This window comes from Bos mutus, chromosome 10, assembly GCF_027580195.1.
Source record: "Bos mutus isolate GX-2022 chromosome 10, NWIPB_WYAK_1.1, whole genome shotgun sequence".
Taxonomy (NCBI): domain Eukaryota; kingdom Metazoa; phylum Chordata; class Mammalia; order Artiodactyla; family Bovidae; genus Bos; species Bos mutus.
The window spans coordinates 5,387,571-5,459,659 of record NC_091626.1 but is presented as its reverse complement, the minus strand read 5'-3'; the positions used below and the strand labels follow the sequence as shown (position 1 = coordinate 5,459,659).

The following is a 72,089-nucleotide window of genomic DNA, read 5'->3' as shown; positions in this document are numbered from 1 at the left end:
TGATTCTTTACCAACTGAACTATGAGGGAAGCCCAAATTGAGAAGCAGTTTCTTATTGCAGTATCCTAACCCATCCTGACTCTGCACTCCTGGATTCCCATTCTGTCTCCACGTGATGTGATTTCTGTACCCACAATGTTACCATTCAGCTCCAGGCTTTTGCTCATGATGATCACTCTTGATCTTTATTCACATACCCTCCAACATCCAGCCAACCTCCAATATCTCCTCCAAAGCAAGATCAAATATCACCTCCTCTATGAAGGCTTCTATGTCTCCTGGAGGCAGAAGTTAATGCACTTTCTTTTGAACTCAACTCAGAAGACATTTCATGATGACTGAGTTGGGGAGGAGATGAGGGGAGGTTCTATGGCCAGCTGTGACTTATCTGCCATCTTTCTCTATGTTAAGGATTCTCAAACCTATAGCCCTTTCTTTTTCATTATAAATTACGCCATTTCTCCTTGCAGAGTAAGCAGAGGCATGTTAAAAATGCTATGCACTGCACAATGCCAGATTTAGCTTTAACCTGAAGAATGCACTTAGCATTTTCCTCTAGACAATCAATAAGCATGCCAAGCATCTTGCTTCAGGATCTCCTGGAGGAGCTGGAGAGGCACAACAGAGCAGAGAAGAAGAGCCACATGGTGTGGCATATGGTGGCAGTGGCACCTTGCCAGAGATGGCAGAACTTACACTGGCCATGGGAATAGCTTGGAGAAGAAATTACACTTGTGCAGGGGATACTGCAGGAGACAAAATGGGACTCAAGCGTTGTGCCAAGACTGTGGTAGAATTGTGCAGATGGATGGCCCGTCTGTCTAGAGCAGTGCTTCTCAACCCTGACTACACATCAAAATTTCCTGGAGAGTTTTTTTAAAATGCAAATGCCTCGGCAGCATCCCAGACAAGGTAGGTCAGAATCTCTGGGGTTGGGGCCCAGGTATCAGCATTTTTCAAAACTCTCTATGTAGTCATGTGCCACCAGGGCTGACAGCCACCACCCCTGAGCACAGCCTTTTCATGGTCTTCCCAGCAGATGCCAGAGGCTGATAGTACATGTGGCATGAGTTTATCCTGCTTCAGTTCTCACATCGTTAGCAACACTGATATTCTCTGAAATTTCAAGAGATGGGTTAGTATTTGCCAGGTGCCCGCTATTTTCAAGACCTTGGTGGTACACACCTTACATAGTTTTTTTTAGTCTTCACATCAACCCCATGGAATGGTCACCTCCTGTGAGAAATGAGAAAACGGAGGTTTCAAGAAGGGAAAGCTTGCTCATATAGCTAACCAGCAGCAGTCAGGATTCAGTTCAAGAGAGCCTGTTGCTCTGTGCCAGTGGTTTTCAGCCTACAGTGGTGTCTGATGTGCTGAAGAAGTCTGTACAAATATCATTTTAAAATGTACGCTTACAATGTTCAAAGCTGTAACACAGAACACAGTGAAAGTGTTAGTCGTTCAGTCGTGTCTGACTCTTTACAAAGCCTGCCAGGCTCCTCTGTCCATGGAACTCTCCAGGCAAGAATATTGGAGTGGGTATCCATTCCTTTCTCCAGGGGATCTTCCCGACCCAGAGACTGAACCCAGGTCTCCCGCATTGCAGGTGGACTCTTTACCATCTGAGCCACCAGGGAGCCCACACAAAGGAGCGCACATCCAGTTGCCCCATGCACCACCCAGCAGCTCCCTGCAGCCTTAAGTGCTTTGCTGTGCATGTCTCTGTTAACTCAGTGATGCAGACCGCCAACAAAGGATTCTCCTGCACTTCAGTGTTCATCATTGAACATCTGGAAAACGGGTTCACTGATTATAATTATAATGATTAGAAGTGCTCTTTTTAAAAAAATCAGATTGACCATGTTTTTGTTGCTTATTGCTTAGTTACTAAGATATGTCCGACTCTTTTACAACCCCATGGACTGTAGCCCGCCAGGTTCCTCTGTCCATGGGATTTCCCAGGCAAAGATACTGAAATGGGTTGCCATTTCTTCTGCAGGGGATCTTCACATTTACACTTATGAAAAATTGTTCAAATGAGTATATTATGGAAAAATATGTGTGCAGCATCCTTGTATACATGCTGAATATACCTGCTGAGTGCAAACACTCATTAAGGTGTCAAACCAGGTGTGTGACACCAGGCAAAGACTTACATGGCACAACACATCCATGTACTTCTGGGACAACTGTAGGGTTTGCAGCAAGTTTGGGGACTATCCTCCAAATGTGATTAAGTTCTGTTGGACAGGTTGCCACTGCATGTAAAGGGCCCACAATGAAGCTGAACTGTAAAGCTGCAGTCCAATATGCAAAACACGAGAAGTTGGCAGCACAAGGATGACTGTTATGCTACAATTAAATCATGTCATAAAATACTAGATAATGGGGATTCTATTAATACATTGACCCAAGAATCTATGCACTAACTTTCTTCAAGTTGTGCAATTGCAATTCAGAAATGGTTGAGCCTCCCAGGTGGCGCTAGTGGTAAAGAACCCGCCTGCCAATGCAGGAGACATAAGAGACACAGGTTCAATCCCTGGGTCAGAAAGATCCCCTGAAAGAGGAAATGGCAACCCACTCCAGTATCTGCCTAGAGAATCCTATGAACAGTGGAGCCTGGAGAGCTACAGTCCATGGGGTCACAGAGTCGGACACGACTGAAGATACTTAGCACAATATGTAGTCAATGATTCCGTGTCATGTTTTAAAGCGGCTTGATTGGTTAAATTTGACAAGTATCCTGAGATTACTTGCTGAGCTATTGAAAACAAACATCTGCAGGTAGCAGTAACAGTCGTAGAATCAGCCGGGTCTCAGTTGGAGGCAGCAGCCCCAGTAGCCTGAGGTAGAGCTCAGAGCCAGTGGAGCCATAGGTAGGCCCTGGTCCAGGCTATGCGGCTTCCTCCAGGCCCACTGATGCACCCTCAAGGCTGGCTGGGGCTCAACAGGGTACAGTGGGGGCTGGATCCAGACTTTGAGGATAGTAGGAGGTTTATGCTGTACATCTCTTTCACCTCTGAAGCAGAATTTGAAGCTGTGGTTAGATATTCAGAGGACATTATCATGAATTATGAGTTCTAGTTATTGCAGAGAAATACCATGGACAATTAATACCAGGAGCTTGAGAACAGGAGGAGAATCAGCTCACATATATATCTACTTTAATGACTATAATTCTTTGCTAGAAAAGTATACTGAAGAGAGGCTGCTGGAACAGATCCCCATATTCAACACAGCAGCCTTCACAGCAGCATAGAGTCCCACAGAGATGAAGGAGCTGAGGACATACTCAACATGCTGCTCCCATTGACAGCTGATCCTTGAACAGCATGGGTTTGAACTGCCATCTCCACTTGTACAGGGATTTCCTTCTATAAATACATACTACAGGACTATAGGATCGGCAGTTGGTTGGTTCCTAAGATGCAGAATGGAGGATACAAAAAGTCAACTATAAAATTATAGGTGGGTTTTCAACCCCTAACATCCATATTGTTCAAGAGTCAACTGTACAGATTTTAAAGATTTTATAGACCTGTTTCTGGACTACAGAGCAGCAGGAGAAGGCCAAGGATTAGGCTTCAGCAGCAGTTCAGTGGAGAGTTCCTTGTGCAAATCATCTTTATGCCAGCTTCCTAGAAAAATCTGTGGCACCAACTCCCACTTCCAGGCAATGGGATCATTCCAGACATCATTGGCCCAATAGGCTGGGAGAGGATTTGGCTGATGGTGGCAGGAGAATACATCTTGGAGAGACAGACTCCGTGCTGCAGCTCTTCTTGAATATTAGTTATTGATGAGTCAAAAAGAAAATTACCTGACCCTGAAACACCTTGTATTCAGTGTTCCTTCCAGAGCAGACATCTCTCTCAGCTGCTTCTGAGTCAGATTTCTGGGACAAGCTGAGCATCCTTGGACAAGGATATTGAGCGCCCTTCACCCAGCACACATGTTGGTGTGCTAAAAATATGGGCTAACCCACCATCATTGACGCCCCCTTCTTCCCAAATAACACAGCAGACTTGGCACAAATTTTCTATGTATTCTCAGCTCTTTACTTGGGTCAGAGGCTCAGCCCTTCAGTTCCAAGGGCCCAGCTATTTGAGAACAGTTTGGGAGTGTTTATATAGGATGTTACTCCAACAAGCTGTCCCTGTCTTGAGAGTTTTGAAGCTCCTATTATCACAGCTAGCCTTGGGTATGGGAATAAACTGGATGAGACGTCCTTTACTGAAAAGCGCCCTGTGACCATCACTTCATGTTACATTTTCAGGCCTCTTATCACTTTGTCTTCTGCTAGTCCTGATGGAGTCTGTTTCTGGAAGCCTCTTTTAAGCTTTATTTTTGAAAAAAATATTTTATAGATGAACATTCAGGTTAATCTAATAGATCTATTCTTGGAATTACCTTTATTATTCCTTTAAAGATCAATGTATTATATACCGTGTGCTTTTTAGTTGTTAGTGCTGTGAAGGCAAAAATGCTTTCTACATTGGCTTTCTTATTCTACTGGGTGCCAACGAATGTGCTATGCACTGCGACTGGACTAAAAAATATCCTTTCCTTATCCCACGTTAGGTGTGTTCAGGTTCGTTTAACATCCTCTTCATATAATTCAGTTTGTTAGATTTTCTGTTGGGTTGGTGGGTGTGGGTTTGGTTTTAAAAAAGGATGACTGCAATTTCTTAGTCATTTCAAAATCTCTCTTACCAATTCAGTGTTCCAGTGGCCCAGCTCAGCATAACTAGGGGTTAGGGCAGCTTTACCAGTCAACTGCCTTGATTTGGTTCAAGACAAATTTGGTAGAAACAGAAAACATGTCTGTATTTCTAGAAAGAAGAAAAATATTTTTAAAGTCTGCCCTTTGTATTTCTATACATGGATAAAAACTTTCTCAGCACTGATTGTTCAGTGTGAAGATTGACTAAACAATAAAACAAAATACAGGTCTACACAGAATGTTGAGGTTAATATGTAGTAACCACTCACGAGCCTGGTTCACATTGTGAACTCACTGAAACTACCTTGCTGTCTTCACTGACTAACTTTAACACAGGAATTGTTATCACTGAAACTGGAAAATAAATATGAACTAACAAAGTACTAGTTGTGTGTTTTCTACATGACCGTTTTTTCCTTATAAACTTCCATTTTCTTGAGAGTGCTGAAAATTTTTAAATCCCTATCCTGTGTTAGGTTACTTTCCTAAATTTAATTAATGAGAATTGAAATCACCCTGTGGAAAGAAAAATAAATAGTTTATTAATTAATTTATGAATTTGTGTGTGCTTAGACTCACATATATTCATTCACATGCACACATGTATGGCGCACACTCATCAAAGTACAAATGCTGCTTTGATATTACCACGCCCTCCACATGGGGTGTTGGTTAAATGAAGAATATGATACAAAGCAAAATAAAGTCATGCTCAAAACTCTCCAAGACAAGCTTCAACAGTACATGAACCGTAAACTTCCAGATGTTCAAGCTGGGTTTAGAAAAGGCAGAGGAACCAGAGGTCAAATTGCCAACATCCACTGGATCATCGAAAAAGCAAGAGAGTTCCAGAAAAACATCTATTTCTGCTTTATTGACTATGCCAAAGCCTCTGACTGTGTGGATCAGAACAAACTGGAAAATTTTTAAAGAGGTGGGAGTACCAGACCACCTGACCTGTGGTCTTCAGAAACCTGTATGCAGGTCAGGAAGCACCAGTTAAAACTGGACATGGAGCAACAGACTGGTTCCAAATCAGGAAGGGATTACATCAAGGCTGTATATTGTCACCCCGCTTATTTAACTTATATGCAGAGTACATCATGAGAAATGCTGGGCTGGATGAAGCACAAGTGGGAATCAAGGTTTCTGGGAGAAATATCAATAACCTCAGATATACAGATGACATCACTCTTATGGCAGAAAGAGAAGAACTAAAGAGCCTCTTGATGAAAGTGAAAGAGGAGAGTGAAAAAGTTGGCTTAAAACTCAACATTCAGAAAACTAAGATCACGACATCTGGTCCCATCACTTCATGGCAAATAGATGGGGAAACAGTGCAAACAGTGACAGACTTTATTTTTTGGGGCTCCAAAATCACTGCAGATGGTGACTGCAGCCATGAAATTAGAAGATGCTTGCTCTTTGGAAGAAAAGTTATGACCAAATTAGACAGTATATTAAAAAGCAGAGACATTACTTTGCCAACAAAGGTCTGTCTGGTCAAAGCTATGGTTTTTCCAGTAGTCATGTATGGATGAGAGAGTTGGACTATAAAGAAAGCTGAGCACTGAAGAATTGATGCTTTTGAACTGTGGTGTTGGAGAAGATTCTTGAGAGTCCCTTGGACTGAAAGGAGATCCATCCAGTCCATCCTAAAGGAAATCTGTCCTGAATATTCATTGAAAGAACTGATGCTGAAGCTGAAACCCCAATACTTTGGCCACCTGATATGAAGAACTGACTCATCTGAAAATACCCTGATGCTGGGAAAGAATGAGGCAGGAGGATAAGGGGTGGCAGAGGATGAGATGGCTGGATGGCATCACCAACTCAATGGACATGAGTTTGAGTAAACTCTGGGAGTTGGTGATGGACAGGGAAGCCTGCAGTGCTGCAGTCCATGGGGTCACAAAGAGTCAAACACGACTAAGCGACTGAACTGAACTGAACTGATGATACAGAAGAACTCATGGTACTGCCAAAGCTTGAGTTCTGACCTCTTTCCTTTGCCTGATTCTGACATCCTCTGAGCCACTTCAGCATCCCACTCTGACCCTCATCCCACTCTTATCCACCCAACCAATTATTTTCTTGTATGGAGCTAATATATTAATTGTATAAGAATGTCAGTGTCAGTAAGATTTTTGATTCCTTAGAGTTCTTCATAGATTCCACCTGCTTTGAAACAGTGTATTTCTTGCATGCTGTTTGTACTGTTCTACCCATGTCTGTTCCTGCATGGACTTGTACAGCTCCCTGGGTGCAATGCTCTTTCACACCATCTCATCCTGCAAATGCAATTGCCAAAGCCATGCTGAGAATAAGGTTTATCCTATGCGGCCAAGCCACTTTTGACCCAAACTAATAGCTTAGTGACGGGGCATTTTAAACTCTGGTCCTGCCACTTACTAACTGTGTGTCCTTAGGCAAATCATTTCACATATCTAAGCTCAACCCTAAAATGGAGAGAATTCCTGCTTTGTAGGGTTGTTGTGAATACTGAATGGATTATGGAGGCAATGTGCTAGACTATAGAAATGCTTGATAAATGTGTTGTATTCATAATGTGTTCAATTTTCAGAGAAAAATAAAGCTCAGCTCTTTTTCTCTCAAACATTATCAAATCGGTTGGGATATTTTGCGTCCTCTTTAAAGTTTTTACTTTCTATCTTAAGAGACAAGTAAAAACACGCCATGATTACTTACTTACTAAAACTTTTCTAATTTCTTTCTTGACAGGTAACATTATCTAAAGTCTACCATTCTGGATGCAATGTTTAGAGTACCTGGAACTTTTTTCTAGCTAACAGAGTAAATTTGAGGTTGTTTCAAGCCTTTTATCATCCATTCTCCCCTCTACACTTTTTAATAATGCCTTTAAAATAAAATTTTGTTCTTCCTTTCTTTTTTATGTTCTTACCTTTCAGCTTGAACACATCCTTCAGCAAGCTTCTAGTCCCATCTCAGGCCCAGAGATGGAAATTAAAGTGGAAAAATATGGGATTTAGAGTCAAGAGATAGGCTTTCTCATGTGATACATTTGCTGTATCACATGAGTAAACAAGCAGCTAACTCTCTGCTGTACAAAATGAGTCAACGCACCTGCTGCCCCCAGGGCGGCTGTGAGGAGATGATGACAGTCTGGGTAAGAAATGGAGTCTGGAAACTGTGATGCTCTGCACATGTATTCTTCTGTACTTTCCTGGGAGGCCAGAGTAGTAGGCAGAGAAAAATAAGGGTTTGCTCAAAAGCATAAAGCCAGAAATGCAGGGCCTGCCTGCCTGTGGTGTTTATGGGAGGACATTTAAGGATGGAGCTTTAGCTTTGCTCCAGAGGCAGAGCCCATGCTCAGGTCACACTCCAACAATCTCCATGCCACAGATAGGGAAGCAGTTTACACCGAAACAAGTTAGGATGGTGACCGAGCGGCTGCCACAAGACAAGATTTTTATTCACACGTTTTCTGAGCCTCTGCTTTGGGCCAAGCCCTTAGGCTGGCATGGAGCTACCAAGAGGAAAGACCCAGGCACTCAGTAACCTCCTCCTCCACATATTTGCAGACCACTTCCACGTGTCAGGGGCCCTTCCAGGTGCCAAGGACGCAACAGAAAATCAGGAAAGGGGTCCCTGCTCTCATGAAACTTACATTTTCAGAGAGGAGAAATACACAGAGAAAGGGAGAAATATTTTAAAGGTAACTTTAGAAAGTGAAAAGGGCTATGAAGAAAATCAAATGGGGTAATAAGACATAAAGGGACGGGGAATGATTTAGATGGGATGGTTGGGGATGGGCTCCTTCAGGAGGTGACATTTGAGAGATGAGGACGAGTATGAACATGAGTTAGTGATACTCTCAAGAGTTTGGCTAGAGGATTGGATATGGGGAAGTAATCCACCCTTTAAAATCACATACTGTGTGCCAGGGACTGTGCTGTGCTAGCAAATTTCCACTAATCTTTATGAGCTACCAGGGCGGCCACCAAGCAGACTTTGGTCACCAGCACTAAAGGCAATATAGACATCATAGATGAGGGTTCGACCCCTGGGTCAGGAAGATCCCTTCAAGGGGGGACATGGCAACCCACTCCAGTATTCTTGCCTGGAGAATCCCACGGACAGAGAAGCCTGGTGGGCTACACTCCACAGGGTTACAAAGAGTCAGACACGACTGAAGTGACTTAGCACATGCACACACTGAGGGTAATATATGGCAGGAGTCCTCTAATTAGAATGAATGCAAACACGGATGAATGCATTAGAACTTATTGATTTTGTTTTTTAAATAAGGAAATGGAGGCTCTGAGAATTTAAGTTTCCCAAGGCCACATAGCCACAAGCAGTAGAACTAGAATAGGTAATCACGGCTTTCTCCATAAAATGTTGTCTGATTTTAAAAATTTTATTTTATAAAATGAGAATTAAATTACAAATACTTTGTTTCAGATTATTTATAAAAAAAAAAAAAGTAAGCCCAGCAAGACTATAATTTTTTTGTACCGAACTACTCTTTTTAGTTTGACATCAAAGTCATTTCAGGCTTACTAAATATACTGATTTGCTTTTCCCATACTGCTACACTCTAGAAGTTATTGTACCAAATAGGAATTACCTTTTAGTTGAATATCTGGTCTGTCTTACCTTCCAGACAGTTGCTTATTAAGGAGCAAGGGTAATTTTAACTATTACTAATGTTAGTGTATGAGCATGTGGCCCCTCTGGGTCAATACTGTGCTTTTAGTCAAGTACACACAAGTGAAAAATCAAGTTCCTTCTTTCTGAATCCATTTTAAAACAGTACCCATTTAATCAACTAATACTTAACCAACCATCTATTACAAGTTAGGCTCTCTTCTAGGCACCATGGGTACAGCAATAAACACACAGAGAAAAAAAGAATCCTTGTCCTCATAGAACTTATATTCTAATGAAGAGAGAACAGAAAAGAAAATAATACAAGCTATTACAAGGTGATAATACTCCACTGAAACAAGGCAGAGAAGGGAGATAAGAAATGTGGGGCAGGGAGGAGAGATGCACTTTTATATAGGTAAGTCAGAAAGGGCCTCTCCAAAAAGTTGACATGTAGGTAAAGATTTGAAAGAAGGAAGTACTGCAGAGAGGGAGGAAAGGCATATGAAAAGCTTGGAAGTGGGAAAGGGACATGAAAAGCCTAGAGGTGTGTCACATGGGAGGAAGAACAAGGAAGTCATCATAGCTGGGAAAGCTCAACAACAGAATAAGAGAATCAGATGGGGTCAGAGAAGCAATGGAGACCAGATTCAATGGAGACCAGATTTTGTACTTGAAAGAAATTTGACTTTTACTCTGAGCTAGAAAGCAATGGGAGGTTGTTGAGTAGAGGCATGATGATATTTGATATGTTTTAATGGGATTACTCTGGCTTCTGTGTTGAATAGAGAATGAGAATAATCTTCAAGAGATCAGTGAAGAGGCTATTGCTGCTAACCAGGTAATGACAGTTATGGCTTGGACCATGACAACCAAGTGGAAAGGATTGGAACTGGCCAGATTCCAGCCATATTTGAAGATTAAGAAATAGGCTTTGCTGATACATCCAAGGTAGGATACATATTGGAGACAAAAAGACTCCAATATTTTTAGCTCAAGCAATTGAAAATATCAAATTGTCATTAATTTAGATACAAATTCACTTCAATTAATTGACTAAGAATTCCATAAGTTAGCCAGTCAAATGGAGATATCCAGTATGCAAATGGATATTGGAGTTTGGAGCTTAGGAAAGAGGCATAAGCTGCTGCTGCTGCTGCTGCTAAGTCACGTCAGTCATGTCCGACTCTGTGTGACCCCATAGACGGTACCCAACAGGCTACTCTGTCCCTGGGGTTCTCCCGGCAAGAATACTAGAGTGGGTTGCCATTTCCTTCTCCAGTGCATGAAAGTGAAAAATGAAAGTGATGTCGCTCAGTCATGTCCTACTCTTAGCGACCCCATGGACTGCAGCCTACCAGGCTCCTCCATCCATGGGATTTTCCAGGCAAGAGTATTGGAGTGGGGTGCCATTACCTTCTCCAAGGCATAAGCCAGAGATGGAAATTTAAGGTTCATTATCTCCAGATGGTGTATAAAGCCATGACATAAAATAATACAACCAAAAAATGATAAAGAGGATGGGGGTGGGGGTACCCAAAGAGTGAACCCTGGATGACTCCTCATTAAGAAGCAGGACATATGAAGAGTAATAAGCAAAGAAGACTGAGGAAGAGTGGCCAGCAAGAAAGGAGAAAATCAATACACTTTGCTCTATTGGAAGCAAATGAACACAGTGTATCAAAGCAGAGAAAGTGATCAACTGTGTCAAATGCTGCTGGTAGATGAAGAAAATCTATAGATCTTGACCAAGAGACTGGAAGACTGAGAATTAGCCACTGGATTTAGCAATGAAGAGACCATTGGTGACAGAATCAAGAGAAGTTTAATTATAATTATAGTAGCAAAAATCTGATTAAAGTACCTTCAAGATATAATGGGTGTAATTAGCCCTCTATGGCTGCCATAACAAAATAACACATACGGGTGACTTAAACAATAGAAGTTTATTTTCTCACAGTTTTAGAGATTGTAAGTCCAAGATCAAGGTTTCTGAAGGTTTGATTTCTCTAGTGACTGCTCTCTATGACTTTTAGACGGCTACCTTCTTGCTATGTCTTCGCCATTCCTTTGCATGTATATACTACTGGTGTCTCCTCTTCTACTAATAAGGACACCAGTCTTATCAGATTAGAGACCCCCATGGTATAACTTTATTTAACCTTAGTAATCATTTTAGAGGCCCCATCTCCAAATACAGTCACATTGGAAGTTAGGGTCTCAACATATGAATGGGATGGGGAAGGGGAGAAGAGGGAGACAAAATTCAGTCCATTGCAATGGAAGAGAAGCAACCTCCTCTTCGTGGCCAGAAGGGGTGCATGATTCAGACAAGGATGAAGTTGGACAAGATAGTCAAAACAAGCATTTGGGGGCACTGTAAATTGGACAAGGGCAGATAACAAGTTGAAAACTATCTGTTGTTGCAAAACTGCCAAGAGTTTCAGGAAAGAACAACAGGAGTCTATTCTCAACCTTCTTACATGAAATTGTACCTATCCTCCACCTACCAACTAAAAGAGTAAAAGAGTAGTTTTACCAACATGGAGTTGGCCTCGAAACTCAACAGTTCTGCTGCCAAAAGGAAGACTTCATTTAGGGTAGAGTGAATAAAAAGCCCTGTGTTCTTGCCAAGTAAAAAACAGTCAAATTGGCAGGGAATGAAAAGAGAACACCTATAGCTTTGCTAACCCAGAGTTGTGATTTCAGTGGGGAGAGTGCTGGACCAGCCTGAAATTCTGGAATCAAGGAAGTTATAGAAGGGTTAAGATAGGCTTTACACATTACTGGCTGATGGGAATACTACACATATGTTCAAGAGAAACCAAAAGAGCACAGAATAAGGTGGAAAACAAGATGAACTTGAGAATTACCTATAACTTTTGAGTGCATTCCCCAACCCACACACTTATCAGTTAGCATATACGAGGGGCTCTAGGATTTTAGGACATATGAGCACCCAAATCATTGACCACTCATTTATGCAGACACAGAGGTTCCCCTGCAAAGCAAGGCTAATAAACAAAAGTAAGAAGAGAAAATTAAGGAGCGCTATCAGTGGGGGCCCATTGCAGAAGAGATGGATTCCACAGCTTAGGTCCAAGAAAGTTACTTTTAAAAATTAAAAAAAAATCCAGTTATATAGTATTTTATCTAAAATGCTTAGTTTCAACCAAATATTGAGATGTGCAAATAATAGCAAAATATGACCCCTATTCGGGGGAGAAAGTAGTAAGTGGAAACTTACTTTAGATGTATTTACTATATAAAGATATCTTAAAAGCTACTATTAAAATGTTCAAAAATTTGATGAAACTACATACAAAAAACTTAACGGGAAATATGATGACAATGGCTTAACAAATATAGAATTCCAGTAGAGAAACAAAAACTACCAAAAAAAGGTACAATAATAAAGAATTCTTATGTTGGCTCAAAAATTAGATATGAGATGGCAAAAAAAAGAATCTGTAAATGTAAAGAAAGAATACAATCTGAAGAAGGAAAAAAAAAGGTTAAAGAAAAGTGACCATCATCTTAGATGTTTGTGAAAAAAAGAAATGATGTATCAAAATCCCAGAAAAGAAAAATGAGAATGAAACAGAAAAAAATTGAAGAGGTAATTCCCCAAATATCCCAAAGTTGATGAAAAATGTTAATGTGTATACCTAAGAATCTCAATGAGCTTCAGGAAGCATAAATACAAAGAGAGTCACACTGCTGCTACTGCTGCTAAGGTGCTCCAGTCCAACTCTGTGTGACCCCATAGACAGCAGCCCACCAGGCTCTGCCATCCCTGGGGTTCTCCAGGCAAGAACACTGGAGTGGGTTGCCATTTCCTTCTCTAATGCATGAAAGTGAAAAGTGAAAGTGAAGTCGCTCAGTCACGACCGACTCGTAGCGACCCCATGGAATGCAGCCCACCAGGCTCCTCCATCCATGGGATTTTCTAGGCAAGAGTACTGGAGTGGCTTGCCATTGCCTTCTCCGAGAATCACACTGCTGATGGCTAAAGGCAAACAGAAATTCTTGACAGTAGGAAAAAAACTGAATAACAATATAATTAATGGCTGACTTTTTATCAAAACAAAATGAAGAACAAAAGGATCCTTAATACCGTAGAAACAAAATTAAAAACTGAACAGAGGCATTGTGAACTTTCCAAATGAAAGGGAAATAAAGATATTCATTCTCCTCAAAAAAAGTGATTGTTGCTAGGAGACCTATCGGCCGAGGACCAGCCCCGGCTGATCCAGGGAGTTCAAAGCGGGGACAGCATCGGCGAGGATCAGGATACAATAGCTTCAATTAGATATTAATTAGAGATATAAAGAGTAATAGAATGAGGATAGCTCAGTAGGAAAATTCAGCGGAGAAAAGAGGCTGAGTAGCTTGGTTTATGCGGGAGACCAATAAAACTTCAAGACAAGAAGTTTGCACCACTTAAGGAGGTCGCAGGCGTCCTTCAGTTCTCCTGAAGGAGAGGAGACACTGAGGCCTCCCCGGTCGGATCTTAGAAGCCCAGGCAAAATTAGTAAGCTTGGTGGGTTCCACACTCCAGATGGACACTCAGCCAGAGTTTGAGAGAGAGAGAGAAAGAGACATGGGGAGACCAGTCTTTCGAGGAACTGATCCCAATTCTTTATTTTCCATGGTCTACTTTTATACACTGGGATGTTATGCAAAAGTCACGTGGAGTCAGCAGTCCTGACTTTTATCAAAGTCAGGTGCTTCATACAAATGTATACAGAGGTCTTAGGGGTGTTACATCATCTTCTGGCCAGGGGGCCTGCTGACAATTTTTGACCCTCTCCTTGTGACAGTGGTCAGTCAACCAGGACACTTATTTCTCCAGGGGTGCTTATTCTTAAAAAAGACTCCACTTTCCAAAGGTACCAGATAAAGTTACATTCCTATAGGGTGAGGGTGTAGTAGGTTTTAATTAAGGAAAGAATTTACTTAGCCTAAGGTCTAACGTGATTAATATCAAAGGTTAATACTTATTTCTTCTATATATTCATTAATGTGTGTAAGGGCAGGGGATGTGGAGACTTAGCAACAAACATTGGCTTAAAAAATGAAAAACCCTTCACCAATACAATTTCTAATCAGTCCACTATACTTATACTAATGGTTTTCTAACTTTTCTAAGGAACCTGTTTTTAGAAGGTTTAAAGCATCTCGTGCCTCTCATGGTTGGGAGGCTGTGAGCAATCACATGTGGCCGGACAAGCCTGTCAGGCAGGCTAGAGAACCTTCAGAGGAGTTTGTAGGTTAAAACACTCTTGTCACGCCCAGGAGTTTTTATTAACTGGAGCTCTAAGTTAACTCCTTCTCCAAAAGAGGTGGTGAGGGACAGCCCCCGTAAAGTCAGAGGTGTAGGTGAGAGCACAGAGTAGTAAAATAGGCAGGCTCTGGTTATGGGGGTAGATGCTCTAGGATTTCCCGGAGGACTCCTGAGGCTCGATCCAGCCTTTACCTATGTCAAGCCTCCTTCCCCATGACCTTTGCCACGGGCGGAGTGCCTCACGCTGGCTCCCGCACCTATCCTTTAAAAATACTAGATGAAGTTCTACAGGCTGAAAGAAAATAACCTGAGATGATAACTTAGATGCACAGGAAGAAACAAAGAGCACTAGAAATTATAAATATGAGAATAAATATAAAAATACTGTGTATAGACTTTTCTTCTATAATTTCCTTAAAATGTAACCCTGCTTACAGGATTAATTATAGCACTTTATTGTTAAACTTGTAGATCATTTCATTAATAGACATGAAAATAATCATACAAAAAGAGAAGAGAAAATGGAACTCTTTTGGAACAAACTTGCTATTGGATTTGTCAGTATTAGACAGATGTAGATTTCAATAAATTAGAGATGCATATTGTAATCCCTCTGCTGCTGCTGCAGCTAAATTGCTTCAGTTGTGTCCGACTCTGTGCGACCCCATAGACGGCAGCCCACCAGGCTCCCATGTCCCTGGGATTCTCCAGGCAAGAACACTGGAGTGGGTTGCCATTTCCTTCTCCAATGCATGAAAGTGAAAAGTGAAAGTGAAGTCACTCAGTCGTGTCCGACTCCTAGTGACCCCATGGACTTCAGCCCACTGGGCTCCTCCGTCCATGGGATTTTCCAGGCAAGAGTACTGGAGTGGGGTAATCCCTCTAGTAACCCCTAAAAATAACTCCAAAATATAGCTTAAACATCAAGAGAGGAATTAAAATGATATGCACACACAAATTTCTGTTTAGCACAAAGGAAAAGAGTACAGAAGAAACAAGGAACAACAACAAAAAAAAAACAAGCACGAGATAGGAAAAAAAATGCAAAATTACAGATGCAAATACATCAGTCATTATTTTCAATTGACTAAAAATTCCAAACAAGGACAGAGATTGCCACACTAAATAAAATATGAGATCCAACTATATGCTATCTGTATCTATTAGATGCAAAAGTTGAAAGCTTAAGCTGAAAGTAAAACAGTATGAAAATATTTATTATGTAAGAAGTATCCTTAATACGGTAGTGATATCCACCACTTTGCAGGTGGCTCATGGTAAAGAATCTGCCTGCAGTGAGATGCAAGTTGAATCCCCGGATCAGGAAGATCCCTTGGAGAGGGAAATGGAAATCCATTCCAGTATGCTTGCCTGGGAAATTCCATGGACAGAGGAGACTGGCAAGTTACAGTCCATGGGGTCGCAAAGAGTCAGACACAACTCAGCACTAAACAACAACAATAATAATCCTTAATAAAGTGTCAGCAAGATGGCATACTAGGAAGCTTCAGGTTCTTATTCTCCCATGAAGACATAAAATTAGTAATAATGTACAGACCAAAATAATTTTGTGAGAACTCTAGAAACAATTTAAGAATCCGAAGAAATTAAGGGAATCCCTAATCAAGAAAAACAGTAGGAAAAACTTCACTCAAAACAGTAGGAAATTTTATTGCATTTTTCTTTCTCATGCCTCTCCTCGTATCTTGGCACAGGATGCCATTATCAAGGGGAAACCACTCAACTTCTGGATTCTCCCTTAAGCTAGAAAGGAAAGACTAAAACTTAATTGCAATGCTCTGATTTGTCTAAAGACTACCCAGGAGACTCATTTCTGTCTCACCTGATTTGGAGCACTGATAGGAACAGTGCAATAGTTTGGATACCAGACTGGAAAGCAGTGACTGTTACGATAGCTCTCAGGGTCGCAAGTAGTCTACAGCCCAGGAGCAAGAGATTATGGGCAAAGGTATACAATAGAAACTCCAGGCTTCTGAGAAGGAGCCCTGGCAAGACCCAGATAAGGTCATAATTACTAGGAACTGGAATAAACCACCTGCACAAGACACATTCCCTCAAAAGGGTTGAGAGCATCCAGATCCTCTGTGTTAGGCTGATTAGTGAAGGTTTTCCCCTGTCCAAAGCCAATTCACAAAGACTGGGAGAAGTGGCTGTTTTTTCAAACACCCTAAAAATCATAAAAAATCACAAGTGTAACATGGCTGACTCAAACGGACAAAACAAATCTCCAAACCATTGCTAAAGAAATTCAAGCCTCCAAGATAGTGACAAAGAATTTTAAATGTCTATCTTAAGGATGTTCAATAAACTAAAAGATAGACAATTAAACAAAACCAGGGAAACAATGCATGAACAAAATGGGAATATTAGCAGAGATGTAAACTATTAAAAGGAACCAAACAGAAATTCTGGAGCTGAAAAATACAAAAATAAAGTAAATTGGAAAAATATACTAGAAAAAGTTCAACAATAGACTTAATTAGGCAGAATACAGTATCATGAAATTGAAAACAGGCCATTTCAAATTACCAAGCAAAAAGGAAAAAGAATTTTAAAAAATGTGAACAGAGCCTACAGAACTTATGAAACAATAACAAACAGACAAATATATACATTCTGGAAGATTCAGAAAGAGGATATAGAGAGAAAGGGGCAGAGAGCTTTTTTGAAGATGTAACAGCTGAAAACGGCCCAAATTTAAGGGAAAAATGAATGTGAAAATACAAGAAACTCAATAAACTCCAACTAGAAAAACCTGAAGAGACCCACATAAAATATATTATAGTCAAACTGCTGAAAGTCAAAACGCAAAGAAGGAACCTTGAAAGTAACAAGAGAAAAGTGACTCATGACATATAAGGAGGTTTATATTAGAAAGCTATGGTTTTTCCAGTGGTCATGTATGGATGTGAGAGTTGGACCATAAAGAAAGCTGAGCATCGAAGAATTGATGCTTTGGAACTGTGGTGTTGGAGAAGACTCTTGAGAGTCCCTTGGACTGCAAGGAGATCCAACCAGTCCATCCTAAAGGAGATCAGTCCTGGGGGTTCATTGGAAGGACTGATGTTGAAGCTGAAACTCCAGTACTTTGGCCACCTGATGCGAAGAGCTGGCTCATTGGAAAAGACTCTGATGCTGGGAAAGATTGAAGGCAGGAGGAGAAGGGGACAACAGAGGATGAGATGGTTGGATGGCATCACCGACTCAATGAACATGAGTCTGAGTAAACTCTGGGAGTTGGTGATGGACAGGGAGGCCTGTGCTGCAGGCGTGCTGCAGTCTATGGGGTCACAAAGAGTTGGACACAACTGAGCAACTGAACTGAACTGAACTGATATTAGACTATCAGGGTATTTCTCAGCATACCTTACAAGCCAGAAAGCAAGCAGTGGTATAATATATTCAAAAGTGTTTAAAGGAAAAAAAATAAAAGCCAAGAATAATACATTAAGCAAAATTATCCTTCAAAAATAAAAGAGAAATAAAGACTCCCCAGATAATGAAAAGCTGAGTTAATTCAATGTCACTAGACTTATATGTTGTGTTAGTTGCTCAGTCATGTCTGACTCTTTGCCACCCCATTGACTGTAGCCTGCCAGGCTCTTCAGTTCATGTATTCTTGCTTGGAGAATTCCATTCTCCAGGTGATTTTCCTGACCTAGGAATTGAACTCAGGAACTGAACCCAGTCTCCCACATTTCGGGCAGATTCTTAACTATCTGAGCCCCAGGGAAGCCCACCACTAGAACTGCTCTACAATAAATGTTAAAGAGAGTTCTTTGAGCTGAAAGAAAATGATGCTAGAAACGAACTTGAAGTTTTATGAGAGTATAAAGTTCTGTGATAAAGGTTAATAGATGGACAAGTATACAAACCTGTAAAAGACAAAATCATTAAATATCTATCTATGTTACTGAGTGTACAATATACAAATATGTAATTGGATGTCAATAACAAAGTAAGGGGAATGAAGATATAACAGAGTAGATGTTTGTGCATGCAATCTCAATTAGTTTACTATCATTTTAAAATGGGTTGTTATGACTTCAAGATGTTTTATGTAATCCCCATGATAACCACAAGGAAAAAACTATATAATGCCCACAAAAAGAAATGAGAAAGGAATCAAAGCATGCTATTACAAAACATTTAAACACATAGCAGGGCAGCTAAGAGGAAATGAGAGATGAAAAAGCTACAAAATATATGAAAAACAAAATGGCAATGGGTAAATCCCTCCCTAGCAGAAATTACTTTAAATACAAATGGAGTAAATTACTTCATTAGCTGAATGAATTAAAAAAAAAAAGGAATCCAACTATATGCTGTCTACAAGAGACTCAACTTTAGACCAAAGGAAACACATAAATAGGTTGAAAATGAAAGGATGGGAAAAGATATTGCATGCAAATAAGAAGCAAAAGGCAGCAAGGATGGCTATACCAACATCAGACACAATAGACTTTAAGTAAAAAACTGGATCAGAAAAAAGAACATTCTCTTCATGCTTGTTTTACATATTTAGGAGCTCTGATATATTAGTGGATTGATTCTTATCATTATATAATCATTTATATGTAATGGTAAATGATAATATAATAATTCTATATAATAATAAAAAGAATCAATCTTTTCATTCTTTTTATATAAGAGCTCCTAAATATGTAAAACAAACACCACAAGTATTGAAGGGAAAAGTAGGCAAATCTAAAATGATACTGGGAGACTTCAGTACTCACTTTAAAAATGGATAAGGAAACTAACAGAAGAAAAGTAAGAAAATACAGGGCTAATTGCCAACATCCGCTGGATCATCAAAAAAGCAAGAAAGTTCCAGAAAAACATCTATTTCTGCTTTATTGACTATGCCAAAGCCTTTGACTGTGTGGATCACAATAAACTGTGGAAAATTCTGAAAGAGATGGGAATACTAGACCACCTGACCTGCCTCTTGAGAAATTTGTATGCAGGTCAGGAAGCAACAGTTAGAACTGGACATGGAACAACAGACTGGTTCCAAATAGGAAAAGGAGTTCGTCAAGGCTGTATATTGTCTCCCTGCTTATTTAACTTATATGCAGAGTGCATCATGAGAAACGCTGGGCTGGAAGAAGCACAAGCTGGAATCAAGATTGCTGGGAGAAATATCAATAACCTCAGCTATGCAGATGACACCACCCTTATGGCAGAAAGTGAAGAGGAACTAAAAAGCCTCTTGATGAGAGTGAAAGAGGAGAGTGAAACAGTTGGCTTAAAACTCAACATTCAGAAAACGAAGATCATGGCATCTGGTCCCATCACTTCATGGGAAATAGATGGGGAAACAGTGGAAACAGTGTCAGACTTTATTTTGGGGGGCTCCAAAATCAATGAAGATGGTGATTGCAGCCATGAAATTAAAAGACACTTACTCCTTGGAAGGAAAGTTATGACCGACCTAGATAGTCTATTGAAAAGCAGAGACATTGCTCTGCCAACAAAGGTCTATCTAGTCAAGACTATGGTTTTTCCAGTAGTCATGTATGGATGTGAGAGTTGAACTGTGAAGAAGGCTGAGTACTGAAGAATTGATGCTTTTGAACTGTGGTGTTGGAGAATACTCTTGAGAGTCCCTTGGACTGCAAGGAGATCCAACCAGTCCATTCTAAAGGAGATCAGCCCTGGGATTTCTTTGGAAGGAATGATGCTAAAGCTGAAACTCCAGTACTTTGGCCACCTCACATGAAGAGTTGACTCATTGGAAAAGACTCTGATGCTTGGAGGGATTGGGGGCAGGAGGAGAAGGGGATGACAGAGGATGAGATGGCTGGATGGCATCACTGTCTCGATGGACGTGAGTTTGGGTGAACTCCGGGAGTTGGTGATGCACAGGGAGGCCTGGCGTGCTTCAATTCATGGGGTCGCAAAGAGTCGGACACGACTGAGCGACTGAACTGAACTGGACTGAACACAATGCTGTAGACTAACTGAACTTAGCCCGTCACCCAACTACAGCATAACACACATTCTCCTCAAGTGTACATTAAACTGTCTCCAAGATGGGCTATGTTTGGGGTCACAAAACTAGTATTAATAATTCTAATTCAATAAGATTGAAATAATGTAAAATGTCTTGTCCAGTCCCAGTGGAATGAAATTAGACTTCAGTGGAAGGAAAGCTAGAAAAATCACAAATACGTGGACATCACACAACACACAGCAAACAACCAGTGGGTCAAAGAAGAAATCACGAGATAGCAGAGCATATCTTAAGACAAATGAAAACAAAAACAGCGTACCAAAACTTATGAGATGCAGCAAGGAACTGCAAAGAGAGACATTTAAAGCTATAAACAGGGAATTCCCTGGTGGTCCAGTGGCTAAGAGTCTGTGCTCCTGATATAGGGGGGCTGGGTTCGATCCCTGGTCAGGGAACTAGTTCCCACGTGCCACAACTAAGACTCTATGCAGACAAGTAAATAGAAATAAATTTAAAAAATAAAGTTATAAACATATTAAATGAGAAAAAAGATTCCAAGTCTATGGCCTAGCTTTACACCTTAAGAAACCAGAAAACAAACACACTAAATAAAAAACTAGCAGATAGATTATACATAATAAACGTTACAGCAGAAATAAATAAAATAGAGTATAGAAAAACAATAGAGAAAAATAAAAGAAATAAAGAATTCGTTTTTTGAAGGACAACAAAATTGACAAAAGCTTGGCTAGACTGATCAAGAAAAAGAGATGAGACTTGAGTAACTAAGGAAAGAAAGAGGTGACATTATAACAGATTTTACAGAAGTAAAAAGAATTAGAAAAAATATTATGAATAATTGTATGTCAACAAATTTGGCAACTCTGTGAAATGGATAAAATCCTAGAAACATACAAGCTACCAAGATTGAACCAAGAAAAATTCTGAACAGACCTATAATTGGACCACTCTGTAACTAGGAGAATGGGTAATTAAAAATCTCCCAACAAAGAAAAGCCCAGGACCAGGTGCCTTCTGTGGCAAATTCTACCAAACATTTAAAGAATTAACAATCCTCCTCAAACTCTTCCAAATAATTGAAAGGGAGAAGGCACTTCCAAATTCATTCTAGGAGGTCAGCATTACTCTGATCCATAAGCTAGACAAAGGACAGTACAAGAAAAGAAAAGTACAGAGCAATATCACCTGATGAATCTGAAGCAAAAATCAACAAAATACTAGCAAACAGAATTCAACAGCATATTCAAAGCACTGTACAGCACTACCAATTGGGTTTTATTCATAGAATATAAGGATGGGTCAACATATAGGAATTGATCAGTGTATTAATAATACACATAAGAGAATCAAGGAAAAAGGTGCATGATCATTCCAGTTGATGAAGAAACAGCTTTTGACACAACCCAATACTCTTTTATGATAAAAACATTTAACAAAGCAAGGATAGAAGGACATTTCTTTAACATAATAAAAGCTACATATGAATAACCCACAGCTAACATCATACTCGCACAGAGTCAGACACGACTGAAGCGACTTAGCAGCAGCAGCAGCAACATCATACTCGTGGGCTTCCCTGGTGGCTCAGAGGATAAAGCGTCTGCCTGCAATGCAGGAGACCCGGGTTCGATCCCTGGGTTGGGAAGAGCCCTTGGAGAAGGAAATGGCAATCCACTCCAGTATTCTTGACTGGAGAATCCCATGGAGAGAGGAGCCTGGAGTCCACGGGGTCGCAGAGTCAGACACAACTGAGTGACTTCACACACACACACACACACACACACACAACATCATACTCAATGGTGAAAGACTGAAACCTTTTCCTCTAAGACTGGGGACAAGACAAGGAGGCCTACTTTTGCTACTACTCTTTAATGTAGTACTGGAAGTATTAACCAGATTAATTAGGCAAGAGAAATAAATTAAAAGCTTTCACATTGGAAAGGAAGGAATAAAATAATCTTGTTTCATAGATAATATACTCTTACATGCAAAATACTCTAGCCCATACAATATCAATTGGAGCTAAAAATTCAGCAAACTTGCAGGATACAAAATTAACAGCCCCAAATTTGCTACATTTCTATACATTAATAATCAACAATCCAAATAGAAAACTAAATAAATAATTTTACTTGCAATAACACCACAAACAATAAAATACTTAGGAGTAAACTTAGTCAATGAGGCAAAAGATTTACACATTAAAAATTACAGAATCTTGTGGATGGAAATTAAAGAAGACACAAATAAGCAGAAAGACATTCTGTGGTCACGGATTGAAAGATAATGTCAATAAGATGTCAATACTATTCAAAGTAATCTACATTTTTAATACAATCCCAAAAGACCTCAATGGCATTTTTTGAGGAATTAGAGAAATCCACCTTAAAATTCATGCAGTATCAAGAGACTTAGGAAAGTTAAAAACAATCTTGAAAAAAAAAGAATAAGTTGGAGATCTCATATTTCCTAACTTCAAAACTTAATGCAAAGCTACAATAATCGAGACAGTGTGGTACTGACATTTAAAAAAAAAAAAAAAAGACATAGATACCCAATGGAATAGAATACAGAACCAATAAAAGAATTTGTAGATGTGATCAAATGGTTTCTGACATTCAGTGGGTAAAAGACAGTCTCTTCAAAAACATGATGTTGGGAAAACATAGAAGAGTGAAATTAGACCTTTGCTTAACACCATATACAAAAATTAACTCAAAATGGATCAAACACCTAAATCTAACACCTGAAACTATAGAACTTCTAGAAGAAAACATAGAAGGAAACTTTATAATATTGGATTTAGTAAGGGTTTCCTGGATAGGACACCAAAAACACAGGCAACTAAAGTAAAAATGAGACAAATCGGACTACACCAAAATTAAAAACATCTGTGCACCAAAGAATACAATCAATAGAGTGAAATGACAAAGGACAAAATAGGAGTAAAAGTTTGCAAGTCATAAAGCTGATAATAAATTAACATCCAGAATGTATAAATAACTCCTATAGCTCACAAACAAACCAGTCAATCCTAAAGGAAATCAACCCTAAATATTCATTGGAAGGACTGATGCTGAAGCTGAAACTCCAATACTTTGGCCACCCGACGTGAAGAACTGACTCATTAGAAAAGACCCTGATGCTGGGAAAGATTGAGGGTAGGAGGAGAAGGGGATGACAGGATGAGATGGTCAGATGGCATCACGGACTCAATGGACATGAGTTTGAGCAAGCTCCGGGATATGGTGAAGGACAGGGAAGTCTGGCGTGCTGTAGCCCATGGGGTCGCAAAGAGTCGGGCATGACTGAACAACTGAACGACAACAATAAATAACTCGTACAGCTCACCAACAACAAAATTTGATTCAAAAATTGTCAAAGAACTTAAACATTTCTCCAAAGATGATACACAAATGGCCAACATGCATATGGAAAGATGCTCAATATTACTAATTAGGGAAATGCAAATCAAAGTCACAATAAGATTCCACCTCACACTCATTAGGATGGCTACTATGGAAAAAAAAAAAACAATGGAAAATAGCAAGTGTTGATGAGGATGTGGAGAAATTAGAATCCTTGTGCATTATTGGTAGGAATGAAAAATGCAGATGCTATGGGAAATAGCATGTTGGTGTCTCAAAATATTAAAAGTAAAATGACTATGTGAACCAGCAATTCCACTTATTAGCATAGACACAAAAGGACTGAAAAGTAGGATCTTAAAAGATACTTTCTCATTTCTGTTCATAGTAGTACCATTCACAACAGCTGAGAAGTGGAAGCAAACCAGGTGTCCATTAAAGAATGGATGAATAAATAAGATGTTGTGTATACATACACGCTAGTAAAGTAATGCTCAAATTCTCCAAGCCAGGCTTCAACAGTACATGAACCGTGAACTTCCAGACGTTCAAGCTGGATTTACAAAAGGCAGAGGAACCAGAGATCAAATTGACAACATCAGCTGGATCATCAAAAAAGCAAGACATCTATTTCTGCTTTATTAACTATGCCAAAGCCTTTGACTGTGTGGATCACAATAAACTGTGGAAAATTCTGAAAGAGATGGGAATACCAGACCACCTGACCTGCCTCTTGAGAAATCTGTATGCAGGTCAGGAAGCAACAGTTAGAACTGGACATGGAACAACAGACTGGTTCCAAATAGGAAAAGGAGTCTATCAAGGCTGTATATGGTCACCCTGCTTATTTAACTTATATGCAGAGTACATCATGAGAAATGCTGGGCTGGATGAAGCACAAGCTGAAATCAAGATTGCTGGGAGAAATATCGATAATCTCGGATATGCAGATGACACCACCCTTATGGCAGAAAGCAAAGAATTAAATAGCCTCTTGATGAAAGTGAAAGAGGAGAGTGAAGAAGTTGGCTTTAAGCTCAACATTCAGAAAACAAAGATCATGGCATCTGGTCCCATCATTTCATGGCAAATAGATGGGGAAACAGTGGAAAGAGTGGCAGACTTTATTTTCCGGGGCTCCAAAATCACTGCAGATGGTGACTTCAGCCATGAAATTAAAAGATGCTTGCTCCTTGGAAAAAAAGTTATGACCAACCTAGACAGCATATTAAAAAGGAGAGACATTACCAACAAAGGTCTATCTAGTCAAGGCTATGATTTTTCCAGTAGTCATGTATGGATGTGAGAGTTGCACTATAAAGAAAGCTGAGCACCAAAGAATTGATGCATTTGAACTGTGGTGTTAGGAGAAGACTCTTGGAGTCCCTTGGACTACAAGGAGATCCATCCAGTCCATCCTAAAGGGAATCAGTTCTGAATATTCATTGAAAGGACTGATGTTGAAGCTGAAACTCCAATATTTTGGCCTCCTGATGTGAAGAACTGACTCACTGGAAAAGACTCTGATGCTGGGAGGGATTGGGGGCAGGAGGAGAAGGGGACGACAGAGGATGAGATGGTTGGATGGCATCACCAACTCAATGGACATGAGTTTCAGTAAATTCAGGGAGTTGGTGATGGACAGCGAGACCTGGTGTGCTGTGGTTCATAGGGTCGCAGAATCAAACACAACTGAGTGACTAAACTGAACTAAACTGAGTGTATACAGAAGACAACTCTGTTCATGCTACAACAAGGCTTAAGCTTAAGGACATAATATTAAATGAAATAAGAAAGCCACAGAAAAACAAATATCATATGATTTCACTTATATGAAGTATCTAAAGCAATCAAACTCAGAAACAAAATGTAGAACATTGGTTATCCCAGGGCTGAGGGAGAGAAAAACAAGGAGCTATTGTCGAATGGGCACAGACTTTCAGTTTTGCAAGATGAAAAAGTTCTAGAGGGCTGTTCCACCGCCCTGTGAATATACTTACCAGTACTAAATCGTACACTTAGAAATGGCTAAGATGGTAAATTTTATGTGTTTGGGTGGCTTCTCTGGTGGTCCAGTGGTTAAGAATCCAATTTGTGATGCAAGGGACACCAGTTTGATCCCTAGTCTAGGAAGGTCCCAGCTGCCACGGAGCCCTGCAACTGCTGAGCACACGCATTCGGGCCTATGCTTCACAACAAGAGCGCACCTCGGGCCCGTGCTTCATAATAAGAGCAGCCCCTGCGGTGAGAAGCCTCACTCACTGCAGCTAGAGAAGGCCCATGTGCAGCAATGAAGACCCACCTCGGCAAAAAATAAATAAAGCTTTAAAAAAATTCATGTGTTTTTATCATAATAATTAAAAAAGACTAAAGAAGAAGCACTTCCTCTCAGCCACTGAGATAATGAATGGCAGAGACAAGGTTCAAATCCAGGTGTGGGATTCAGCTAAGGGGTTCCTTCTACTGTACAACACAGTTTTCGTTTTGCAAAAGAAAAAAAAAAACATTAAGAGATTTGAAGTGGCTATTAATATCAGGCACAATAGATTTTAAGGCCAGGAATATTACTAGAGACAAATACTTCACAATGATAAAAGGATCTAGTCATCAGAAAGATATAACAATTATAAATAGATATATACCAAAACAAAGACACGAAATATGATGGAATTAAAAAGAGAAATAGATAATTGAATATTTTTACTTGGAAATTTCAAGCTTCTCTCTCAGTAACTGATAGAACAATGAGATAAAATTGACCTAATGACACAATTAGAACATTCCACCCAACAACAAAATATAGTTCTTTCAGTTTCACAGGGAACATTCTTTTCCAGGATAGACTATATTCTGGGCCATAAAACAAACTTCAATAAAATTTAAAATTTGAAATCATACAAAGTATATTAAGTATACTTTCTGGCCATAATGAAATTAAACTAGAAATTAACAACAGGAAGAGCCTAGGGAATTCTGAAATATTTGCAAATTAAAGAACAAATTTTCAAATAACTCATGAGGCTAAGTCACGAAGAAAATAAATAAAAAAATAAAATATGACACAAAAATATGTAAGCTACAGTCACACAAATGATCAGAGGGAAATTTTTATCTTTAAATATATACAGAAAGATATCAAAAATCTAAAGTTCTACCTCAAGAACCTAGATGCTGCTGCTAAGTCACTTGAGTCGTGTCCGACTCTGTGTGACCCCATAGAAGGCAGCCCACTAGGCTCCTCTGTCCCTGGGATTCTCAGGCAAGAATACTGGAGTGGGTTGCCATTTCCTTCTCCAATGCATGAAAGTGAAAATAAAGTCGCTCAGTCGTGCCTGATTCTTAGCAACCCCATGGACTGCAGCCCACCAGGCTCCTCTGTCCATGGGATGTTCCAGGCAAGAGTACTGGAGTGGGGTGCCATTGCCTTCTCCACAAGAACCTAGATAAGGAGGAACAAATCAAAAATAGTATAAATAGAAAGTCAATAGTAACTGTAAGAGCATAAATCAATAAACTAGAAAAGCAGAAAAATAAAATGGAGGAAATCAATGAATTCAAACATGAGTTCCTTGCAAAAATCAACAAACTTGGTGTACCTTTGGCAAGAATAACATAGGAAAAAAAATTAAGAACACACAGTTACCAAAGTCAGCAATGAAGAGAACTCACTACAAACCTACAAAAAAAGAATGTTAACAGAACATAATAAAGAAATTTACGCCGACAAAATAGACTTAGATGAAATAGTCAAATTCTTAGATACACACAAAAGTGACTCAAGAAGGAATAGAAAATCTGAATAAACATTTATAAAGTAAATAAATTAAATTAGTAATTTAAAATCTTCCCACACAGAAAAGCCCAGCCCCTAATAGCTTCACTATTGAATTTCTACCAAATATTTAAGGAAGACAATACTACATAAACACTTGCTGAAAACAGACAAGAAGGGAAAACTTCTCAATTCATTTAATTAGGTTGGGGCTACCTTGATACCACAAAATGATCAAGACATCACAAGAAAGGAAAACTATAGATTAGTGTCTCCCATAAACACAGATACAAAAAAAAATGTCTTTTCATAAAATATTGTCAAACTGAATCCAGCAACAAATAAAAAGGTATGTTCTGCAGACTGTGGCTCCCTGTTACCTACAGACCTAACAAGACTCTCAGTTTTGACCACTTGAGACACCTTGTTGCAGATGTTGATGTCCCAAATATTCCCCAGCTCTTTTCCCGTAAACACTGTTGGCCTTCTCCCCGTAAGGACCTACAATTGTAACTGCAAACTTCTTGTTCTACATGTAGGCTGCAGGATCATGGGAAATGGCACCCATGGGGACATCCCTCACGCATTCATGGACAAGAACTCATGGTAGATACACCTGCTTTCTTTTCCTTTGATTAAGATACTGCGGGGCATACTTTACAGTCCCCCAGGGCCACCTGTGGGTCAGTAACAGACATGGCAACCAGCTCATAAATGCACCCGGCATGAGCTTCTTTCCTTTCCCTGTCTCATTTCCCTACTTCCCCACTGAGGCTCCCTAGGGTCACCTCCCTAAACTACGTATACTCAGACCCTTGTCTCTGGTTCTGCTTCCAAGACACACCTATTGGCCAAGTCCTTTACTTTCTGCTGTGGCACAAGCTGAGAACAGTGCAGGAATGTCTCCCCCAATTTTTAATGAAGTTGTTTGGATCGAAGCCAGAAAGACAGATGGCACCTCAGATTATAACTGATTTTTTTCTAGGAACAGCTTGAAAAAAAATTAATTTGGGCAGAGAGGAAATTTCAGCAACAGAAGGAATTGGGTCGCCTTTGGCATTTGGGTTTTCATATCTCAGTAAGCGGAGTTGATGTGGTTATTGCAGAAATCCAATCCAATCATCATCTTCATTATAACAACGGTGCTGACTTCACATAGCAGGCACAGTGAGATCAGGAGACTTTCCCCCATTGCCTTGGCGACTTACCTGAGTGAGACAATGTTCACTTTGCAAGGCAATCTACATCCCTTATTCCCATCCCAAGGCCTGGCTGCCCAGTTCTGTACCGGATCATCCTTTATGCAGAGAGAAACATGGGATGAGAATTAGGATCCAAGAATGTGAGTCCATGCTCTTATCTCTCTTTTACACAAACTCACATGTCCACGTGAATGAAAGCTGCAAAGGTATGAAAACAAAAGTCTTATCTGGGAGTTTCCTGGACCTCTTTTCACTAGATTCACTTTTTCTCCTTCACCTATTCAACAAATATTTATTTTGCATCTTCTATGACCCATCGCTGTGACAGAGTGTGGTGGATACGTTCTGAAGTGACCTCTCCTACTGAGTCACACCCCTGTATAATCTCCTCCCCTTAAGTGCAGAAGAACCTATGACTTGCTTCTAACTAACAGAACACAGCAAATGTGACAGGATGTCACTCTGTAACTGTGTAAGACCTCACTTTAGCAAACTGGAGGGGAAGAAACTCCCCCTTAATACCTTTGAATAAGTAGGCTACCATGTTGTGAAACTGATTTACATGGGAGCAACCAAAGTGCAGCATCAAGGGACACGGTGGCCTCTAGAGGCTGAGAACACCCCTGGCCAATGAGAACAGGTACCTCGGTCCTTAGCCATAAGGACATTCATCTGCCACTTCTGAGTGAGTATGGAAGTGGATTTTTCCCCAATTGAACCTCCAGCTAGGAACGCATACCAGCCAACTTCTTGATTACAGCCTTGTAAGATCCTGAGCTGAAGACCGAGTTAAGCCATACTTGGATTTCTGATTAATCTAGACTTTCACTAAATAATAAATGTGTGTTGTTCAAAGCTGCTAAGTTTGTGATAATATGTTATGCAACACATAAAATACTCAGAGCTTGGAATACTTCTTTGTTCTCTCACACCCTTTGGATTTAAATCTTATTACCCCATATTTAACCTCTGTCATCTTCCCTGACACCCTGAATCGGATGTATTACTCAGGCTCCAGTTCTGGAGGATCAGAGTATCTGATGGATGCCTGGCAAAGGGAGTACCACTCATGGCCTGAAATGACCAAATTGACTTGGCAGCTGAACTGCACTAAGGAAAGAGGAAGGGGCCAGTGCACTTGCAGCTTCTTGGGCGTCAAGACTGCTTGTGCTCACCAGGGTCTGAATTCTCACCTTCTTCCTGAGCACAGTACTGGATTGCATTTCCCAAATCCCTTGCAATTCATGGTTCTCACTAATGGAATATCAACTTTCCAAAGTGCTACTGTCACTTCTAGGACAAGAGAGCTAAGATGAGGCTGCCTTCTCTGTACTTTCTCTCTCTTCTCTCAACCATTAACTGAAAAATTTATAGTGGAAAATCTTGAGGCCATAGAAGATGGCAGGAAAATGATAGAAGACTCCCAGATTCTCGAAGGACTACATGGCATTAAGCCCCAACCCCCTCCCTGACTTTTATTGGACAAAGTCTATCATCTAGGGCTCAACCAGAGAAAAAGAACTCCTTATATCTGCAGACAATACTATTGTCAGGCATGCTAAGTCACTCCAGTTGTGTCCAACTCTTTGTGACCCTATGAACTGTAGCCCTCTAGGCTCCTCTGTCCATGGGATCCTCCAGGTAAGAATAATGGAGTGGGTTGCCATTCCCTCCTCCAGGGCATCTTCCCGACCCAGGGACTGAACCCACATCTCTTACATCTCCTGCACTGGCAGGCAGGTTCTTTACCATTGGCACCACCTGAGGGAGCAGCAGTTCCCAGGGATATCAGCAGAGTGGAGAAGGACACCTGAGGGGTCTCAATTTTATATATGCAGTTTGTGCTCATAATTATTTTGATTACTTTATGGGTCATATGTGCTTTACCAAAAAATAGCTACTAACTAAATAATATGCAAAATGTCTCATTCTTGTTTAGTCTTTGATATGTGAAATACAGTCTACCAAAAAATAAATCTGACTTCAAATCAATTTTACCTGGTTGCTTTAATCTCAGTAAGACCCCTTAAGAGAATGGTAGATGTTGAATGCCTGTTGAAAACAGCAGGCAAGGAGATATATATTAAGATGCTTATTGCAAAAAGTTGGCTCACATGACCATGGGGCTTGACTATACACGTCTAAAATCCTTAGAGCAGGACATCAGGAAAGGCAGGGTGGAACTTTCCAGTACAAACCGAAGCTTCAGTCCACAGGTGGAATTTCTTCTTCCACACGGAAGTCTTAGCTCAGCTCTTAAGGTTTTTTGACTGATCAAATCAGGGTCACTCAGAATGTCTAACATAATCTCTCTTACCTAAAGTCAACTGATTTGGGATGTTATTTACATCTACAAAATACCTTCATAGAAATACCTGGATCAATGTTTGAATAACTGGACACTGTAACCTAGCCTAACCTAGTCAAGCTAAACATGAAACTGACTTTCACAACAGTGACATTAGTGAATACAACCGTGATAACCCACTGATGTTTGAGGCATTTCTATTATTGACAGAGTCTGCCTTGACTAATATGATTTTACTTATGAAGAATGGAGATAAGAATATCTAATTCCTGGGAGTGTCTATACCCCTAATTAATAGTGGGAGCCCTCAAGACCTCTGCTACTGCTCATTAGGACACAGGTAGGTGTTCCTCTAATAAGTCTTTGATTTCTTAACAAATTACTCTGAATCTCAGTGTGTCAGCATTTCCATGGCTATGACCCTGCCCCAGATCAAGCCACTTCATCCCTCAGTCATGACACCAGTCCTAGATGGCTCTCTACTTTTCAGTTTATCATTTGTACTGTTACAGAATGAAATTTTTATGCCCAAATTTGGCCATGCCATATCTCATTAGTTATTTCCATCATTCTGTTTTGCTTGTATGTATAACTCAAAACCCTTATCTTAAAAGACACAAGACTTACAGCTTACATGTTTAGCTTCATCTTCTATCACCAGCTTCTCCAGCTCTGGGGTACCATGTCTTACACTCATTCTATCCACACACAAATCTACTCCCTTTTCCTGGTAACACTTTATTATATTTGTACCATCACTTCATGGGAAATAGATGGGGAAACAGCTGAAACAGTGTCAGACTTTATTTTTCTGGGCTCCAAAATCACTGCAGATGGTGACTGCAGCCACTAAATTAAAAGACACTTACTCCTTGGAAGAAAAGTTATGACCAACCTAGATAGCATATTGAAAAGCAGAGACATTACTTTGCCAACAAAGGTCCGTCTAGTCAAGGCTATGGTTTTTCCAGTGGTCATGTATGGATGTGAGAGTTGGACTGTGAAGAAAGCTGAGTGCCAAAGAACTGATGCTTTTGAACTGTGGTGTTGGAGAAGAGTCTTGAGAGTCCCTTGGACTGCAAGGAGATCCAACCAGTCCATTCTGAAGGAGATCAGCCCTGGGATTTCTTTGGAAGGAATGATGCTAAAGCTGAAACTCCAGTACTTTGGCCACCTTCTGCAAAGAGTTGACTCATTGGAAAAGACTCTGATGCTGGGAGGGATTGGGGGCAGGAGAAGAAGGGGACAACAGAGGATGAGATGGCTGGATGGCATCACTGACTTGATGGACGTGAGTCTGAGTGAACTCCGGGAGTTGGTGATGGATAGGGAGGCCTGGCGTGCTGCAATTCATGGAGTTGCAAAGAGTAGGACATGACTGAGTGACTGAACTGAACTTATGCTTTTATTAAAAATGATTTTTGTCATTTATTTTGATGTTACTGATAACAAATAATATGTATTATTTCTTTCAATTTTCACAACACCACTTTGAGGTTGAAACACTATTACTGCTAGGTAGAAAGTATCAGATCTGGCATTCAAATGCAAACCAATCTACCTCCAAATCCTAAACTCTTAACCACCATACTAAACTGCTCTCAAGCCTTCATACTTATTGTTCTCTGCTCAGAATTCCCAGTCTCACCTCCCTAGCTCTTACCTCTTCCATTTGGGAAACCCCTTCTCATCCTTTGAGGCTCAGTTCAAGCATCACAGTGTCAACAGAGCTTTTCCTGCTCACCACCAGGCTCTGTATCTCATCCTCCCACAGTCAGCTGCATCTCCCACTCTAAGAGCACTAACATGGCTTCTCTTTTCCTGACTGGACCTGACTAATGCACATCACATCGTCATAACAAAGACAGCTAGAGCTCTGATATCTCTCTATGGGTCCATGGATGGTTGACAAGCAGACCTGCCAACTAGACTGCAGATGCTACATAAACCACCAAGACGTCTGATGTTTATCACTCAGATTCTCCTTCTTATCCAAAACCAACAGGTCAAATGAATTTTAAAATTACATAAGTCCTACATGTAAACCAAAGAGAGACAAAGATAAATATTGAAAGGCAATAGGAGAGAAGATCATTGCTGACAGTGCCCTGTTACATGGTCATAGAAGTTAAGGGTTTAACAGTGCCCCAAATAGCTTAGAAATGCTAGTCAAATAGACAATTCTATTATCTCCTTTAAGAAGGATCTCAGGCCTGCTTCCCAAATTCCTAAATTATATTTCTCAACAGAGACACTGAAGGGAGAGAGACCAAGTAGAAAGCTATAACTCCAGTCCTGAAGAGAGACAAATGTCTTTTCATCGAGTAATGAGAGTTTTGTGTTACAGTTTGCCCAATATTCTGATTTCCCTCTCACCCATCAGGGGAATCACACCTCTCCATCCATACATATATCTGCATCCTGTTAAATAGAGGGATGTCCATTTCACTTGCTTTTGATAGTGAAATATGGGCAGAAGTGGTGTTTATTAATTCAAGCAAAAGTTTTAAGAACCTAGCATGATCACTCATGTCTCTTTTCCCCTCTGCCACAAAACTGCAATCGTCCCTTATATAGGCTGCTCATCACCTGGCTATCAGAATGAAGATGTGCCTAATCCAGGATAAACATGTTGCAAGAGCAGGTAATTAAACTTCCTCATGAAAAGTCACTGAGAATTTAAGTCATCTGTTAGACTGCCAAATTCTCAGACTGTTCTGCTAATAAAGAGATTGGTTCCAAGACTGGGATTTCTTCAATAAAAGTCTAAAATATACAGCTTTTGAAACTGGAAGGATGGCAGTCCATGTAATTTTTTGATGAAATACATGATAAAACGTTCACCTGCCATAATTTAGAAAACATGCAATTCCCTTATGAGCTTGTGCTTATAGTCTAAAATGGAATTTTAGCAGGGTGACTTGGTTTCTCTTTATAGCATGTGACAAAATAATACAAGAAAGACATCAGAAAGAATTGGCTTTTTTTTTGTTTTGTCAAGACAAAAACCTGATAGGTAATCCAGAAATTCAAGACCTGGTATAATTTGGGCTTACGTCTTAAGCCCAAACAGAAAAGATAAAACTGAGGTGTCTGACTGGCTAAAGTTGATTAAAACTTAGCCTCATAGGAAGGAGAAGCTCAAGAATGTAGCATTCAGACATCACATTAAACCCTCTGAATTAACTTGGCATCTGTGTCTTTTTATTAAGCTGGCGTGTGTGCACACACTGGTACTCTCCTTGAGTGTGACCAGAAACAGAATACGATGGGCTATCACTCGCATCTATTTCTGCTTTATTGACTATACCAAAGCCTTTTCCTGTGTGGATCACAACAAACTGGAAAATTCTTCAAGAAATGGCAATACCAGACCACCTGACCTGCCTGCTGAGAAATCTGTATGCAGGTCAGGAAGCAACAGTTAGAACTGGACATGGACCAACAGACTGGTTTCAAATAGGAAAAGAAGTACGTCAAGGCTGTATATTGTCACCCTGCTTATTTAACTTATATGCAGGGTACATCATGAGACACGCTGGGCTGGATGAAGCACAAGCTGGAATCAAGATAGCTGGGAGAAATATCAGTAACTTCAGATATGCAGATGACACTACCCTTATGGCAGAAAGCAAAGAACTAAAGAATCTCTTGATGAAAGTGAAAGAGGAGAGTGAAGACGTTGGCTTAAAGCTCAACATTCAGAAAACTAAGATGGCATCCGGTTCCACCACTTCATGGCAAATAAATGGGGAAATAGTGGAAACGGTGACAGACTGTATTTTTTTGGGCTCCAAAATCAATGCAGATGGTGATTGCAGCCATGGAATTAAAAGACAATTACTCCTTGGAAGGAAATTTATGACTAACCTAGACAGCATATTAAAAAGCAGAAACATTACTTCACCAACAAAGGTCCATCTAGTCAAGGTTATGGTTTTTCCAGTAGTCATTTAAGGATGTGAGAGTTGGACTTATAAAGAAAGCTGAATGCTGAGGAAGTTATGCTTTTGAACTGTGGTGTTGGAGAAGACTCTTGAGAGTCCCTTGGACTGCAAGGAGATCCAACCAGTGCATCCTAAAGGAGATTAGTTGTGGGTGTTCATTGGAAGGACTGATGTTGAAGCTGAAACTCCAATACTTCGGCTACCTGATGTGAAGAACTGACTCATTTGAAAAGACCTGACGCTGGGAAAGATTTGAGGGTGGGAGGAGAAGGGGATGACAGAGGATGAGATGGTTGGATAGCATCACCAACTCAGTGGACATCAGTTTGAGTAAACTCCGGGAGTTGGTGATGGACAGGGAGGCCTGGCATGCTGTGGTTCATGGGGTCGCAAAGAGTCGGACATGACTGAGCGACTGAACTGATCACTGTCATGATTTTCACAAACCATATGGCAAAAGAGATTTTACTAGTGTAATTAAGGTTCCTAATCAGAAGACATTGAGTTCATCAAAAATATTTTCCTCAGTGAGCTTGATAATCAAGTGAACCCTTACAACAGGTTTGAGAGCTTTGAAGAAAGAGAAATTCTGTTTTTGGCTTTGAAGAAGTAAGTTTCCATGTAAGGATTTGAGGACAGACTGTAGGAATTGAAAATAACCCCTGGACAACAGCCAGCAAGGAAATGAGGAGCTCACCCCTACAACCATAGGAACTAGATTCTTCCAGAAGCTACACGACATTGGAAGAGGACCCACAGGCTCCAGAAAGGTACACAGCCTGCTGAAACCTTGATTTCAGCCTTGTGACTCTAGGCAGAGAACCCAGCCACACCACGCCCAGACTTCTGACCTATAGAATAAGGAGATAATTATGTGTGTTACCAGCCAATAATATTCTGATAATTTGTTAGGCAGCAATAGAAAACTAACACAGCATCCAAATCTCGACCAAATAGCTCAGGGGAATGATCCTAAGGGTGTGGCAGAAAACTACCTATGTTCACGGAATTCTCCAGGCAAGAATACTGGAGTGGGAAGCCATTCCCTTCTGCAAGAGCTCTTCCTGACCAAATGCAAGTCTCTTGCATTGCAGGCAGGTTTTTTACCATCTGAGCCACCAGGGAAGCCCCAATAAACTCAAGACACACACAATTAAATATTAAGAGAAAGTCACATCTCAAAAAGAATTGTGGCAGCTACTGGCATCTGTTGACTAAAAGATACCAGCTAAGTTTTTGAAAGAGTTTTAAGTGAAAAGAACCATAATTATCAGCAGGAAAAGATTGGACGGTGCAAGACTTAAAATGACCTGTAGAAGGAAGCAGGTGAGAAAGCTACTCAGCATCTGATTAGAATATATTCTTCAAAATCCTCTTAGTTGCATCTAAAAACAATAATGTAAAAGGAAGAACATCTCAGAGAGTGAAGGAGCATGACGGACAAAGGCTGTCTTATCCCCAACTAGAACCTTCATGCTTGTCATACAGAATTACAGAATTGCTATGCACAAGCATAGCAGTGTGCCCCCCAATCCTTCCCTTTCCAAATAAGCATATTTGTTAAGATTATCCTATCCCTGTTCCACCACTGAATTTGTGGGTAGGAATAACAAATTACATGTATTTTTGGTTCATTGATGTGTGATGCTGCTGGCATTTTGTCCCTCACCCTTAACTCTTTAGTTCACACCTACCAAATTTGAACTATAGTCTGAAAATTTTGCCTGAGGACTTTCTCTGCCCAAGTGTCAATCCAGAAGTTCTGAGGAATCAACCCCCACCCTGGGAGCAGTCCTCAAACAGTACCTAATGAGAGTCGAACCCAAGGTTCCTTGGCCCTCAGGTGGGATAATCCTGAGATATGTGACTTCTCTGGCTCCCCATAATTTCTCCAATGGGATATATCTTTAGCTGTCCGTGCCTTTTACTGGCTACCTTCTGTTCTTAATCTCATTTCCCCAATCTTCTATTACCTTTTCCTTCACTTCCTAGAAAAATCATTTGTGATTTTATCCCTAACCCAGGGTCCCATTCTAAGGAAACCCAATTGTAACAATTGTTCTCTGGATCCAGGAGTCACATATCTGGTAGAGACCATGCAGAAATTACCACACATCCTGCAGAGATCCTGAACTTTGAGTCTGAAGCAGTGATTGGGTCAGGGGTGGGAGCACTCCTGAAACGTGTCCCTTAGGAAAGAATGGAGTGTTTCCGTTTGAGGCACAGTAAAGGAACTGAATACCAGTGACTACTGTGAACCTTCTCACTCTGCGCTTCCCTTTCCTGTACATCTCACTCTGTTGAACTTAGAAGTAAACCGTGTGATGTTTTTGGCCCACGAAAGTAGAAAGAAAGTAATGAGTCATTTCCTGGGGAAAGTTTTTAGAGTCAGCACACTATTTGCTACATCTCTTTTCTTTCTGCTGTATAACGGGGAATGTTCCAGACAGAGGTTTTTCTGTCAGCTGGATCTCAGAGTAAAAACTTTGTAGAGCCTGGCTGACTCAGGATAGATAGTAATAAACCATTCTTCTTCTAAGACACTGAGATTTCAGGATGACTTCTTACCATGATACAATCTAGTCTGTCTTGGCTGATACACTGTTCCCAAACAAGGATTTGGGAAAAATGAAGAAGACACAAATACCTACGCAAACCTTCACATCCTCTGAAAATGAGGAGATTTCGAAGAAGAAACTTCAGCTCTTGTGATTTGGAAAGAAAGACAATCTAGTATTCCATGGCTATTTAGAGGAGCAGCAATCATAGGAATAAGGGGGCAAAGCAGAATTATGCAAAGGCCATCACTCAAGGAATTCAGGAGGATTTTTTTCTCCCCACAGATGGAGTTGTAAATAGCCAGAATATATTATCACGGGCAATCAGAAAACTGTTGTCAGTAATTTTAAATGGAACTTTGGTGAGTGAAGTGTTGAAAGAAGAAAAATCATTATGAAAAGCTCCCAGCTATCTCTTGTATGTTTTCCGGGAGCCCAGGATCAGGAACCTGTATAAGATACTGGCTCCAATTTCAGCACACACACACACACACAAAGATTTATTGTAAGGGGATTGAATCAGCCATCTTGCTTCCCAAAGATGGCTGGAGAACTGGATATAGTTGCTATATAGACAAGGACAATTTCTCCAAGTCACGTACACTGTTGACCCAGTAGATATGTCAATTCTTAGCAGCCCCACTACTAAGAACAGACTACAGCTTACACTGGCAATATTATGGGTCATGATATTAGAACTGGAACTGGGATGAAGCCACCATTACTACAACCCATCACCACCAATGATTTGGCATGCTCCTGTCTTTTTTATTTTTTTTCTCTAGCTTATAATTCAAAGTCTAGGGTGTGGTCCACTTGAAGGACAAATCCAGTACCATGGAGAGCCTAGAAAAGGATCTGGCACTTTCATTTCTTTGTAGTGAAAGGTGTATTCTGCCCCAAAATGAGAGTCTTCAGACAGAGGAAGGGGTTTAGATATTAGGTGGAAAAAAATAACAAACATCTACTATATGACAACAACCTTTAGCACGGAGAGGCACTGAGGTGAAAGTGTGTGAAAAGGACACGTTTTATATATATAAAGTAAGTCCCTATAAAGTATAAAGTATAGTAATATAAAGCAATATAGTAAGTCCCTATATGCAACTTCTCTTCTCTGAGCCTCAATGTTTCATCCATAAAATGGGTGATCACTATCTGTGTGATTCCTATTCCTACCTATCTATCTTTAACATATGCAGGCATTACTTGATCATATCTTCAAAAGTCACAAAAACTTACCATGGGCAGGTGGTAAGCCACAAACATGTTCTAATTGAACCATCGTGCTTCTTAAATGTTTGAATTAGTTATCAACACTTAAAATATTAAGAAAGACTTGGATTTATTTTTTATAAGTTGAAATCAGATATTCTGATTTTTTTTCTTATATATATATACAGTGTATCCACTTTCACCATACACTGCATATCCAGCTTCCCTGAAAACATTTCCCTGCCTTTCCTATCTGCCAATGTAACTTTCAAATCTATGACACAAAAGGAAGCTTCAGGGGGGCTCGAGCTTGATTCCTGTGTCTGTCACTTTCCAGCTGGGTGAACTTGGGACCGTAACTTTTTTTAGTTTCAATTTCCCCATCTTTCAGAATGACCATGACTACCCTTTGTAGCTGAGCACAATGCCAAGGAAAGGACACCACAAACCCTTTGTTATCAAGCCCTCAGGTGTCCCCATAGGCCTTGCCTCCTGCCACTACATCCCTTTTTATAAATGAAGTTTTAGCAGCACAAAATGAGGCTCTCTCTTACATGCCCATATCTTTGCATATGCTGTTCCTGCCTTCTAGGTTATCTTGTCCCTTCTTTCCTCAACCTGTTTCAAGTGGCACCTCCTCCATGAAGTCCTCCATGATCTCCCTAAGCTAGGTGGGTTGCTTTCAATACCATCAAGGCTCTAACTCCTTATGCCTTACTACCATTTATCTAATACTTCTGTAAGTTATCTTCTAATGTCCTCACTAGACTGAGAACTTTTGAAGGTGAAGTCTTGTGGCAAGGTCATGGGGAAAACAGATGAACTTATTCTCATTTATAAATGAACCACTTGAAAGAACCTCAAAATCATATTAGTGAAAAGATGCCACAAAAGAATACATACAGAACAAATAACAGCAATATTAAAATTTTTAAGCATGCACATATTTCTAAAATATATATTAAGGAAATATGTGCACATGTGATAAGAGTAAAAGATATGCATGAGAAAAATAAATGAAAGAAATGTGTAATAAATGTTTCCTGAAGAAAGTAAATAGGACTTGCAATGGAGGGGGCTGTGTCTTATCTATCCGAAAGGCTACATCTTTATTGTAATATTTTGTTTCTTAAAGTTGGATGGTATATTATTATTTATACCTCTGTTTTCATGTTAAATGTCTTTAAACAAATCCTAAAGCAAAAATAAACAGCATGGCATTTGGAGTTGGAAAGCTCCTATCTCTGCTACTGTCTGAGAGATTCTAGACATGTTATTTTTTAAGCCTCAAATTCTGTATGCACAGAAGGAGAATAAAGAATTGTTTCAAGCATTTTGTAAAACTTATAAGAGATTATGAGTATACAGCACAGAGTCTGGCATAGGAACTGTGTGTCAAATAAATGAACAAATATTAAGAACCACATAAGATATTTTAAATGCTTCCAGGGGAGCTTCCTTACTTAGCCCCTTGACATCTTTAAGGTAAAACATCCTATCCTCCTCATTTGTCAATACCTCAGTGTGGAGTGTGGAACAAATGTCAAGACCCTGAAATGTTTTCTTTCTCTTCAGAGATTGTCTTGAATGTTTAAATATCCAACATGAAGATAAAACATGAGCTCTTCAGCAGAAGGATCACAGTGTAAGGAAGAGGAATTTCAAGCAGAAGGTACTGCCTCCCTGGAGCCCCCTCATGCTGCCAATCACTTCCCTTGCCCTTGATTCAAACTTTGGAAAGTCTCAGAGCTTCAGGCAGTCAGCATTCACCTTTTTTTACATACAGTCCCACTGCTGCATCTTCCATCCTCCCTAACCTGTCAAATCTCAGCACCAAGGACAGCTCCCTGGGACTCTGACTCTGTTACCAAAACTGACTTTTACGAGCTCCCAAGGCTCTTTAAGAAATGTTTGGCCATGAAAGCAAGTTGAGGTAGTCAGAAGTAACCTCTGCAGTTCTCTGCTCATGTTGGTAACAGGGTCTTTTTAGTTAAACTGAGAGAAGCTGGAAGTCATTTCTTTACAGTTCTTGGGAAAATCATGGAAACTTGAATTTCAATCATATCCAACAGTTAATTTAAAATAGTTTTCAACCAGATTGTGTCCTAGGCAATGTTCTACTGAGAAAGAAAGATTTTCAAAGTAAACATCTAAATGTATAAATACATATTTTTTAAGAGAAATCAAGGAAACAATCTTGAGATAGAGGAGGACAGGGGAGAAATTTAAGATTGGCTGATCAATGAAAGGCCATCTGAGAAGCTAATATTGAATCTGGACTAAAAGGAACTGGCCATATAAATAGTAGAGGGCCACACCCACTGAAGATAGACAGTGTGTGCCAAAGTCTGGGGAAGAGAAAATTCTGGTCTCTGGGGGCAAAATATTTCCATAAGATGTAACAGAAAGGGCAACAGTTCTGAAGACAGAATGAGGATGCTAAGTTTGTGGAACAGAAAGAAAGCAATGCGTGTGGCCTCAGGGCTTTCAACAAGATGAAGATGTGATGCAATGAAGCTAACAAAGGTGGCCAGGACCACACAACCAAGGCTACTGAGGCCACGGTTAAGAGTTCGGGTTTTATTCTACATGTGATGAGAAGTGGTTGGAATGACTTAGGCAGGGAAGTGATTTGCTCAGATTTAGGCTTTACAAGAATATTGTCTGGAGAATGAAATGAAATGAGGCAAGTTGTAGGAACAAAGACGTCTGTGAGCTGTCCAAGTAAGAGATGAGGCCAGACTAGACAACAGAAGTGGTTGAGTTGGAGCAAAGTGCATGGGTTCAGGAAATATTTTGGAGGTTGAATAGATCTTGTTAATACATTGGATGTGAAAAAAAGAAAGATTATGTTTGAAGCTTTTCATATGAGCAACTGAGTGAGTGAAGTTGCCTTTAACTGACTTGGGCAAAATTGATGTGGGGAGGACAGACCAATGAAGCACCAGGAGTTTCATTTTGAGCATGCTAAGCTTGAGAGCTGAGAAGCATCCCAGTGAAGGTACTAGGCATGTAGCTGGTAACATAAACACGGAACCCAGTCTGAGTTGTGTTCATTCAGCACCTTTCATATACGGATCACGCTTAGAGCAGGAGCTCTTACGAGGACATGGAGATTTTGTCACCAGGTGACCTTTGCCCTTTCTGGAGACATTTTTGTCTGCCACACCTGGGGGAGGAGAAAGATTACTAGCATCTATTGGGTAGACATGAGGGATGCTGCTAAACACTCTGCAAAGCACAGGATAGACCCCACAACAGAGAATTATCCCACCCACCATGACAATCGTGCCAAGGTTGGGAAACTCTGGCTTAGAGTTTGGAGAGAGATTGTACCATCTAAGGAAGGGGTATTAATAGACAGGAGACGACAGCTCAGGACTACTCAAGACTCCTCTATATGCTACCTGTGTCCTTTTACTTCTACTGTAATGTATGCCTCCGAAAATAATAACATCCATGATCCCTGGGCTTGTGAAAAAGGGAAATGAGATGATGTTTATCAGAAGTCAGCATGTTACCTAGAACCAGGAGGTGCTGAGTAGATGACTACTACTCCTGTATGTGGCCTAACTTTACTTCTGCATTTTTACGAGGCCTCTGTGCTCCTCCCATCTAAACCAACAACAACAATGATGATGACAACATTCTCTTAGCCCAGACATCCATCTGTGAGCACCCCCTACACACCTTTCTATGGCACATTTTACATCAAAAGCCTCCTACTCTTTATGAGCCTATCCACCCCTGCTAAGTAGGAAGTAGGAAGCAGATTTTACTCATGTTTCTTGAGCCCCTTAAAATTTACCCAGACTCCAAGTTAGACACAAACAGGCTCCTTTACCCCTCACAGCAGCCCCAGGAAAGCACAGACCAGTATTTCCAGGTTACCATGGCTGTGAGCAGGGCTCAATTTAGGTATTACACAAATAAACTTCAAACATTTTGCTTCACCACCAAGCCAAATCAGGGTGCAATATCTGCTTATATCAGTTCAGTTTGGTTCAGTTCAGTAGCTCAGTCATGTCCGACTCTTTGTGACCCCATGGACTGCAGCACGCCAGACCTCCCTGTCCATCACCAACTCCCAGAGTTTACTCAAACTCATGTCCATTGAGTCAGTGATGCCATCCAACCATCTCATCCACTGTTGTTCCCTTCTGCTCCTGCCTTCAATATTTCCCAGCATCAGGGTCTTTTCAAATGAATCAGGTCTTCTCATCAGGGCCAAAGTACTGGAGTTTCAACTTCAGCATCATTCCTTCCAATGAACATACAGGACTGATTTCCTTTAGGATGGACTGGTTGGATCTCCTTGCAGTCCAAGGGACTCTCAAGAGTCTTCTCCAACACCACAGTTCAAAAGCATCCATTCTCCAGCGTTTGGCTTTCTTTATAGTCCAACTCTCACATCCATACACGACTATTGGAAGAACCATAGCCTTGACTAGATGGACCTTTGTTGGCAAAGTGATGTCTCTGCTTTTGAATATGCTGTCTAGGTTGGTCATAACTTTTCTTCCAAGGAGCAAGTGTCTTTTAATTTCATGGCTGCAATCACCATCTGCAGTGATTTTGGAGCCCCCCAAAATAAAGTCTGTCACTGTTTCCACTGTCTCTTCATCTAATTGTCATGAAGTGATGGGACTAGATGCCATGATCTTTGTTTTCTGTATGTTGAGCTTTAAGCCAACTTTTTCACTTTCCTCTTTCACTTTCCTCAAGAGGCTCTTTAGTTCTTCTTCAATTTCTGCCATAAGGGTGGTGTCATCTGCATATCTGAGGCTATTGATATTTCTCCCAGCAATCTTGATTCCAGCTTGTGCTTCATCCAGCCCAGCATTTCTCATGACGTACTCTGCATATAAGTTCAATAAGCAGGGTGACAATGTACAGCCTTGACGTACTCCTTTTCCTATTTGAAACCAGTCTGTTGTTCCATGTCCAATTCTGACTGTTGCTTCCTGACCTGCATACAGATTTCTCAAGAGGCAGGACAGGTGATCTGGTATTCCCATCTCTTTAAGAATTTTCCACAGTTTATTGTGATCCACACAGTCAAAGGCTTTGGCATAGTTAATAAAGCAGAAATAGATGTTTTTTAGAAACTCTCTTGCTTTTTCAATGATCCAGTGGATGCTGGAAATTTGATCTCTGGTTCCTCTGCCTTTTGTAAATCCAGCTTGAACATCTGGAAGTTCACAGTTCATATACTGTTGAAGCCTGGCTTGGAGAATTTTGAGCATTACTTTGCTAGTGTGTGAGATGAGTGCAATTGTTTGGTAGTTTGAGCATTCTTTGGCATTGCCTTTCTTAGGGATTGGAATGAAAACTGACTTTTTCCAGTCCTGTGGCCAGTGCTGAGTTTTCCAAATTTGCTGACATATTGAGTGCAGTACTTTCACACTTGAAATAGTTCAATTGGAAATCCACCACCTCCACTAGCTTTGTTCATTGTGATGCTTCCTAAGGCCCACTTGGCTTCACATTCCAGGATGTCTGGCTCTAGGTGAGTGATCACACCATCGTGGTTATCTGGGTCATGAAGATCTTTTTTGTACAGTTCTGTGTATTCTTGCCACCTCTTCTTAATATCTTCTGCTTCTGTTAGGTCCATACCATTTCTGTCCTTTATTGTGCCCATCTTTGCATGAAATGTTCCCTTGGTATCTCTAATTTTCTTGAGGAGATCTCTAGTCTTTCCCATTCTGTTGTTTTACTCTATTCCTTTGGACTGATCACTGAGGAAGGCTTTCTTATCTCTCCTTGCTATTCTTTGGAACTCTGCATTCAAATGGGTATATCTTTCCTTTTCTCCTTTGGTTTTGGCTTGTCTTCTTCACAGCTATTTGTAAGGCCTCCTCAGACAACCATTTTGCCTTTTTGCATTTCTTTGTCTTGGGGATGGTCTTGATCCCTGTCTCCTGTATAATGTCACGAACCTTTGTCCATAGTTCATCAGGCACTCTATCTATCAGATCTAGGCCCTTAAATCTATTTCTTACTTCCACTGTATAATCGTTAGAGATTTGACTTAGGTCATTACTGAATGGTCTAGTGGTTTTCCCCACTTGCTTCAACTTGAGTCTGAATTTGGCAATAAGGATTTCATGATCTGAACCACAGTCAGCTCCTGGTCTTGTTTTTGCTGACTGTGTAGAGCTTCTCCATCTTTGGCTGCAAAGAATATAATCAATCTGATTTTGGTGCATGACCATCTGGTGATGTCCATGTGTAGAGTCTTCTCGTGTGTTGTTGGAAGAGGGTGTTTGCTATGACCAGTGCGTTCTCTTGGCAAAACTCTATTAGCCTTTGCCCTGCTTCATTCTGTACTCCAAAACCAAATTTGCCTGTTACTCCAGGTGTTTCTTGACTTCCAACTTTTGCATTCCTGTCCCCTATAATGAAAAGGACATTTGGGGGGGGGGTGTTAATTTTAGAAGATCTTGTAGGTCTTCATAGAACCGTTCAACTTCAGCTTCTTCAGCATTACTGGTTGGGGCATAGACTTGGATTCCCATGATATTAAATGGTTTGCCTTGGAAATGAGGCAAATGGTTTGCCTTTAAAAATATTTTTGACACCAATTGGAACCCAGACAAAGCTGCCAACTCCCATCCCCATCTGACCTTTCTTTCCACATCTAGAGCTTCGTGGGACTAGAACAGTTCACTCAGCCCTCCCACCTGCCCAGCCTCAGGCATCCTCCTTGGAAATTCAGCCTCCAGACCCCAGGCCATTCATGCCTCAGCTTCTTCCTCCGAGATGGTTTCAACCAAGCCACAGCCTCTGAGCCCTGCAGAGCTTAGCTATTTTGCTCATAACTGAGCACAGAGTGGCTGAGCCCCTGATCATGTAAGAACCTCTTCCCCAGGTCCTGAGGGACTGAGGGAGCTTTTCAATACATTGGTTGTCTAGCAAGAAGGAGAGAGGACCCAAGTTTATCGGTTGGACCTCTGATGAAAGACTTAGAAGGAACCATTGAAGGATGCCCAATTTGGAAAAGATCTGGTGGCAGCTTTGGGGAGAGGTAACATGTGGCCTTAATTCTCTAGCTTTTGCAACTCAGTTTCCTTCTTAAAAGCATGGAAATAATAGTCACTTTCTTGCAGGACAGCTGTAGGATTTTCAACAGCTACCGTATATGTACATAGATGAATTACCAAAGTTCATCCATATATATAGATTCTATGATCTTGTTTCATATTGCACCATACATAAACACATTGTATAAATGAATGGCTTTTTACATTCATATTATTAATATCATCATGGTCTCATTAAAGGCCTATTAATCTCATAAATCTGTCATTAGTCTTTGAAGAAAAAATATGTAAATATATGTATAACACGAGAATTTCTCTCTACAGCAAGACAATATCTTTTGGAAAAGTTTGACAAAGTATATCATGTGAATTCAGATTTACTTCAATGCCAAGAATAAAGTTTAGATAGGAAAAAAGAAACTTGTTTTGATCTCAGGTAGAAAATAGTTAGATTGCTTTAAACTGTTTTAAAACTAGAACTTTTCTGTTTAACTAAAAATGATTTGGGGCTTCCCTGATGGCTCAGATGGTAAAGGATCTGCCTGCAATGCAGGAGACCCAGACTCGATCCCTGGGTCAGGAAGATCCCCTGGAGAAGGGCTACAGTCCATAGAGTCACAAAGAATCAGACACAACTGAAGTGACTTAGCATACAGAAATGATTTGGGATGACTTTGCTTTACTTGTTGATAATTGCACTATCCTTCTCCTAGCCTTTGTATTCTACTTTCAGAATCCCATTTAATTAGATCCTGAATGCTGTTGGGAAGCTGGTTGGTATTTGTCACCTTTATTTAAAAACTAGCCTCTGCACAGTTCAGTTCAGTTCATTTCAGTCACTCAGTCATGTCTGACTCTTTGCGACCCCATGAATTGCAGCACGCCAGGCTTCCCTGTCCATCACCAACTCCCAGAGTTCACTCAGACTCATGTCCATCGAGTCGGTGATGCCATCCAGCCATCTCATCCTCTGTCGTCGCCTCCTCCTGCCTCCAATCCCTCCCAGCATCAGTCTTTTCCAATGAGTCAACTCTTCACATGAGGTGGCCAAAGTACTGGAGTTTCAGCTTTAGCATCATTTCTTCCAAAGAACACCCAGGACTGATCTCCTTTAGAATGGACTGGTTGGATCTCCTTGCAGTCCAAGGGACTCTCAAGCGTCTTCTCCAACACCACAGTTCAAAAGCATCAATGCTTCGGCGCTCAGCTTTCTTCACAGTCCAACTCTCACATCCATACACACTTCAAAGCTATTAACATGGATTGGTTTGACCAATAACCTCTGATTGATCTTTACAATTAAATTTTGTAACTAAAGAAAAAAGAGCGAACATATAGAAAAATCATGCTGTATCATGGCCAGCACATGTGCGCATACACACACACACACACAGCTTGACAAAGAAGGCCCATTATAGTATATTCTATTTTATTTTATTTTTTTAAGCAATGTGTTCAGTGAAGAAAAATTAGGTAGTGCTGAGAAATACAAAAAGGAAAACACCAACCACAGCCCACCATCCTAAGTTAATCACCAAGAAGCTTTTTAAGAGGACCTTTAAAACTACTTTTGATGCATGCACCTGTGTGTGCCTCTATACTCACAAAAGTAAGACCAGGTCATGAGCAGAAGCTGTTACCATAAAAGCAGAAGTGCCACATTTCCCAGAGGACCCCTAGTGTGTATGCACATGTGTGTGAGCTTCTCTTTGCCTCGTACCCTTGTGTGAGTTGCCATTTGACAAAACAGTTAAGTATCCTCCATAGACGGAATTCCCTGCAGATGAAGCTACCTAAACGCCAAGGTTCACGCCACGTGAGCTGCAGTTAGAACCACTCTTGTAGGTTTGCTTGGACTGGGTTCCTTTGAAAGTAGGTAATCTTGAAATGCAGTTTCTCTTGTGAGCTTGGGAAATTTGGAGGAGCTTTGGTCTTCCCTGAGAGTGAAATGTGGGCATTAGGAATCACTCATAGTCCAAGAGATTAATATTTGTGAACACTTACTATGGGGGAGACACTTGCTTTCCTGCTTTATGTAGCATTTGCTCATTTAATCCTTGCAATTTTAGGAGGTTTACAGATGGGAAAACTGAAGCATGAACATAAAGGAACCCTAAGCCTGACTTCCACCGTGAATTCCCCATGGGACCTCTGACAACTCATTTAACTTCTCTGAGCCTCTGCTCGGCATGGAAAAGAAAGGTGATAATACAACCTAAAAGTACAACCTGCTGTTGTTGTTTAGTTGCTCAGTCGTGTTCGACTCTTTGCGACCTGTGGACTGCAGCACGCCAGGCCTCCCTGTCCACCTAGGAAGACCCAATGTACGTGCCGTTCTCAGCACAGAAAGAGAATTCAAAACATGTTGGTGCATTTTCCTTTTCTCTTTCAAAAAGCCCTTGGCAAAATTGTAACTCCACTTCCCACCCTAGCCTCCCAGACTAGAAATGTAATTTAATCAATTTAATCAACCAGTTGTTACCTCTCATCCTGACCACGCATGTGTTTCTGTCTCTTGCAGCCTCATTAGCAGACCCATGGTGACTGGGCTGGGACCATGCCAAGGGCTGTCAAGTGTAACAGCCCACAGTTCCCATGGCCTTGGAGAGGACTGTTTCCTGGTAATTTCCACCTGTCCCCAGAGGCTTTCAAGTGCTAGGGAAGCAGAAAACTCACAGAACTCCACCAGAGATTCAAAGCAACCGAGAGCTCATCTATGTCAACCATTTCACTGTATAAATTGGGAAACTGAGGCCCAGAGAAGGACCTATGAATTTAGCATTGTAAATTTGAGGGATTTATTTTTTGAACAATTATTTTCCCTTTATAGGCGCCCAGAAATTCTGGATGGATAAAAGAAGGTGCTATAATTATGAGGCCATGGAGCAAGGGAAAGCCCACAGCCTCATAGCTATTCACCTCCTTCATTTCCAGACTAGAGGGGACCCCAGAGTTTTCATGGGGTGGGGGGCGGTGCTTGCTTCCCTCTATCCCTACACCATCATGTGGTGGTGAGAGGGGAATGAAGAGGTGGAGTTCTGATGGAAAATGTCTCTAGCCCATCCTCTACAAATGAAAGCCCCTCTTATCACAATCTACTTTTATCCATGGGATGAATGCTCTGAATTTGTGAAACTTTGACCATGTGGAGGGCCTACTCAACAGAAAATAGAGCAGTTCTCTGTACAGAACCAACTTGTTGCCCAAAAGGAGAGACCATGTCTCATTCTTGCCATCCATTACCTAGGGAGTAAGAAGGATCTTCAAAATGAAATAGGGAAAGCTGTCCCTGTGATCGCACTGCCTGGGTTCTCCAGGTTGATTTTCCTGGATGTTTATCAACGTGCCTGGGCTCTCTCTGCAAGCTCAGTGGACATTGGGTGGAGGTCTGCACTGCATGGAGACCACAGCATTAAAGGGGGCCAGTGGGGTCAGAGCCAGACACCAATGCTTAAGTCCTTGGTGCTCCTGATTCTCCCTGCTGAGTATTCTTGCATCCAGAGGCAACCTGGTAGTACTGGAGGTTTTCTTTTGTTGAAAAAAAAATGTGTTTTCCTCTACTCTCCCCGGAACTGAACTTCTATAACAATAAATGGAATAACTCAATGTTGAATAAAAGCCCTGGGTTAGAGGTGGGCCAATCAATATAGGTTCCCTCTTTACTCTTTCTGAAAATATTATGTAACCAAACATATCAAGAGTTATAGAGAAGAATCCAGGCAAACTAATTACCTTTGATAAAAAAGAACTAATAATAGGTAAGAAGTACTGTGTACTCAGGGATGACCCACATTACCTGCACTGCCTAATTTAACCCTCGCTACATGGATGGAGGGAGAAGGCAATGGCACCCCACTCCAGTACTGTTGCCCGGAAAATCCCATGGATGGAGGAGCCTGGTAGGCTGCAGTCCATGGGGTCACTAAGAGTCAGACACGACTGAGCGACTTCACTTTCACTTTCCACTTTCATGCATTGGAGAAGGAAATGGCAACCCACTCCAGTGTTCTTGCCTGGAGAATCCCATGGACGGAAAAGCCTGATAGGCTGCAGTCCATGGGGTCGCACAGAGTCGGACACGACTGAAGCAACTTAGCAGCAGCAGCAGGTAGGAATTCCTAGCATCCCCATTTTACAGATGAGGAAAACAAAGCCCAGAGGTGAAGTGGTGGTCCAAGGTCATCCAAGGCACAGCTGAGATTCAGAAGTCTCACTCACTTCCAACTCCATGCTACATCTCCTCTATGGGACACAAGATGAGAACCCCCAAAGCAGCATTAATCATTTGTTCCACCCTCACATGGGGCCACGTCAGAGAATGTGGCCCCAGGCTGGTTGGTGAGACCACACAAAAGCCACTACAGCCAGCTGCCTGTCCTCTGCATCAGCCTGAGCCTTTGTGCCTGCCAGTGGCAGAAATATCACTGGCGCCTCTTGGCTCACACACATCAGCTCCAACCTGCCAGACGAGTGTGGGCGGCGACAAGCTAGCTACAAGCTCCAGAGAGTTACGTTGCCTCCGCTCCAAATCCAGCACCGTAACCCCAGGCATTTTGCTTTTCATCTTCATTTTGCAAACTCAACAGAAGCAGTGCTGGTGATGAATCCCTGCCACCTGCCCTGGTCCTGGGAGGGGAACAGCGAATGAGGAAGCAGGACAGAGGGGCCAGCATGGCTCAGCTCACCTGGCTGAGCCTGCCACGGTACCCTGTCAACCCGCAATCTTGGCCTCCAGGGCTTGGCTGGGAGGCTCCCAGAGCCTCCTGCCTGGACCAACCTAGGCATCTTTGCACCCAGCTGGGGACTCAATACAGACGTGGGAAGGTGATCAGATTGTGGCCTCTGGGCAGACAAAGCTGCTGGGAGCCTCAGCTTGATTTTAATTAGCTGTGTGGCCTTGGAAAACTGCTTCAACCTTCCAAACAAGAATTCCCCTCATCTGCAAAATGAGGAAGATAATTACACCTAACAAAAATGAAGTGACCTGGGGGGTGTAAAGTGAGATGATGTCTGCCATGTAGACCACACTACTTAGTTATACTGTAATAACCATTATACATAGGAATACTAATTAGTATTATTATTAATAATTATTTGTTACTAGATCACATACTTCTCTTCTTAGCCAGAAGATATCTAATGTTCTCAAATCTGCTCTCCAGGGGCCTACTAGGAAGTAATAACCTAGCACGTGGGGTCTCATGGAGAGTAAAGGATTCATGAAAGCTTGTGAAGCACCTGCACAGCTGGCACGTCTGTGCAAGAGGCAGATGTGAGGCAGATGTGAGGTCTCCTGAGAGGCAGCATCAGTCGCAGTCATGAGTGTTTGCTCATCAGGATGTGGTCTTATTAACCAGGTGGAGGCGTCTCCACGCACCTGGTTAGTAGGGTTGTTTAGGACAGCCAGTGCAGGCTCCACCTGTAAGTCCTCATCCCTTCCCATCACCATGGCTGCTGCAGCTCTGGCTGCCAGTTGCTGGCTCTTTCCACCACCAGCTCCTTCCACACACTGGGATCTTCCTGCCGGCCCCTGCTCTTGTCCACAGACATAGCCCCTTAGGAGGGCCTTTATAGCCTCCTTTTCTCTTGTTTTCTTTTGCTCTTTCAGATACTGTGGCAGAGAACCTCTTAGTGTGTATAACTTTTTTCTTCCCACTAAGTTACTTCCTTGGAAAGTAAAAAATTTAGATCAAAGGAAGCAACACTGTTTGAATATTTATAGAACTTTCTACTACTTTTTAAAATGTGCTATGTCCATTCACATCACTCTCCTCAGAAAACCAAGTGCACAAGTTTTACCACATCCTGACCAGCACTGGGAGTTGTGATTTTCCCATTTATTTTATTTCATAGGTATAAAACAGTACCTCTTGTTTAACTTTGCACATCTTTGACAACTGTATGAATAATTTCCCTAGTGTGTATTAGGAGAAGGCAATGGCACCCCACTCCAGTACTCTTGCCTGGAAAATCCCATGGACGGAGGAGCCTGGTAGGCTGCAGTCCATGGGGTCACTGAGGGTCGGACACGACTGAGCGACTTCACTTTCACTTTTCACTTTCATGCATTGGAGAAGGAAATGGCAACCCACTCCAGTGTTCTTGCCTGGAGAATCCCAGGGATGGGGGACCCTGGTGGGCTGCCGTCTCTGGGGTCGCACAGAGTCGGACACAACTGAAGTGACTTAGCAGTAGCAGCAGTGTGTATTATTTTTATCTCTGTTTTACCTGGGTCTCAACAGCTCAGTATTTTTAAAGGATTGCTTGAATCTGAGTAACTATGATTGTTAGAGTTGGTGATGAAGAAAGTCCCACTATGGTCAGCCACGTTTCTGTGTGGGTGTGTTAATCACTCATTCCTGTCTGACTCTCTGTGACCCCATGAACTTCAGCTCTCCAGTCTCCTCTGTCCATGGAATTCTCCAGGCAAGAATACTGGAGTGGGTTGCCATTCCCTTCTCCAGGGGCAGCCATGGCAGCCCAGTTACCTGGGCTTCTATTAGCACGAGTTATGCCAGCAGAATGGTCTGGTCTCTAAGGGCTAGTTCCCTTGCCTAAAGTCCTTTCCAGATTCTTCTGGATTCCTACAGTTTCTGTAGCAAGAACCCTGGTGCCTCCCACATGACATCTTGCTCTGAATCCTTCTAGCTGCCATCTAGAAATCTAAAGACATACTTGTTTGCATCTACCACAGTCATCTGGGAGACCCTCTAGAGAGAATTTCTGCCCCACACTCAGGTGACAGGACTCCAGAGGGGCTGATGCCATTACCATCTCCTCTATGTGAGGATGTAACATGTAGGATTAAGAATCCTGGCTCCAACACCCTTGAGTGACTCTGAAGTGCTCTCATCTGTTTCCTCACCTCTGAAGTAGACACAAAGTACTTACAGCACAGGATCTCAAGGGGAAAGACGGTGTGGCCAAAACAAAGAAAAACAAGGGCAGAAACTTGGGAGGGAGGTGGCCTTGGGTTCAGATTCCAGCGCATAATCTGACCACCATGAGGCTTTGGGCAGGTCTGAACCTCGCTCTTTACATCTGTAAAATGGGGGAGTTATCATCACTCCATCAGACTGTGAGGCACATGCAGTGACATGATGTGTATGAAGTGTTTTGTGCTCTTCCAGGCTCACACGTGAGTGATAGGTACTAGTTCCCTTTATTGCCTCTTCAAATGAAATAACTTTTGTCAAAATGACTTTGTGTGCATGCTCAGTCACTTCAGTTGTTTCTGACTCTTTGCAATGATGGTGTTGGAGAAGACTCTAGAGAGTCCCTTGGACAGCAAGGAGATCAAACCTGCCAATCCTAAAGGAAATCAGTCCTGAATATTCATTGGAAGGACTGATGCTGAAGCTGACGCTTCAATACTTTGGCCACAAGATGCAAAGAACTGACTCATTGGAGAAGACCCTGATGCTGGGAAAGATTGAAGGCAGGAGGAAAAGGGGATGACAGAGGATGACATGGTTGGATGGCATCACCAACTCGATGGACATGAGTTTGAGCAAGCTCCGGGAATTGTTGATGGAGACAGGGAAGCCTGGCATGCCGCAGTCCATGGGGTTGCAAAGAGTCAGACATGACTGACTGAATGAACCGAACTGAACTTTGCAACCCCATGGACGGTAGCTTGTCAGGCTTCTCTGTCTGGGATTTCTCAGGCAAGAATACTGGGGTGTTGCTAATTGGAGTTGCCATTTCCTACTTTAAGGGATCTTCCCGACTCAGGGATCAACCCTCATCTCTTGTGTCTCATGCATTGGCAGGTGGATTCTTTACCATTAGCGCCACCTGGAAAGCTGAAAATGACTTTATAAGGCACCAAACATATTACATCTCAGCCACAACAAACAGACCCTGAGGGTCCGTTAGAGACAGACCCTTCTGTCCTGGTAACTCAGTGAGGATGCAAGTAAATCATTTATACCTTCTGCGCAGCACTAGGAAAGATTTAGCAGAAAGATTCAACACAGGTACTATCCTTGAGAAACTGCCAATCCAGGTACGTAATGTATCTACTCCCTGCCAACAGCAATGATCAACAACAATTTTGAGTGCACAAAAAGTAGCCAGAGAGCTGGCTTAAAAGAAAAATAAAGGCTACATCCCTAGAGAGTCTGACTCAATAGGGCTGGGGCCCAGGACTCTGAATTTTTAACAAGGTACTTTTTAAGTACACCACCAAGGTACTTTTCAAGATACCTTGAGAAACTGTTCAAGGTAAAAGGTAGCAGCTTTTCTTCCCAGTCGTCCAGCAAATATGTATGCATTGTCTGCTTCACACACACACACACACACACACACACACACTGAGCTAAGGACAGGGGACCAAGTGATGACCAGGCAGATCCAGTCCTGCCCTCAGGGATTTTCAGCTCCTACCAATGATGGGAGGAAGGGAGTTAGCAGTTAAAAGTGCTGATTTCTGCATCAGGGAAATTTGAATTAAAACCACAGAGAGATATCGCTTCACACCTGTCAGAAGGATTACCATCAAAAAGAACACAACAAGTGTTGTCAAGAATGTAGAGAAAAGGGAAAGCTTGTCCACTGTTGGTGGGAATGCAAGTTGCTGCAGCCACGGCGGAAAACAGTGTGCATGTTGCTCAGAAACCAAAATGAGAACTACCGTTATGGTCCAGCAAGTCTATTCCTGGCTATACATCCAAAAATAGCAAAAACACTAATTCAGAAAAATACATACCCCAATGTTCACAGCAGCAATATTTACAACTGCCAATATGTGGAAGCAACCTGTGTCCATCAACAGGCAAATGGATAAAGCAGATATGGTATTTATATATGATGGAATACTACTCAGCCATAAAAAAGAGCAAAATATTGCCATTTGCAGCAATGTGGACAGACTGGGAGGGTATTGCGCTATGTGAAATAAGTCAGACAGAGAAAGAAAAATACTTTGGATATCACTTGTATGTGGAATCTTAAAAAAATACAGAAAACTAGTTAGAAAACAAAAAAAGCAGACTCACAGATACAAAGAACAAAACAGTGGTTACCAGTGGGAAGATGGGTGGGAATAAGATAATATAGGTGTGGGAGATTTTAGAAAGGGGGGTTAATATGGGATTATATGAAATCATCTGTGTGAAACTTCTGAAAATTATAAAGCACTGTAAAATTTAAAGAACCTTTCACTCAGTATAAATAACAAACAATGTATAATCACCTGGAGAAGGAAATGGCAACCCACTCCAGTATTCTTGCCTGGAGAATCCCATGGACAGAGGAGCCTGGTGGGTTACAGTCCATGGGGTCACAAAGAGTCAGACATGACTGAGCAACTAACAACAATGTATAATAAAAATTTAAATTTTAATTTAAAAATTAAAAAATATTGCCCATTTCTGGGGCACAGCCTAGCTGTGCTAGGCTATTGAGACAGACATCCTGGAGGTGGGCTCAGTGCCTGCCTAGCTGTAAAAGCTCCCCAGATGGGTTTTGTGGGCACTAAAGCTGGAGAAGTCCTCTCCCAGATAATCACACACAGCCCTGCCCTCCCAGAGTTCATGATCCAATGCTGGTAGCCAACCAGGGAGCAAGTCCCATACTGGCAGGGATGTATCGTGGCAAAGCAGCTGTGAGAATTACCTCCCCAGGGCCTGACCCAGGCCAGAGTTAGAGAAGGCCTCCAAGAGGATGTGATGCTTCCACTAAGCCTTGCCAGGGACAGGCACTAACCAGGCAGGGGCAGAGTGGAATTTCTGTGATGGACGAGTGGGAAAGGATGTGAAACACGTGGAGGAAGAGAAGGAAGCCCAAGAGTCCTCGGCTTCATCTACATAGACCACAAGGCGGATGAAATAGAGACTGGAACAAATGAGACAACCTCTAGTTCTTACCTGTGCACAAGCTCAGACTCTGCTTTGATGATGAATGTTGGGAAAATGGGTTCATTGCAATCATCGCAAAGTTTTCAGGAAAAAAATAAGACTATCTCCTCAGGACATTTGTCTATTGCCAACATCCACTGGATCATAAAAAAATGCAAGAGAGTTCCAGAAAAATATCTATTCTTGCTTTATTGACTTTGCCAAAGTCTTTGACTGTGTGGATCACAACAAACGGTGGAAAACTCTTCAAGAGATGGGAATACCAGACCACCTGACCTGCCTCTTGAGAAATCTGTATCAGGAAGCAACAGAAATCAGGAAGCAACAGATAGAACTGGACATGGAACAACAGACTGGTTCCAAATTGGGAAAGGAGTATGTCAAGGCTGTATATTGTCACCTGCTTATTTAATTTGTATGCAGAGTGCATCATGAGAAATGCTGGGCTGGATGAAGCACAAACTGGAATCAAGATTGCCAGGAGAAATATCAATAACCTCAGATATGCAGATGACACCACCCTTATGGCAGAAAGCAAAAAAGAACTAAAGAACCTCTTGAGGAAAGTGAAAGAGGAGAGTGAAAAAGTTGGCTTAAAACTCAACATTCAAAAAACTAAGATCATGGCATCTGGTCCCATCATTTCATGGCAAATAGATGGGGAAACAGTGGAAACAGTGACAGACTTTATTTTTCTGGGCTCCAAAATCACTGCAGATGGTGATTGCAGCCATGAAATTAAAAGACACTTGCTCCTTGGAAGAAAAGTTATGACCAACCCAGACAATATATTAAAACCAGAGACATTACTTTACCAACAAAGGTCTATCTAGTCAAAGCTATGGTTTTTCCAGTAGTCACGTATGGATGTGAAAGTTGGACTATAAAGAAAGCTGAACACTGAAGAATTGATGCTTTTGAACTGTGGTGTTGGAGACGACTCTTGAGAGTCCCTTGGACTGCAAGGAGATCCAACCAGTCCATCCTAAAGGAAATCAGTCCTGAATACTCATTGGAGGGACTGATGCTTAAGCTGCAACTCCAATACTTTGGCCACCTGATGGGAAGAACTGACTCATTGGAAAAGACCCTGATGCTGGGAAAGATCGAAGGCGGGAGGATAAGGGGACGACAGAGGATGAGATGGTTGGATGGCATCAGTGACACAATGGACATGAGTTTGAGTCGGCTCTGGGAGTTGGTGATGGACAGGGAAGCCTGACGTGCTGCAGTCAATGGGGTCGCAAAGAGTCGGATGCAACTAAGCAACTGAACTGAACTAACTTGTGCTGAATTTCTACACACCATGCCCTTTTACATGGAGTATCACATGTAATCCCGGAAGGCATAGCAACTGTCCTCATTCTAGGAAAAAGGCTGGTGGAGGCTCAGCTTTGTAACGGTGGTCTGTTTGTGACCAGAGAACGGTTGCTATGGGCGTGGAGCCTAGAGCATACACCTGGGTTTCACATCGTGGCTTCACTACTTACCAAGGAGTGACCGTGGGCAGGTCAGTGTGCCAGGTTTCCCATCTGTAAGTGGGATTAACAGCTGTATCCAGCTCCTAGGTTGTTATGATGACTGAGCGAAAGTATATGGATGGATTTGAACAGTGCTGGACATACAGTAATTCCATGTCAGTGCAAGCTACCATGACTATCAATATCAGCCAGCCCTAGAACAGCCCATAAGGTGACTTCTTATTGCTTCCATGCTGCAGAGAAGGAGGCTGGAGAGGTGATATGTTTGCCTAAGTTCACACACCAGGCAAGAGGTAAGGCCAGGTGCGGCTGACCTCAAAGCTTACATTTCCTCTCCTTAAGCCCCAACACATCCCTGGCTAGATCAGAAATGGCCGTTTGGGAGAAGCCATCAGTGGGAAGACAGGAGCACAGGCCGTGGAGGCGGAGTGTGGGGTAGGGTTTCATCCTGCTATCTGCTCCCTGGGAATGCTAACTGCCCTTACTTCAGGGTTCTCATGTTCAAAGAGGGATGGTAATATGACTTACCTGGGAGAATTACCTGAGGATAAGACTAACTGCCTTAGAGCAGGGGTCCCCAACTTCCAGGATCTAATGCCTGATGGTCTGAGGTGGAGCAGATATAATAAGAATGGAAATAAAGTGCACAAAAAATGTGCTTGGGTCGTCCAGAAACCATTGCCCCTACCCTGGTCCGTGGAAAAATCGCCTTCCATGAAACTGGCCCCCAGTGCCAAAAGGTTTAGGGGCTGCTGTTTGAGAGCACGGAGAAGGTGCCAGCTGTGCAGGTGCGTCCCTCCATCCAAAACCATGCCAGGCATGTGCCAGGGTGCCAGCTGCGCAGGCACATCCCTCTGCCCGAAACTCTGCCAGGCATGTGCCAGGCTGCTGGGTGTTAACACAGTAACGTGTCTGCATGCCAAACACTGAGGAACAGTGAAGGGGTTTCTGGACCACCTTCCATAATTAAACGCACTAACATGTCTGCAGAAAGACATGAATATCGTACCCAGTAGACTAAAGTTGCCTCAGGTATTGCCACTTAAAGTAGGTGTCAGGAAACCCCTCTACAAAGAACCAGATAGGGATTATTCCACGTGATTTGAGGCCACAGGGTCTTTAGCACAAATAATTGAGGTTACTGTGTGAGTGTGTGCTCAGTTGCTTCAGTCGTGTCCAACTCTGTGCGACCCCATGGACTGTAACCCGCCAGGCTCCTCTGTCCATGGAATTCTCCAAGTAAGAATACTGGAGTGGGTTGCCAGGGGATCTTCCATGGGAACAAACCTGTGTCTCCTGAATCTCCTGCACTGCAGGCAGATTCTTTACTGCTGAGCCACTGGGGAATCAGCCCTCGAGATCACTGACCCCTGGCTTACCATGTTACACAACTGCTCTCTCTTCCCTGAGGATCAGGGAATTCCCTGGAAAGGACTGCAGCCCAAGACTGTCACTATCTCATCATTCCCTCCGATCCAAAGTTCTAACAAGCTCTTTTCTGTGTTTATGATGAACAGAAACCCAGAAAACAAATGCATTTTTTAACACTAGTTAATTTAATAAAGCAAAATTTTCCCCAAAAGCATGGTTGCAAAGAGAGGAGGAGTTAGAAAAGGTGCCACAGAGAATGTCATCATCCAGCCCCGAGCTGAGAACCACCAGGACTGGCAGCCAGATTGCAGGGAAATGTACAATTTCTATCGTCGTCAAAGATACCAAAAATAGCTATGGACTTTCCCGGCCCTTCCTGAGGGTTCTGGGGTTTCAGCTGCTTTGCCAGTGATTTATATTTTAGGGGAAATTGACTAATCTACAAGTTCTGCCCTGCAACCGCCATAAAAAATCACTTGATATGTGAATCTTGGTATGGGTTCTTAATGGTAACATGTAATACTTTCTCAGATGGGCACAATATAATTATCAATATTTCATGTTCACGCAGCTCTGAATTATCTGAGCATCTTCCTACACTGAATAAAGTACTTTTCATTTCAGAGGAGGATTATGGCAGGGATGCCTGTAAAACTCTGAGATTCATAGCTGATGAACACTACGTGCACGTAGAAACCTTGGTTAAAACAAGGGAGGGGCAAGATTGAATTGAGTCCTTGGAACAAAGGAGCTAGCTTTGAAAAAAGATGGAGTGTGCACACATGTGGGTGTGTGTGTTCTTTTTTGGCATGTACACACAGCCTGTTAGAGGTGCAAGGTGCTGTCTGAGAGCCTGTTAAGTTAATCAAAGGAAGAATCCTGAACTTGAATTTTGCTCCACCTCTATAAACTGTGTGACCTTGGGCATCAGTTTCCGCAGTTAGCAATAATACTCTCTCTTTAGGTTGCTGTGAAGGGTAAACGACCAATCACTTGTAGAACTTCTCTCCAGGGTCCCAGTCCCTAGCTCATTTCATTTCAAGAAATACTCACTTGGTACCTGCTGTATGCTAGGCGCTCAGTCAGACTGGGGATCAGGGGATGAACAGGACAAATGTCTCCTCTCTTCATGAAGTGCGCTGTTTAGTGGGAGAGCGAGCATGAAACACACACATGTATCAAAACATCTCAAAATATGAGAAGCACAAAGAAGATTTTTTTTTAAATATGAGAGAGAACCAGGGTGGCAGAGGTAGCAGCTGATTTAGACTGGGGGCTCAGGGAAACTTCTAGAGAAGCAGCAGTGCCCCCAGGCCTGAGAGTAAACAGAAGTCAAACATAGGAGGTGATGACCAAGAGCTGCCTGACCAAGGGGACCACCGGTGTCTACATCATGAGGCAGGAAGGGACCAGAAGGCCCAGGACCTGTCAGCATCATCCCTGCAGCCCCAGTGGCCACAAAGCTTTTCCCCAAAGAGTAAGCAACTTGTCTGTACTTTTCAGCCTGTGGTCAGTGCTCAGTGAACATTATTTTTCTTATTTCTTATGTAGCACTGAACAAATCTCAGCTGTAACCTGTGAATAATTTATGCCCATTTCCATTAAAATCAAGAGCAATGGCTTCATGAAGCCCCAAGATGAACCCACAAAGTCCTCTTGGCTCTTAGGCATGTGGCTGAGCGTGTCCTAGGTCATCTCTGGCCTCGTCTTCTCCTCCCATCACTTCCTGCTTCCCGACCCCCACTCCCAGCCAGAATTTTCCGCCTCTCCTCTCACTGTCCTCTGCTAGGAATGCCTTCCCTCCTGTTCCTCCATATGTGGACCACTTTCCCTTCAGCACTCAGTCCAAGGCCACCTTCTCTTTCAACCTCTCCTGACTGTCCCTTATTTCTTCCCTCTTCTATCTATGAAATTCTTGTCCTTCAGGTTTCAGCACTAACGCCAGCTCGAGAGGGCTCCTCTTGACCATCCCAGCTATTGTGAACTGCATGCTTGTGCCCGCCCACCACCCCCACCAAATTCATGTGTTGAAAATGTTCACGTGTTGAAGACCTAACCTTTCTCTTCCAATGTAATGGCATTAGGAGGTGGAGCCTCTGGGTGGTGATTAGGTTATGACGGTGGAGGCTTCATGAAGGGATTAACCATCATAAGAAGATACAAGAGAGGGAGTTTTCCCCTCTCTCTCTATCTCTCTCTGCCTCTGCCTCACTGCCCATCCCATCCCCAGCCTGGTGAAGATACAGCAAGAAGGCAGCCAGTTGCAAACAAGCAAGAGGGCTCCCACTAGAACCCCGCTGTGCTGATACCACGATCTTGAACTTTCAGCCTCCAGAGCTGTGAATAATAAGGTCCATGGCTGAAGCCCTGACTTGATGGTATTCTGTTCTAGTAGCCAGAGCTGACTGAGACAGCTATATTAAACCCCTCTTCCTCCTTTCTAAAAGTGCTGTGTCATTTTCCTCCATTGCACTTAGCACAATCCAGTTACATAATGATGTGTGGGCTCATTTATTCCTCTGAAGTCTGTCTTCCCAAGACCAGGAGCTCCTTGGGCACAGACACCAGGTTCCTTAAGTTGACGACAGCATTCCACCCAGGGTCTGACACTTAGAGGACCTCAGAAAGTAAGTTCTCCTTAAGCAGCTTCATTTTTCTCCATTACATCATGTGAATTTTATTTGTTCTCTTGCCACTAGAATGCTATTTCCATGACATCAGAGACTATCTATCTTGTTCACTGCTCTTTCCCCAGCACCTTGGTATCTGGCATATAGTAGGTCCTCAAAAAATATTTGTCTAATGAATGAACGAATAAGCACCTTCTCTGGGCTCCCACATGAACTGATCACACACAAGATGCTCACAGAATGCCCTCTCTCTTTTCCCTAAGATTTGGGAAAGTTTTGATGTAATTTGAGCTGTAGCATATGCCCTGTGAAGAGGGAATCTTTTATCATAATTCTGACCCTGCTCATCCATCAACATACTTGACAATTACAGCCTGAGGTTTTAAGAGGGAAATGTGGTGGCGGACAGAGTATGGACAGGCAGATATAATAATGTATCCCAGCTCCATCACCTACTGTTTGTGCTACTGTGACTTCACCACTACATCTCAGTGTTCTCATCTCTAAAACATGGGAATAAAAATCACAACAAACTCATAAGGACTGGACTTGTATCAGACTCACAGGATCAGAAAAGGTCAGTTTTCATTCCAATCGCAAAGAAGAGCAAGGCCAAAGAATGTTCAAATTACTGCACAATTGCACTCATCTCACATGCTAGCAAGATAATGCTGAAAATCCTCTAAGCTAGGCTTCAACAATATGTGAACTGAGAACTTCCAGATGTACAAACTGGATTTAGAAAAGGCAGAGGAACCAGAGACCAAATTGCCAACATCTGTTAGATCATAGAAAAAGCAACAGAATTCTAGAAAAACATCTACTTCTGCTTCATCGACTACACTAAAGTCTTTGATTGTGTGGATCATGACAATTCTTGATCCACATAATGATGTGTGGGCTTATTTACTTCTTCTTCTTCAAGAAATGGGAATACCAGATCACCTGTCCTGCCTCTTGAGAAATCTGTATGCAGGTCAGGAAGCAACAGTCAGAATTGGACATGGAACAACAGACTGATTTCAAATAGGAAAAGAAGTACGTCAAGGCTGTACATTGTCACCCTGCTTATTTAACTTATATGCAGAGTACATCATGAGAAACGCTGGGCTGGATGAAGCACAAGCTGGAATCAAGATTGTGGGGAGAAATATCAATAACCTCAGACATGCAGATGACACCACTCTTACGGCAGAAAGAGAAGAAGAACTAAAGAGCCTCTTGATGAAGGTGAAAGAGGAGAGTAAAAAAGCTGGCTTAAAGCTCAACATTTAGAAAACTAAGATCTCATGGCATCTGGCCCCATCACTTCAAGGCAAATAGATGGGGAAACAATGGAAACAATGACAGATTTTATTTTCTTGGGCTCCAAAATCACTGCAGATGGTGACTGCAGCCATGAAATTAAAAGACACTTGCTCCTTGGAAGAAAAGCTATGACCAACCTGATAGTATATTAAAAGCAGAGACATTACTTTGCTGACAAGGGTCCATCTAGTCAAAGCTATGGTTTTCCAGTAATCATGTATGGATGTGAGAGTTGGACCATAAAGAAGGCTGAGCATCAAAGAATTGATGCTTTTGAACTGTGGCATTGGAGAAGACTCTTGAGAGTCCCTTGGACTGCAAGGAGATCAAATCAGTCAATCCTAAAGGAAATCAGTCAGGAATATTCATTGGAAGGACTGGTGCTGAAGCTGAAGCATCAATACTTTGGCCACCTGATGTGAAGAACTGACTCATTAGAAAAGACCCTGATGTTCGGAAAGATTGAAGACAGGAGGAGAAGGGGACTACAGATGACGAACTGGTTGGATGGCATCACCGACTCAATGGACAAGAGTTTGAACAAACTCTGGGAGATGGTGAGGACAGGGAAGCCTTGCATGTTGCGGTCCATGGAGTCGCAAAGAGTCAGACCAGGCTGAGCGACTGAACAACAACAACACCTGCTGAAGGTAAGAAAGAGAGCTACCCACTGTTCCAACTGCAGAAAGGGAGTGCTGATGGATAGAATTGAGTTGAACTGTACTACACTGAGCTGGTGTAGCAGAATTTCTTGGTGATGTGGGGAAAACACACACACATTGATCAGAATGTGATGATCAGAAATATTAGATGTAATTTCCAAGCCTCCCTGCAGCTAGCAGCTGGTATTGGGGCTAATCCTGACTATTGGGATTTATACTTAAAAGAAAGAAAGTTAGTCACTTAGTTGTGTCCAACTTTGCAGTTCCCATGGACTGTAACCCACAAGGCTCCTCTGTCCATGGAATTTTCCAGGGAAGAATACTGGAATGGGTTGCCATTTCCTTCTCCATTTACACTTAAGAATGTATACAATTTCCAGGTATCTTTAATCAAAAAGGATGTTGCCTCCGTTTTCCTTTTCCACATCCCAGTAGGTAGAACACTGATGTGACGGTGAGCCATCTTGGACACGCCTTCAAGGAAAACTAATAGCCTAGGGTTGACAAACCAACAGCAAAAAAGGAGCCCAAGCCCCAGGTGAGATCACCAAGCAGAATGATCACCCTGTTTTGCAGAAAGTTTTCACTTTCATCTCAGGTTCAAAGGATTTGTTAACAAAAAAAGTCACCTTATATACTAATAAATAATACCAATATTTATTAGAGAATTATCTAGCTTACTTTCGGTGTACTAAGATTAAAAGAAGAAGAGAAATAGGATACATCACCAAATTGGGTTTTAACCAATATTCAGGTGGCGCTACTGGTAAAGAATCCACCTGCCAATACAGGAGATAAAAGAGACGTGGGTTCAATCCTGGGTCAGGAAGATCCCCTGAAGGAAGAAAACCTACACAAGTATTCTTGCCTGGAAAATCCCATGGACAGAGGAGCCTGGTGGACTACCGTCCACACGGGCACAAAGAGCTGGACACAACTGAGTGCCTTAGCACACAGACTTAAACGGTGTTGGGAAGTCCCAGCACACCCAACTGGGAAAAGGCACCAGGGAAAAGGTCTGTTTTGTGGACTTCAAAAATTGCAGTTCGAGGTTCCCACTTTTAATTCCAGGCCGCAAACTGAAATCGTCTGCAGTCTGCATCATCTACATTGAAAGGAAAGGAGAAAAGGAAAGATATACCCATTTGAATGCAGAGTTCCAAAGAATAGCAAGGAGAGATAAGGAAGCCTTCCTCAGTGATCAGTCCAGTGAAATAGAGGCAAACAATAGAATGGGAAAGACTAGAGATCTCTTCAAGAAAATTAGAGATACCAAGGGAACATTTTATGCAAAGATGGGCACAATAAAGGACAGAAATGGTATGGACCTAACAGAAGCAGAAGATATTAAGAAGAGGTGGCAAGAATACACAGAAGAACTATTAAAAAGGAGCTTAATGGCCCAGATAACCATGATGGTGTGATCACCCACCTAGAGCCATACATCCTGGAATGCGAAGTCAAGTCTTAGGAAGCATTGCTAACAAACAAAGTTAGTGGAGGTGATGGAATTCCAGTTGAGCTATTTCAAATCCTAAAAGATGATGCTGTGAAAGTGCTGCACTCAATATGCCAGCAAATTTGGAAAACTTAGCAGTGGCCATAGGACTGGAAAAGGTCAGTTTTCATTCCAATCCCAAAGAATGGCAATGTCAAAGAATGTTCAAACTACTGCACAATTAAACTCACCTCACATGCTAGCAAAGCAATGCTCAAAATTCTCCAAGCCAGGCTTCAACAGTATGTGAACTGTGAACTTCCAGATGTTCAAGCTTGATTTAGAAAAGGCAGAGGAACCAGAGATCAAATTGATGGATCATTGAAAAAGCAAGAGAGTTCCAGAAAACATCTACTTCTGCTTTATTGACTATGACAAAGCCTTTGACTGTGTAGATCACAATAAACTGTGGAAAATTCTGAGAGAGATGGAGATGGGAATACCAGACCACCTTACCTGCCTCCTGAGAAACCTGTATGCAGGTCAAGAAGCAACAGTTAGAACCGGACATGGACTAAAAGACTGGCTCCAAATCAGAAAAAGAGTAGGTCACGGCTGCTTATTTAACTTTTTACCTGCTTATTTAACTTATTTGCAGAGTACATCATAAGAAATGCCAGGTTGGATGAAGCACAAGCTGGAATCAAGTTTGCTGGGAGAAATATCAATAACCTCAGATACGCAGATGACATCACTCTTATGGCAGAAAGCAAAGAAGATCTAAAGAACCTCTTGAGGAAAGTGAAAGAGGAGAGTGAAAATGTTGACTTAAACCTCAACATTCAAAAAACTAAGATCATGGCATCTGGTCCCCTCATTTCATGGCAAATAGATGGGGCAACAATGGAAACAGTGACAGTATTTTGGGGGGCTTCGAAATCACTGCAGGTGGTGACTGCAGCCATGAAATTAAAAGATGCTTACTCTTAGAAAAAAAGCTATGACCAACCTAGACAGCATATTAAAAAGGAGAGACATTACTTTGCCAACAAAGGTCCGTCTAGTCAAGGCTATGGTTTTACAGGTAGTCATGTGTGGATGTGAGAGTTGGACTATAAAGAAAACTGAACGCTGAAGAATTGATGCTTTTGAACTGTATGTTGGTGAAGACTCTTGAGAGTCCCTTGGACTGTAAAGAGACCCAACCAGTCTATCCTAAAGGAAGTCAGTCCTGAATATTCACTGGAAGGATTTATGTTGAAGCTGAAACTCCAACACTTTGGCCACCTGATGCGAAGAACTGACTCATTGGAAAAGACCCTGGTGCTGGGAAAGATTGAAAGCAGGAGGAGCAGGGGACAACAGAGGATGAGATGGCTGGATGGCATCACCAATTTGATGGACATGAGTTTGAGTAAACTCTGGGAGTTGGTGATGGACAGGGAGGCCTGGCGTGTTGCAGTCCATGGGGTCGCAAAGAGTCGAAGTGACAGAGCGACTGAACTGACTTCATCATCAGTCTCAAAGCAAACTGCAGCTCTGGTTTCAAGTTAAAGGTGTTTGCTTTGTCTTGTAAAACTTGGAATGTTGTTCATCCTGGGCTTGGTTGACCAGACCCCCTCCAGGGGCTTAACAATTTCAAGATTTATCCCCTATTTGACCCCTATTGTGTCACAAGGCTTGCACTCACAGCAGGCAGTCAGGGAACTCACAGGGCAGCATGCAGGCAGGTTAGAAGCAAGATCAGAGGCCTGCTCTGCTTTGTCTCTGAAGCCTAGAGAAGAATATCTATTTAATTTCCCTTATGTTTCCTCACGTTACTGATGTTACCAAGTCCAAGCTCATTCTGTTAGGGGAAGCACACTGATTGAAACTGCCCACCCTGGCCAGGCACCATAGTAACCATTTGCATGAGTTGTTTTATGACAGGAGATCCTGGTAAGGAATATGGAACTAATAAGCCACCACCAACTGGAAGAGTTCAGGAAAGGTCAAAAGGAGACACCATGTATCCCTCCACTTCCCAGAATCCCTCTCGCCAGCATCCGTCTTGGCTGAGCGATGCGTGTGCCACCAGGAAAGACTCTGAATTAGAATGATTGACCAAAGACCACCCGGAAACTAATCCCATCACGATAAAACCCGAGACTGCGAGCCATGTGGCAGAGCTGTTCTCCTGGGTTCCCTTACCCTACTGCTCTCCACCCGGGTGCCCTTTCCCAATAAAATCTCTTGCTTTGTCAGCACATGTGTCTCCTCAGACAATTCATTTCTGAGTGTTAGACAAGAGCCCAGTTTCAGGCCTTGGAAGGTGTCCCCCTTCCTGCAACAGTTCTGCTTGCCGCAAGATAGTCAATGAATCTGAGACAGGTGTTGGGATCAGAAAGGGACTTTATTCAGGAGCAGGCTGACAGAGAAGATGGCAGTCAGTTCAGTTCAGTCACCCAGTCGTGTCCGACTCTTTGTGACCCCATGGACTGCAACATGCCAGGCCTCCCTGTCCATCACCAACTCTCAGAGTTTACACAAACTCATATCCGTCGAGTCAGTGATGCCATCCAACCATCTCATCCTCTGTTGTCCCCTTCTCCTCCTGCCTTCAATCTTTCCTGGCATCAGGTCTTTTCCAATGAGTCAGTTCTTTGCGTCAGGTGGCCAAAATATTGGAGTTTCAGCTTCAACATCAGTCCTTCCAATGAATATTCAGGACTGATTTCCTTTTGGGTAGACTGATTGGATCTCCTTGCAGTCCAAGGGACTTTCAAGAGTCTTCTCCAACACCACAGTTCAAAAGCATCAATTCTTCAGGGCTCAGCTTTCTTTATAGTCCAACTCTCACATCCATACATGACTACTGGAAAAACCATAGCCTTGACTAGACGGACCTTTGTTGGCAAAGTAAAGTCTCTCCTTTTTAATATGCTTTCTAGGTTGGTCATAACTTTTCTTCCAAGGAGTAAATGTCTTTTAATTTCATGGCTGCAGTCACCATCTGCAGTGATTTTGCAGATTCTTTTATGGATCAGAGCTGGTGGGGAGGGGAGGGAGAAACAAACTGAAAAAACTATTCAATCCTTGAAAATGTCCCTTAAGGCAGGGGAATGTGTTAATTTCGCTTCCTTACAGTCCTTCACAGGTGGGCTTGCTATATCTATTCCATGCCCATTATACAAACCTATGGCTCCACAGTCCATTTCCATTTTATTCTGCAGCTCTACCAGAATGTGCATACTGATGAATGACTAACTACAGTACTCTGAAACTGGAAACTATCTTATGATGTATGTGAGTTCCCTGAAACAGGACTTCTTACTGCCCACGGCTTCCCACAGATTATTCATCTTCCTGCACAGATTATTCATCTTCCTGATAAACAATGACCATCTCAGGCGTGAGAGAATCATTTTGTCTGACTCTAAAGTCCCTACTGGACTTTCCCAGGTGGCTCAGTGGTTAAAAAAAAAAAAAAAAAAAAAAAACCCACCTGCCAATGCAGGAGACATTGGTTCAACCCCTTGATTGGGAAGATCCCCTGGAGGAGGACAACCCACTCCAGTTTTCTTGCCTGGAAAATCCCACGGACAGAGGAGCCTGGTGGGCTACTGTCCATGGGGTCGCAAAGAGTCAGACACTACTGTGCACATCCTCACACACAATGTCCCTTTTGGGAACCAGTAAGGAGAAGCAGCAGTTCCTCCCAGGAGATGTCAACTGCCTCTTGACATTCAGAGCCTGGACATACTTTGGCTTCCAGTTCTGCCACAGTCACCCTCGCTCTGGGCCCTTTTCAGCAGATAGAGGTCTTCAGCAGTTATTTATCAGATAGCTGATAAATAAAGTACATCCTCCTTGCTGGAGGCAGAGATCAGGTTCAGGCAATTCCTTGAAAAGTGACTTAGGAAAGGCTAGCATGGAGATACTTTACCCCAAATCCCAGGCACCCTCAAAATTCCCCTTACTCTCCAAGGGAATGTCCTTCTATCACTAAGGTTTTTTCTTATTTATCCAAAAGATTCTAGTAAATACTTTTCTATCCATGAAGACTGTATTTGATTCTGCCAGTCTACTTGGCCAGAACATAGAACATGTGAAGGAATCTTACTCCTTCTTTCAGTCTTTACCCCTGAGTTCTCCATGCAGGTGATGAGGGACACCAACTCTACAAGCCATCCACTCATCACTATTTCCTGAGCCACTGCTGTGTTTCAGGCTGGGGGTGGAGGCGGTTCAGAGCGTAAGGATGAGATGATGTGATTTCCACCCTGCCAGAGCCTTCTAGTAGGAGAGACAGAGAGCATCCATGTCAGTCATGACCCAGCAGGACACGTGCAGTGACAGGAGGGCACACAGTGTGCTGTAGAGCCCTAAGGGAAGGAGCGACTCGTTAGACTTCATGGCATTGCGGAGATTTCCCAAGGGAGACGCTATGATGCTAAACCTTAAAAGCTATCCATCAGAGAGGAGGAAGGTGTTCCAGGCATGGAGAACAGAATCCATGGGCCAGGTCACAGAAGGTAGTGGCTCCAGACAAGGTCAGAAGTCTTAGGAGGCTGCCCTACAGTGGCATGGCCAAGAGTAGGAGACCTGAGCCTGAAAACAGAGTTGGGCTACATCGAGATGAGCTCCATGTCTTGTGAGATTACTTGGATTTCATCTGTAGGCAACAGAGTCATGGGTGACTTCTAAGAAGCAGAAGGTTGTTTGAGAAAGATCTCTCTGAGACCAGGTTAGAGGACAACAGATGCAAAGGAGAGGAATTTGAGGGAGTAAGATCAGTGAGTGCCTGTCATGTTATTATTGGTTATTTTTATGTGTAAACTTGATTGGGCCAGGGTCCCCAGGTATTTTTTGGTCAAACATTATCCTGCACATTTCCATGAAGATGTTTTTAAAATGAGATTAACATTCAAACCAGTGGACTGAAGCAGATTGCCTTATGTGGGCGGGCCTTGTCCCATCAGTTGAAAGCTTTATTAGAATTAAGACAGGCCTTCCCTGAGCTTCCCTGATGTCTCGGAGGGTAAAGAGTCTGCCTGCAGTGCGGGAGATCTGGGCTCTATCCCTGGGTCGGGAAGATCCCCTGGAGAAAGGAGTGGCAACCCATTCCAGTATTCTTGCCTGGGGAATCCCAGACAGAGAAGCCTGGTGGGCTACAGTCCATGGACGACTGAGCGACTAACCCTTTCACTTTCTTTTTACCCCTGAGCAAGAGGGAACCCTGCAGCGAACAGCCTTGGACTTGATCTGCAACATTGATTCTTCCCAGCTTACCAGCTCACTGGGCAGATTCTGGACATGCTAGCCTCTGTCATTACATGAACCCATTTCTTGAAATTACTTAATTAAAATAAAGAAATATATATTTGTATCCACGATATGTTTTCTATCTTATTGGTTCTGTTTATTTGGGAAAGTCTGACTAATACCATTACATTCTTTATAAATCTATTTCCAAAAACCTTCCATGGCTCTGGGAAATGCATTGAAAGAAATTTCCACCCACTGGTACTTTCTCACAGAGGGTACAAGACTAAGCTTTAATCATTTGTCTTGGCCTCCAGCACTCAGCACAGACCTCATTCCATATAAATACTTATAAACTTCAAAAACGTGTAAATCAATGCTTAAATGATAGTCTTTTACAAAGTATGGTGCATATCCCATTGGTGATGAGATGGTTTGGGGGGTTACACACTTTTTCAACAGTTATACACAGTAGACATTCCTTTACCCAATACGCATTTCACTGAACTCTCGATTTTCTCAGTTTTTGTTTTTTTAATTAAGCTATTTTATGTTGGGTCTTTTTTCTTTTTAACAGTGGAATAAATAGTTTTCTTGATGACTGTAGACATGTAAGGCTGGTTGGTACAATTCAGAAATATGAGTAATGGTATCCTGATTGGTGTGTAGTCTTCAATAATTACAAGGAGCTATGTGTATGTAACTGCTGTTAAACCAGTAAGACTGCATTTATGAATCCATCATTTTCAGGATTGCTGGTAACCTGGGCATATTTTCCCCAAATGACTTTGCCTCCCTGTGTCACAAGGCCCAATTCATTCACATTTGCCTCAATAACAGCACCTTTGGTAACTATGAAGTGTTGCTTTTTAGAAATGACTATGAAAGCTTTTATCGCTGCTATACCCTTAAGAGCCTAAGCTCTACGTTTTTGAAATTTTAGGGAGAGTGAGCCTATAATTTCAAGATACCTTAAATAGTAAAATTTGAACAAGTCTTCCAAGTGCCCTTCTTTATAAATCTATTTAGAATCAAGCTTAAAAATCACCACCAGCAAATCATTTTCATAGCCTGTATGGCAACTGAACTTTCTTCTATTTAATTTTTCAGCACTGCTTTATTATAAGACACAGGTGGCAAAAAATAATAAGCTATTTGTATTGTAAGCTGAAAAGAATGAGAGTCATAGAGTAGATTTGTAGCAATCTCTTCTGAGGATAGCAAGAAAAATAGACATTTCAACTGTGCCTTTCGATTCGCAATCAGGTTGATGGAAACAAATAGCCCCAGGGCATTCACCTTAAAACCTAAATAAAGAAACAAACATTTGGTCAACCAGGAGTCTAGAATTGGCATAGAATTTAGAGACTCAAGAGACAGTTTTCTATAACAGGTTAACCTCCTCTGCTGCTGCTAAGTCGTATCCGACTCTGTGTGACCCTATAGACGGCAGCCCACCAGGCAAGAACACTGGAGTGGGTTGCCATTTCCTTCTCTGGGGCATCCTTTAGTGCACATTAATAAAGTCTCTTTTATGTACAGTTGGGAAGGTCCCTGGAGGAAGAAATGGCAACCCGCTCCAGTATTCTTGCCTAGAGAATCCCATGGACAGAGGAGCCTGGTGGGCTACAGTCCATGGGGTCACAAAGAGTCAGACATGACTGAGTGCCTGATACTTGACTTTTTGCTAAGAATACCCAAAGGTGTATACAGTGGGGATGAGGGATTCTTCTTTACACCAAGGACTGGCAGGCAAAAGGTGGCTTTCAGTCCAGGATGTGTCACGTGGGCCTTCCTGAAATATAATCCTATTGGCCTAATGAATCTTTCATATTTAGGTAGCTTTAGAGTAAGGAGCCTCGTAGGCTGCAGTCCATGGGGTCGCGAAGAGTCGGACATGACTGAGCGACTTCATTTTCACTTTTCACTTTCATGCATTGGAGAAGGAAATGGCAACCCACTCCAGTGTTCTTGCCTGGAGAATCCCAGGGACGGGGAAGCCTGGTGGGCTGCCGTCTATGGGGTCGCAC

The 72,089-nt window shown here is 42.0% G+C and overlaps 1 protein-coding gene across 1 annotated transcript in view; it reads right to left on the bottom strand.

Moving 5' to 3' along the window:
• Positions 1-70,768: 70,768 nt before the first annotated feature.
• The window catches only part of NSA2 (NSA2 ribosome biogenesis factor), a 1,849-nt gene continuing 528 nt past the window's right edge, over positions 70,769-72,089 (bottom strand). The window contains 2 exon segments of the mRNA XM_070378490.1: positions 70,769-70,911; positions 71,736-71,912. Of these exon segments, the coding sequence (XP_070234591.1) occupies positions 70,769-70,911; positions 71,736-71,912 (320 nt within the window).